This window comes from Macaca thibetana, chromosome 8, assembly GCF_024542745.1.
Source record: "Macaca thibetana thibetana isolate TM-01 chromosome 8, ASM2454274v1, whole genome shotgun sequence".
NCBI classification, from domain to species: Eukaryota; Metazoa; Chordata; class Mammalia; order Primates; family Cercopithecidae; genus Macaca; species Macaca thibetana.
Window position 1 is genome coordinate 135,260,833 of NC_065585.1, and position 60,948 is coordinate 135,321,780.

Below are 60,948 nucleotides of genomic sequence, written 5' to 3' on the forward strand. Positions count from 1 at the left end.
GGGGATCACCCTGCTGGTCATTATCCACAAGACCTGGAAGAGGAGGAGGAGGAGGCTCCCATAATAGGATGGGAGACAGGCTCTTCTCTAGAGGAAAGCCACATGGCTCTCGCCGGAGCTCACCCAGGTGCAGGAGGACCAGAGGTCCACCATGGGGCTGGGGACTGACCCTCGACCTCAGCCTCACCTTCCCTGGTTCTCCCCTGCCTCCCTTGCTGTCGTGTTGTGGCAGGCCAGGTCTCACTAATGTAGGCCTGCGTTACAACTGTCCCAGCACTGACCGTCTACGTTAAACATTAAAAGCTGATTGAGCCAGTGCCCTTATAAAAAGGCTGGACTGTAACAAAGAGCCCACCAAAGGTTTTCCCTAGGCTTTTCCTGGGCCATGAAGCATGACAAGATGATGAAGGAATTCTTAACAGGACCATTAAGTTTAAACAAGTTTTATTGGGGGTCTGAATAAACTCCCCAGGCTTCCACAGACAAGTTTGTTGGGGTCTAAAGGAACTCCCCAAACCTTTGATTCAGCAGGAGACAAGATAAGGGTAATCACCCCAGCACCAAGACCCATTTAGATTAAGTAAACTTACTGAGGATCCAGAAGAAGGTCTTCAGGACTGAGACCTTAGTTATAGATTAAAAGAAGTTAATGACTTATGTCTTTAGATGAATGCACACTTAACATGTAGACATATAGTTTAGAAGGTATAGAAGGTCTGGAAAACTGTAATTTTGAGTTGGTCTGGTTATCATTTCCAGGCCTTCTCCCTGTAACTGGTTATAGAAATAAAAACTCTCTTCCTCCCCAGTTCATCTGTATCTCATTACTGGGCCACAAGAAATAGCACAGACCCTCAGTTTGCTCCAGGAGCACTGTGACCTGGCAGACCCATTCCTTGAAGCATGTCCTACAGCCAGGTGACCTGGGCACACACTCAGGAAAAGCACTTTCTCCTAGGCTGGCCGCAGGAACACACGCCCACACAGGCCCCCTCCCCAGCTAGCCAGGGGTCCTGCTGTGAGTTTTATTATTATTATTATTTTTTTTTTTTTGAAATGGAGTCTCACTCTGTCACCAGGCTGGAGTGCAGTGGCACGATCTCAGCTCACTGCACGCTCCGCCTCCCAGGTTCACGCAATTCTCCTGCCTCAGCCTCCCAAGTAGCTGGGATCAACATGCATGTGTCACCACACCCAGCTAATTTTTGTATTTTTAGTAGAGACAGGGTTTCACCATGTTGGCCAGGATGGTCTCGATCTCTTCACCTTGTGATCCACCTTCCTCGGACTCCCAAAGTGCAGGGATTACAGGTGCAAGCCTCCGTGCCCGGCCCATGTTTGATTATTGTAGCTGACATCAGACCGGGCATGCAGAGATGTGTCATCACTGCTCCCCCGCACTCCCCAGACTCACTCTACCCGCAGAGACCAGACACCTACAGAAGGTAAGTAAAGGGTCTTGCTTAATTGGGTTTCTGTTTTTGTTTTTGTTTCAGTTTTGTTTTGCTGTTTTCTAAAACCCAGGTTACTGATAAGCACGAGCGGGAACACTTGTCGAAATGATTGCTCCTGGGCTTAGTCATGTCTGACCTGACTGACCTTTTTCAGACAAGTCACAAAAACAGGTCTCCTGTAAGGGACTCTAAAGATAGCTTTCTTTGCTGCCCCCGCAGCCCCCCAGGAAAAGCCCCACTTACTCTCAGCACACACTAAGCATCCACACTTGGTGCCAGCGCTGCTCCCTCCCCACCCCATGCCTGTGGGGTATTCTGTCTAAAGTCTCTGATGTCACTTTGCTGGGCACGGTAGACTTGGTTTAGAAACACACACTGCAACTATAAATACATTGAACTTTCCGCTGGCTTTCACATACTGGCTAATATACCTGGCTAGATAAGCTCAACTCCCACCTTTAGCGAAGTTGCCTACCATTTGTTTAAGGCAGCAGTCACCACAGTGATCACTGTGGCTCCCTATGGTGCCCTACTGGCCAAAGCTTAACTTTCTCCTGGTGTCTTGAATCCCATAAACCTCACATCCCATTTCACCTCCTTGGCTAAGAGCTCCTCCCCTCTCGGCCTTTCCCAGGCAGCACTCCAGCTCTCACTTTCCTTCGGCTCTGGGCATGGCTCTCTGTCCCCCAGCCTGTGACTCCAGACCCATTCTGGGCATTTCTCTCCTGTTAATTAGTCTTACGGAGTCTTCTCAAATCTATGCTCCAGGCATTCCTGGACATTTCCTAGCCAGGATATTCAAATATATAATTGCATTTGCGAAAATAAATTAAATTTAAAAGCTGTTGGAACCTCCAGGACTCTTTAAGCCTCGAGAGAGGTGCGGCTATGATCTGGGTCATGGAACATGTTTTGCAATTCTGCTGTTGGGATTACAGCTTAACTCTTCCTCATTCTTCTTGTTCTGTAAATAACTAGGAAACACCAGAGACCAGACCTCTGCCTTCGAATCACAGACCTTTGTTATAGATTAACTACCTCCTTAAGAGTCCTGACCCTGACTCAGCCTAGATGGCAGTGTGGAATGTTAGATATACCTTTCCAAAAGAGGCCCCCCTCAAGTAATCAGATCATTGGAACTATGCATTAAGCCTTACATAGACGTTGAAATTCTGTGAAATTCCCCTAAGTTTTGTTTATATAAAGCAGTCCCAAATCTCTACACTTGGTAACACCGACTTCTATTCTTTGAATCTGTGCTTCCCAGAGATGGACCCATTTTCAACCTCTGTACTTGAATAAACCCTCTGTAAACTAGTTTCTGACCCTTTCTATTATGTTAAGTTGACACATTCTCCCCTTAAAGCACCCAAACCTCCTGAGCATCCTCTGCTTGCACACGTACCCTGCGCCTTCTGCCACCTCCCACACCTGGACCCCAGCGCAGCCCAGAGAGTAGCCCTGTGTCTCAGAGCACTTTGTGCCCCTGGTGCAGCAGAGTCCTATTCACAGCAGACTTTCCATGCAGACTGATAGCGACCTAACAAGGGGTGAAAAACAGACCCCATGCAGACTGATAGCAACCTAACAAGGGGTGAAAAACAGACCCCATGCAGACTGATAGCGACCTAACAAGGGGTGAAAAACAGACCACCCCCTGGGTGTACATTATGCTTCTGGGTCTGCTACTTGCCCAGAGGCAGTCTGCTAGTGGCAGGAAGAACCACAGGTGCAGACCCAGCCAACACGCCTGCCTCACCCTACAGGTCCTTACTGAGTCCCAGCAGGGTGTTATGAGGCTGATTCTGGGTTGGAAACACCGCAAAATCAAATCCATCTGCTGCCACAAGAAGAAACTGCTGCTGCCAGGTGGGGGTACAGGTAGGGTAGGGGGACTGTGAAGACCTCAGGAAGCAGCCACAGGAGGAGCCCCTCCTCACCAGCCTCCCTTGTCCCTGCTGGCCTCCCATGTCCCCGCCAGCCTCTCCACTCCCTGCCAGCCTCCTCCATCCCTGCCAGCCTCCCCTCTCCCCGCCAGCCTCCCCCACCTCCCTGCCAGCCTCCCCCACTCCCTGCCAGCCTCCTCCGTCCCTGCCAGCCTCCCCCGTCCCTGCCAGCCTCCCCCGCCTCCCCGCCAGCCTCCCCCACTTCCCTGCCAGCCTCCCCTACTCCCTGCCAGCCTCCTCCGTCCCTGCCAGCCTCCCCCGCCTCCCCGCCAGCCTCCCCCACTCCCAGCCAGCTTCCCCACTCCCTATCAGCCTCCCACCTCCCCGCCAGCCTCCCCCCTCCCCCACCTCCCTGCTAGCCTCCCCCACTCCCAGCCAGCCTTCCCCCTCCCGGCCAGTCTCCCCCACTCCTCCAGCCTCCCCAACTCCCCGTCAGCTTCCCCACGTCCCCGCCAGCCTCTCCACTCCCTGCCAGCCTCCCTACTCCCTGCCAGCCTCCTCCGTCCCTGCCAGCCTCCCTACTCCCCACCAGCCTCCCCGACTCCCTCCAGTCTCCCCCACTCCCTGCCAGCTTCCCCACCTCCCATCAGCCTCCCCACTCCCCGCCCACCTCCCCCACCTCCCCACCTGCCTCCCCACTCCCCGCCAGCCTCCCCACTCCCTATCAGCCTCCCTACTCCCTACCAGTTTTTCCACTCCCCGCCAGCCTCCCCGCTCCCACCAGCTTCCCCTACTCCCTGCCAGCCTCCCCACGCCCCCCACCCAGTCAGCCTCCCCTTTCCCCACCAGCTTCCACACATCTGGTCCCCTCCAGCCTACCCCTCTCCCCACCAGCCTCCCTACTCCCTCCCTGCCCTGTGGGCAGAGCTGAGCAGGCCCTTCCCAGGCCCGCCCCACCAGAAGGCAGGTACTGAGTAGGGAGTTTGGGGCTGAGAAACAATAGCTTCCTAACCAGCCTGGTGACTCTTGTAGAAACCAGGGCAGAGGGTGATTAGAGATGTCCTCTCCTGTGGCTGCCACCATCCCGTGGTTCACAATACATTTCACCCCAGAGCGTTCCTGCCTCCCCTTGAGCCAGAGCTTCTAGTGTGTTTTTCCTCATCTACCCATGCTCTGTGAACCCAGCTCCCCTTAGATCCCCTCCCTCCAGCCACTGGAGAATCTCTCCTCCAGCCACTATGACCCAGCACCAAAACAGGTCACCCTGAACTCCACGTGGTGCAGGAAACCACAGGCTGACTCTCAAGTCAGACTGACCCGGGCCTTTGGACAAGCTGCTCGACTTCTCTGATTCTTGCATTCTTGGGTGTATAAAAGTGAGCAGAATAAATGGACCTCCCAGACTGATGTGAGGACTCAGTGAGATAACCTTTGTGTGGCACTCATCCAGCTCAGCCAGTCCCTGACATACAATCAGAACTCAGCTCATCGCAGTCTCCTTCCTCATTCTCCATCTTGCTCTTGGATGTGTCCTGGACGGGACACCTGAGTCACCTCGTCCAGCTGGCCTGTGCGAAGGAGCCTGACTGGCCCATCCACACATGGTTTTCTTGGCTGCCTCCTTCTGCCCCCATCTCTCATAAGGTGGTTTTGCTGCTTCTGTGGATTGAAGAGCCTCCAGCTGTGGCCTAGAGTATGACTCAGGGCTGACTCAGAATATATGTAGAAGAAGACAGAAGTCAGGTACAACTGGAAACTTGAAAGGCTTTGGAGCAGAAAGGATGTCACAGTTGAAACTGAACAGACTAGAAATCACCCAGAGAGGTGAAGGCGAAGGCCTTGGGTCCAGTTCCTCTTCCACCACCCACCAGCGTGTCTACCTGGACAAAGACTTAAAACTCTCAGGCCCTTGTTTTTATCCCTTAAAATTATGGCAAACGTGGTAATAGAATGGTAAAAAGATTGTGAGAACTTACTCAGCAAAGTGTTATAACTGATTTGACTGACGCGACTCGTTAGGTATGTGAACCCCCACAATTTGGGACAGGTTTCAGTTAATTTAGAAAGTTCATTTTGTCAAGGTGGAGGACGTGCACCCGTGACACAGCCTCAGGAGGTCCTGATGACATGTACCCAAGGTGGTTGGAGCACAGTTTGGTTTTACACATTTTAGGGAGACCAGAGACATCAACCAATATATGTGATAAGTACATTGGTTCGGTCTGGAAAGATGGGACAACTTGAAGGAAAGCCAGGAAGACTCGAAGCAGGAAGGGGCTTCCAGGTCACAGATAGGAGAGAACAAACGGGCATTATTTTTAGTTTCTGATTAGCTTTTCAAAAAGAGGCCATCAGATATACATTCATCTCAATGAGCAGGAAGATAACTTTGAATAGAATGGGAGGTAGGTTTAATAGAATGGGAGGCAGGTTGAATAGAATGGGAGGCAGGTTGAACAGAATGGGAGGCAGGTTGAACAGAATGGGAGGCAGGTTGAACAGAATGGGAGGCAGGTTGAACAGAATGGGAGGCAGGTTTAATAGAATGGGAGGCAGGTTGAACAGAATGGGAGGCAGGTTTAATAGAATGGGAGGCAGGTTGAACAGAATGGGAGGCAGGTTGAACAGAATGGGAGGCAGGTTGAACAGAATGGGAGGCAGGTTGAACAGAATGGGAGGCAGGTTGAACAGAATGGGAGGCAGGTTGAACAGAATGGGAGGCAGGTTGAACAGAATGGGAGGCAGGTTGAACAGAATGGGAGGCAGGTTGAACAGAATGGGAGGCAGGTTGAACAGAATGGGAGGCAGGTTGAACAGAATGGGAGGCAGGTTGAACAGAATGGGAGGCAGGTTGAACAGAATGGGAGGCAGGTTGAACAGAATGGGAGGCAGGTTGAACAGAATGGGAGGCAGGTTGAACAGAATGGGAGGCAGGTTGAACAGAATGGGAGGCAGGTTGAACAGAATGGGAGGCAGGTTGAATAGAATGGGAGGCAGGTTGAATAGAATGGGAGGCAGGTTGAACAGAGTGGGAGGCAGGTTGAACAGAATGGGAGGCAGGTTGAATAGAATGGGAGGCAGGTTGAATAGAATGGGAGGCAGGTTGAACACAGTGGGAGGCAGGTTTAATAGAATGGGAAGCAGGTTGGCCCTAAGCAGTTTCCAGCTGGAGTTTTCCTTTTAGCTGAGTGAGTTTTGGGGGCCCAAGATATTTTTCTTTCACAGGGAGCAAACATGAAATGGTTTCTTCTTCCAAAAACTGCTAATAGTCTCTCAGTCCAATTCCATAGCTTTTTAGCAGCTTTCCTTTGTTAAAGAATCTCCTTCTTTTTCCTGATGCCCCACTCACTAGCATGGGACATGGGGTCAGGCTCAGCCTCTCTCCTCTATCACCCGCATCAAAGGCAACGTCTTTATCTTTTGAGACCTATCTTTTGAGACCATTTCACTCAACAAGTGGCCCTCTAATGAGAGGCAGGACCTAAACCACCTTTGCAAAATACAACTGAGGAAATTATATCAGTGAAAGAGATCAGACCTAATGGACCTGTCTTCCTGCTAGCCTCTAAACCGTCTTTGTTCATTCCCCTGTGTAGGCTGAGCTAGCCTTGGAAAGGAATTTAGTTTATAGTTTAAACTCTGAAACAAAATGGATAATAGCTCTTTCCCTGAAAAACCCCTTTTTGCCTGGGGACCAGTCTGCCTTTGTAGGACTAACAAATTAGTTGCAAGATTATATATCAGAAAAACTCCTTCTCGCCTGGGGACCAGTCTGACTTTGTAGGACTAACAAATTAGCTACAGTTAGCTATCATGGTTTAGGGACCATGCAGCCTCTGGCTACAAGAGTCTGGACCTCTCCCAATTGCTCCTGGGAATAACATCACTATAGAAAAATCTAAGATTGGTGCTTGAAATATTTTGCAGACCCTATATTCTGGTGCAGCAGATGACACCACCCAGACTGATAATCTGGCTCAATCAGTTCTGTGATCACACCCAGAACAGAAGTCAGCAAGAATTCACTTTGACCCCCTGTGATTTCATCTTCAACCTGACCAGTCAGCACTCCCCACTTTCTGAGCCCATACCCATCAAATTATCCTTAAAACCTCTGATCCCAAATGCTGGGGAAACTGATTTCAGTAACAACAAAACTCCAGTCTCTGCATGAATTACTTTTTCTCCATTGCAATTCCCATCTTGATAAATCAGCTCTGTCTAGGCAGCAGGCAGGGTGAACCCATTGGATGGTTACAGGACATGTCTAAGTCCAGGCACTTCCACAGTGACCCTAGCAGAAACTAACAGATCCTTTAATGCACGCAGCAGGTGTTTAGATCACCCACCCCAACACAAACACCAGCTCTCAGCCCCTCCCTCCCTGCTCCTTCCTTTCCACCCCAGAATAATCCCCTCTACACAGTCAGCAATGTCCAGACAAGAGCTGAGCCCAAGTTAGCCTGTATAAGGATGCCCTCCAGGCTTGGAAAGAAAAAGAGGACATGATGTGTGTTTGGGCTCCACACTGAGAGAGGAGTGGAACATTCCAGGTCTGCAAAGGCTGGTGACATCACAAACACAGAGAGGGCCAAATTTACTAAAAACACAAAGGCCAGAGGGAATGAATTCAAAAGAGAACCTGGGCCAGGCACAGTGGCACGCCTGTGATCCTAGCACTTTAGGAGACCAAAGGAGGGTGAATCACTTGGGGTCCGGAGTTCGAGACCAGCCTGGCCAACATAGTGAAACCCTGTCTCTACTAAAAATACAAAAATTAGCTGGGCATGGTGGTGGGCACCTGTATCCCAGCTACTCAGGAAGCTGAGGTAGGATAATTGCTTGAACCCGGGAGACAGAGGTTGTCGTGAGTCAGGATCACGTCAGTGTACTCTAGCCAGCCTGGGTAACAGAGTGAGACTCTGTCTCAAAACAAAACAAAACAAAATAAAACAAAATTAAAAAAAAAAACCCAAACAAACAAACAAACAAAACAGAACCTGAAAAGGCTGAATTTAAATGAACTAATTTGGAGAAATATGATATTGAAAACTAGATGCAATTAGTTAAAATGTTCCAGCATGTAAGGAAAAAGTAAATCATTTGACAAGGAAAAAAGAGGAGTGAAAATAAAAGGAAACAGAACAAAAGAGAAAAGAAAGGAAAGAAAGAGATGGAAGGAAAAACAGAAAGAAAGAAAAAGAGAGAAGGAAGGAGAAAGGAAGAGGGAAGAAAAATGGGAGTGAGGAAAAGAAAGAAAAAAGTATGAAGGAAAGAAAAGCATTAATTTAATCTGATTTTTTGACACTGACTATTCTTTTTTTATAGGCATCATCATGATTGGGTATTTGCCAGAACAAAGATAACAATCACAGAGGACCATAGAAGTCCTTTAACCTACAGGGTCATGAATCCTGAGTAACTGAACCCCGCCTCAGCAACCAAGCAACAGGACCAATGACCTCCCAGGTCCTAAGAACTGACCTTTCGGATTAGTGAAAATCCACCTCTGCACCAAGCATCCTTAACCTTTCCTGCTTTCCTCTTGAATGGCAACTTTTGAAGTTAAGCTCTTAACAAATTTGAAATCTAAATCTCTTCAACAAAATTAAATCATTCCTGTGCTTTTCTGTGAATCTCTTAAAACCTTTTCGGTTTCATTCTTGCCAATGAACAGCCCCGTTACCAACTAAACAAGAAGAGACTCAGAAGGTGGACATGACACCGGAGATTGCCATGCTGTCCATCTGTCCTTCTGTAGCTATGGGGGCCCCCTCATCCACCCACCGCCCCCACCAGGGAACCTTCACAGGCCACTGTTAAGAGAAAACCGCCTCCTTTGCCATTTTTGTTTACATGACATTTTCAAATGAGGTAGTCCTAGGTCTCAGATTCCACCTATTACCTCACCCTGCAATTTTGGGTAAGAACCTGCATTTTTTTTGTTTGTTTTAGACAGAGTCTTGCCCTATCATCAGGCTAGGGTGCAGTGGCATGATCTTGGCTCACTGCAACCTCTGCCTCCCGGGTTCAAGTGATTCTACGTCAGCCTCCTGAGTAGCTGGGACTACAGGTGCGCACCACCACGCCCAGCTAACTTTGTATTTTTATTATAGACGGGGTTTCACCATGTTGGCCAGGATGGTCTTGATCTCTTGACCTCATGTTCCGCCCACCTCAGCCTCCCAAAGTGCTGGGATTACAGGCATGAGCCACTGCGCCTGGCCTTGCATTTCATTTTTGAATGCAAAACCCACAGACTTTAGGCACCCACTCTTTACAGAAGGTTTGGTGGAAGAAGAGTTGGTTTCTGCAAGGTTGCCTTCTAGTGGCCAGTAAGGGTAACCTGGAGCTCCACCTGCCACTACCGTCTTCTGAGCTCCAGGTCTCTTCCCCAGGGCTCTAAGTCAAATCTCTGAATGACCGATTTTCCATTATTTAATATTCCAAAAGAACAACTAGCTGAATACATTTTTCCTAATGACCTATTGTCCCGCAACTTTAAATTGTGCCTAAGACAAGTCACCAGATTCTTTTAACCTCCAGAGCAAAGAAGGACCAGGGTGAAACAGGGCTGCGGGAGGGAGAGAGATGGGGAAGGAATAGGGTCAGTCCCTGGGATGAAGGTGGAATGGGAGGGGCAGGGGCAGGCACCAGAGCAAGATCAGAGGTGGGAATAGCATAGCATAAGGCCCAAGCAGGCATGAACCTGCAAACATGCAGATCGCAAACTTCATTTCAGGACAACCTCACACACCTATCTATAAAACTGGGCATTTTTATTTATTTACTTTTTTAAGATGGAGTCTCACTCTGTCACTGGAGTGCAGTGGCACGATCTCAGCTCACTGCAACCTCTCAGCTCACTGCAGCTTCCGCCTTCCAGGTTCAAGCAATTCTCCTGTTTCAGCCTCCCAAGTAGCTGGGATTACAGGCGTGCGCCACTGTGCCTGGCTAATTTTTGTGATTTTAGTAGAGACGCGATTTCACCATGTTGGCCAGGATGGTCTTGAACCCCTGAACTCAAGTGATCTGCCCACCTCAGCCTCCCAAAGGGCTGGGATTACAGGCATGAGTCACAGCGCCTAGTCAACACTGGGCATTTTTGATGCACCTGGATTTGAAATATGAAACAGATATTTGTGACAAATCACAGAAGCAAAGCTGATATGGTGAAGACACAGAGAAGCTGAGGACTTTGAAAATTCTTCTGTTCAGCACACCCGTCATTTGATTAGTCCACTTTTAGCAAATTCACCATTTGGCAGAAGATATGCTTTCAGTGGGGAGGTTGCAGTGAACTGGCTGCTTTCTGTCATTTCTGCATTCAGATACACTTACATTTTGTAAAATATATTTGTAAGAATATCTTCCTCCAGTTTTGAATTGGCTTTCATTTCCATTATAGTGTCTTTGGCATAAAAAGGAAATTCTTGATTTTAACGGAGTAAAACAGATCAGACTTTTTCCCATCAGTTCATCGTTCTCATGACTTCAGAAAAATTCTTTCCTCAGACAGATGGGGTGGCTCACGTCTGTAATCCCAGCACTTTGGGAGGCCAGGGCAGGTGGATCACCTGAGGTCATGAATTCAAGGCCAATCTGACCAATATGGTAAAACCCCATCTCTACTAAAAATATAAAATTAGCCGGGAGTGGTGGCTCATGCCTGTAATCCCAGCTACTTGGGAGGCTGAAGCAAGAGAATCGCTTGAACCTAGGAGGCAGAGGTTGCAGTGACCCAAGATTGCACCATTGCACTCCAGCCTGGGCAACAAGAGAGAAATTCTATCTCAAAAAAAAAAAAAAAAAAAAAAATTCTTTCCTACTTGAGGTAATCAAGATCGCACACTACTTTACTCAAATTAACTTAAATTTCTACCTTCATAAACAAGTCCTTAATCCATTTGGACTTACATTTCTCTGTGATTTTAATTTTCCTTTTATATGTATTTGTAATTTTTCTATTATAAAAAATGGATGTTATTGTAATTGGAAATTAAAAAATTCAAACAAATCAATTATTCCATAATAGTTACATAAGTCTTCTGAATATTAGGACAAAATAATGTATTTTTGCCTCAAAGGTTTTTTGCATTATTTTTAAGGTTTTGAAAAGTAAGATAGACATTTTTTTAATTGTAGCGTCAGGAAGTAAAACATCACCAGCTTTCCACAAACATGTGTTAAGTGCTTAGTATATCCCAGGAAGTGAATGCCAGTGAATGTCAAGGACATGAAGAATTTAAAATGTTTTTAAAAATTGCTTTCCTCAAAGAATTCACTTGCTAATGTGAGCTGTCACATTCCAAAGGTAATTACAAATTGTAATATAATACAGAACATTCAAAGATAAAGACACTATCAATGTTTTCTCAAGCACGGGGAATGTAACTGTCGCAAAGTAGGAAAGACCTAGATGATCAGAGAAGGCATTCTCTAGGCTGACCGGGAGTCAGGCCTGTTGGACAAGGGAAAAGCTGGAATCAGCGAACAGCCCAGGAGCAAAGGCATGAGCAGGAACGGTTGGATGGTGCCTCATTGGAAAGTGTTTGCCAGAAAGCCGATGGCTGGGTTGAGCTAAGATTAGATAACCTGTGCGGGATAACCTTGCACAATTTAACAATGTTGGGCCTTTTCCTATAGGCCAGAGCTGCTCAAATGCTTCACCTGCATGGGCGAATGAGAACAAAGGCCCCCCTGGTGCCAAAGGGGCTACCTGCTGGACGTTCGAAATACCTTCAAAGCCGCATTGTATCAGGCAAAGGCATGTGCCCCTTCCATTCTATTCCATTCCATTCCATTGCAATGTAATCGTTTATGAACCCTGAAAGATAATGCTCCAGGAAGGTAGACCATGTTTGCCTGTTGCTGTCGAAGCTCCAGCAGACAGCTCCTGACCTTTGGTGAGGGCATAGCCTGAGAGATGAGGAGCCTCAGGAAGCTTTGGGCCCTTAAAGAGGTGACACGCTCAGACATGAAGTTCGGATACATTATGCTATGGCATGAATTGTGTCCCCAAGAAAAGAGACATTCAAGTCTTAACTCCACTCCCTCAGAGTGTGACTTTATTTGGGAATAGGGTCTTTGCATAGATAATCAATTTATAATGGGGTCATTGGGGGGCCCTAATCCAATAGGACTGGTGTCCTTATATAAAGGAGAAATTGGACCCACAGAGAGGGGCGTACAGAGAGAGGACGATGTGAAGACATACAGGGCCATGTGACTGGACATGATACCTCTACAAGCCAGGGAATGCAGGGATTGCCAGCCATTCACAGAAGTTGGAAGAGGCAAGATGGGATCCTCTCCCAGCACTGTGAGATGGAGCATGGTCTGGCCAACACCGGATTTCAGACTTGTGACCTCCAGAACAGTGAGGCAACACATTTGTGTGGTTTTGAGCCACTCAGTTTCTCACATTTTGTTACAGCAGCCCCAGGACGCTAATCCTAGAGGGATCCCTCTAACAGCTGGGTGGAGTACAGATGTGAGGTCCAAAGGCAGTTCTGGAGGTGGGGAGCCCATGTGGGAGCCTCTTGTACTGATCCTGGGAGAAACAATGGAAACCAGACCTAAGATACTAAGAACAGAGAGGAGAAAGATTCGAGAAACATTTAGGAAGTAAAAATAGGCAAGGTAAACTTGGCATGGGTGAGTCGTGTGAGGTCAAAGACAAAGACGGCCTCGGAGATCTCCTCCTGCAGTCTGGAAGTCCCATAGGACCAAGAGCAGTTTTCAAGGTGGCAGGAAAAGGTGAAGCCTGCAATATAGATCTGAAGCCCCTGCAGCTCTTGGAGATTCCCACACATTCAAAATCCCAGGTGTCTGTACTGATCACCTTTTGCTGCAAGAACAAACATCCCCAAATCTCAGATTCTGGAAACCACAGACATTCACGTTGCCATTCACAGTTGGCTCTGTGGCCTCTGCAGCCGGCTTTGGACTGGGCTCAGGCTGCTCTGTGTGTGGCCCTCTCGGGGACACATGCTCAGTGAACAGGAGCTGCCTATGACACACTCTCCCCATGGGAGCTGAGGGCTGAGGGCTGTGGGCTGAGCTGAGACACACGATGTCCTTTCTGAAATAGGCACGTAGCCACTGCTTCCTGCTGGTCGACACAAGGCACACTGTCAGGCCCTGTGTCAGCAGGTCAGGGAGGACAGTTCACCTGCTGAGAGCCACTGCAAAGCCACGGCTGAGGGAAGGCATGTTAGAGCAGTGGACTAGCAGTGGATCTCTTGTTGTCTGTATCCTCGTGCCTTGATATCTGGGGCTTTGCCCCCTCGGAGTTAGCCAATTCTTAGAGATATCAGGCAACTCTCCCAGGGGCACCCCTTTCAGATGCAAACCAATCAATCCAGAGCCCACATCCCCAACTGCCCCCTTCAGGAGGCTCTCACGCTCAGGTCTCTATCCACCAGCCCTTATCTCCCCAGGGCCAGGTACCAGATGACTAGGAACAGCCTCTGTGCCCCAGAGCTACTGAAATTATTCACACTAGCAAATCCCAAACGTGCTTGCCCTGTCCTCTCATTTCTTCCCGTGGAAATCACAAGAAAGGGTCTCACCCAGAGTTCCTTCTCTCTCCATCTAGTTCCTAACCCCAGGCTTCCCCGTGTGGCCCCCATGTTCTGTGTGCCCCTCCCAGTATCTGTGAATCTAAAAAACTCCCCCTTCAATGACACCATGTCCTGATCCATTGGCCTTACTGTGTCTCTGATGCTGTATTTTAAAGCCGGCAAAAATCTCATTCTATCACAGCAATCACAGCATCCTAAAATCTCATATCCCCTCGACACACCAAAAACTCAAATCTAGGGGATGACAGAAGCCTCACTGAACTCAGGTGCCATATCTGCAGAATGGAAAATTCAGCAGAAATATCTAGGATCTGTGAAAGGAAAATAAATCTTGGGGTCCCCCACCAAATCACTAAGCTAAAGGGAAAGTTCCCGCTGGGAACTGCTTAGGGCCACCTGTCTCCCTTTCTTTTCAAAGTCACCCCTCTGCTCACTGAGATAAACACATATCTGATTGCCTCCTTCGGAGAGGCTCATCAGAAACTCAAAAGAACACAACCATTTGCATTCTTGGAAGCCCTTCCTATGACTTGGAAGCCCCTCCTCGCTTTGAGTCTTCTCGCCTTTGCTTCAAGTTGTTCTGCCTTTCCAGACCAAACCAATGTTCATCTTGCACATGTTGATTGATGTCTTATGTCTCCCTAGAATGTATAAAACCAAACTGTGCTCTGACCACCTTGGGCACATGTCCTCAGGACCACCTGAGGCAGTTTCACAGGTGCACAACCTCAACTTTGACAAAATAAACTTTCTAAATTAACCTGTCGCAAATTTTGGGGGTTCACAGGCCAGATGGAGCACTCCAAACTCACTGCTCTTTCTAGACCAAGGAGCATAAGGAAGACATTTGAGACTAAGCAGGGAGTTGATGGATTCCCCATGGTCAAGTCCGGAAAGCTTTGTCTGAAGGTTGTAGAAAGCCTATGAAGGTGCTTGGACCGTGGCTCCCCAGGCAGGCAGGCATTACAAACGCCATCCTGCTCCACTGTTTTCAGTGGGTGTTGCAATTTGACTTGTTTGTTCTTGAAACAAGATAGTGAAAGAACTAGGTGGAGAAGATTTAACTTGTGGTCTCCCCTCGGGGAAAGTTTCCTGGAACAAGCCATGAAGGGCTGGGGCTGTTTTGAAGGCAGTGGTTCTCCTCCAGTGCAGACGCCAGCTTCTCTGGCTCCCTGGGATGGGGCCCAGTTCAGAGATCAGCTAAACCGTGAGAAATGCAGCAGAGCAGAATGCAGGCAGTTAGAAACACGTCTGTCTCCCTTCGATCGGCTGCGTGGAAAGACTTAGCAGCCGATCAGAGGGAGAAGCCACGTGAGAAGGTTGTAGGAGAAGAGCACAAAGACACCGAGGTTTAGAGCCTCAGGAAACACCCATGATTTGAGAAGCCTGCGCCCTACTGTCAATGCAAGCAGAAGCTGCGGTCCTGCCCTGGGATGGATGAGTGATTTTCCCTGCAGGCAGCTCAGTCCCACCACAAATATTTGAGGACTCTGGGAAGAACACAAAGTAACGTGCCAAGAGACTAATATTTAACAGCTATAAATCAAACTATCACATTGCTGACTAAAACATGTTCTATCCTCCCACCCTGAACATATATACTCCCAAGGCAACCTGGACCTCCAGGAAAAATGTAGGATCCTTGGACTCCCGCAAGTCACGCACCAGAATCAGAGTGCACGAAGAGAGCAGGGCCTTGGCCTGCAGCCCCTCCCCTTTATCTCCCTACAGCCAAGACTATCCGCCGCCTCCAGGGTCTCATGCACTCCCACACAGGACCTCTTGGCTTGCATCTCTAAGCTGTGTCACCATCTCACAGCAGCCACTACTCGGGCCTATGACGCTCCCTGGGAGCATGGTCTCACCTCGGGGTTCCAACCCAAGGAAGAAACTTCCAAAGTCCCTAGATGAAGGCTGGGGGCAAGTAATTCTTAGGTCATAAGAACCCAGAGAATGATTAATGAGAAGGGACATAGATCTGGCCAGAGAGAAGAACTCTTAACCCCAGGCCCGAGCAGAACCCCTCTTGCCTGGGTCTCCAGCTGGTGCAGAGATGAGAAAGCCCAAAGAAGTTTCCACTTGGCCCCAAAGGTTGGATTCAGAAAGCTTCCCAGGTTAATAGAGGGAGTCAGGGGCTAACCCTGATTCACTCAGGTGAAAACAGATTCCTGCAGGAGACAGAGAGGCCCGCTGCAGACACCCTCCTAATAGTAAATGGGAAAATAGACACTCAGACCATGTGTATGTGTGTGTGCGTGTGTGGGCATGGGTGTTTGCAGGTGTGCATGTGTGTGCATGTGACTGAGTGTATGGGGTGTGCGTGCATGCATGCTTGAGTGTGTGGTGTGCATGTGTATCTGCATGTATGTGAGTGTATACGTGTGAATGTGTGTGTGTAGGTTTATGCAGGTGTGCATGTATCGACATGTGTGCATGTGTAAGTGTGTGTGTGTGTGCAAGTGTGCATGTGTGTGCATCTGCATTTGAGGTACGAGCGTGCATGTAGGTGTGTGCAGGTGTTCATGTGTGTATATGTGCAGATGCATATGTGGGTGTGAGTGTATGCGGTGTGTGTGCATGTAGGTGTGTGCAGGTGTTCATGTGTGTATATGTGCAGGGGCACATGTGCAGGAGTGAGTGTATAGGGTGCATATGGATGTAGGTATGTGCAGGTGTGCATGTGCAGGTGTGTATGCAGTGTGTGTGCATGTAGGTGTGTGCCGGCATGCATGTATGTTCATGTGTGCATGTTCCGATGTGACTGGGTATGCATGTGTGTGCATGTGCATGTGTGATTGCACACATACATGTGCAGCTATGGGTGTGTGCATCTGCATATGTATGGTGGGAAGCGGGTTCTGGTGTGTGGGATTTCCCCTTGCAGTGACCTGCCCTGGGCCCCTGGTCTCCCCTTGCTGAGTTGTCTGTCACCAGCTGTCCTAGAATTTGGCTTTGAGACACAGGTGGACACCTGGTGCTGACTTCTGCAGTGAGAAATCAGCTCATTTCTCGCTGCAGAAGTCAGCACCAAGGTTGGTTCTGTGCTGGGCCATCACAGAGGTCACCTTCAAATTCTTAAAACGAGAAGTTGACAGACATTTCCATCCCTTTTCTGGCCCTGGCTGTCTGTGTTCCCTGAGGCCCATTGAACTCTGTGGTCAGGTATGTGGGCCAAGCGTGCAGCCTTGGAGCTAAATTTGAGGCCGTTCCCACCTAAAGGTGTGGCTGGCCAGCGGAAGGGTAGGAACGGAGCCACTCAATTGGAAAGCACTCGCTGCGCAGATAAGAATCATTCTCTAAAATTAAGTCTCATAACAGGCAACATTTGCAGATCTGTTGTGTAAGCAGCCAGAAGCAGTATAAACAGAGGCTCTTCCAGCCAGCCTCATGGTCTCAGCGGGGCACATACCTTTTCCTTCTGTTCCCCATCTGGAGTCTCTGTTCTTGGCTCCTGGCCTTGTGCATTCTTGTTGGTCAAGTTGCTCCAGGTAAGACCCAAAGCTGGGCAGCGAAGTCGGGCAGCGTGGGGGCTGCAGGGTCTCAGGCCCAGAGAATGGGGGTTAAGCTGTGTTTTGACAACAGCTCAGGGTCTAGAAATAAGTCATAAATCTGAGCATCAGAGAGAGGATCAAAATAATACGGACTCAGGGGAAATGCTTATCTTTCTTTTTTTTTTTAACTTACTGAGACATCCTCCAGTATCTCTGTAGACTGAGGGTTGTTTCCCTGGAACAAGCACCGAGTTCCCAGGGAGACAGTGAAGGGAATGAGCCAGGCTTTTAGGACAGCAGATATGGTTAGCCCTAGAAATAGGCCTTGTAGATAACTGCCTCATAGGAGACACCTGCCCCCAGGGCTCATTTCCCACCTGATTCATTTCTCAGCCTGGGAGAAAGTGCGGGATACAGAAGAGTGCTCAGCCTGGGAGCCAAAGCACAGTGTGCAGCTCCCAGCTCTCACACTCACTCGCAGTGGGCCTTCCTGCGAGTCACTGGGTTGTCCTCAAACTCAACTCTGTCTCTGTAAAACAGGAATAAAAACCCCCGCGTGGCACAGAGGGTTTCACGATGACACCTGAGGCTAAGCTCAGGCAGAGCCTCGTAAAGCATCACAGACATTGGAGGTACTGGCGGTGTTTCTGTTGCTGTTGCTTTCCGACTTCCGTTTTCTGTATTCTCTGCCTCCTCTCCCGCCGAGCCGGCCCACCATGCCGGCCTCCTGAGCCCTGGATGTAGCTCAGTGGCCTATGGGGTCCCAGTCCCCGAGTCCTGTCCACTCTTTCTGCCCAGTGCCTCCTGCTCTTCTATGCCCAGGGCAAGTAGGGGCTGTGCTCTGGCTTGTCTTTACACACATACGAGGTGGCAGAGATTCCTGTTATGGAATCTCCACCCCACTCTGTCTCTTTAGCAGGGACCAGAAGCTGGGGTGCAAGACGGAGCTAAGAGTCAGCATTTGGGGCAGATACTATGGAATCTAGCGTTTTTAAGAGTTGAGGCTGTCCTGCAAGCCAAGAACCACTGACAGCGTGGCACAGATTGACACAGACCACAGCGCGGGATTCACAGGGAGTACCACCCTCAGCTGAGGAGCTGAAATATACTTCCCTCTCCACAGGCAATGGCCAATGCCTTCCGAAACCCCTGAGTGCTTCCAGAATGGCGGTCAATGTATATTTTCTTGCACAATAGGGCAAATCCCTGTTGGTTCCTGTTACAGTGGAAGAAAAATGCAAGCCAGGGCCTGTGACGGGCTGAAGATCACCCGAGCACAGGGAGCCAGAGAATGAAATAGAACACTCACTTTAGCTCTAAAGATTCTACTGTGCTACCTCTTGAAAATAAATAAATGAGCAGGTGCTGGATTTAGGAATGGCGATTACGACGCAGAAGAGTATTTGGGAGAGACACATGTCTAGACGCAGAGAAGGAAGGAATACTGTGTGTGCATGAGGAGTAACCTCAGGTTACTTCTCTGAGTCCCGGACGCTGGAAGTCTGACATCCGGTTATCGGCAGGGTTGATTTGGTTCCTAGATGGCCGTCTTCTTCCTGCATCTTTGTGTGTTCATCCCTTTGTGCATGTGTGTGTCAGTATCCAAATTTCCTTTTCTTATAAGGACACCAGTCCTACTGAATTGGGGCCACGTTAACGGCCTCATTTTAACTTAATTACCTATGCACAGACCCTACTTCCAAATACGGTTACATTCTGAGGCACTGGGAGTTAGGACTTCCACTTAGGAATTCGGGTGCACACAATTCAGCCCTTCCCACGAGGCTTATCCCTGCATCTGCAGTTAGCTTCCAGGTCCATTGTGGGCTGGCTGCTACCAAGGCAATGCGAATTGTAGAGCCATGTGCAAGGTGTCCTGAGGCCTACGTTCATAACTGGCCCCTTCGGCTGCTTTTATTGGTCAAAGCAAGTCAAAAGGCCAATTAGATTCCTGAGCTGGGGAAACAGACACTACTAGCAGATGGGAAGAGCTGCAGAGTCAGATCACAAAGGGTCTGATTCAGAGGGGGATTCAGGGCCACAATGGTGGCCCGCCTCGCTATCAACCACAAAGAGTATCCAGGTTCCTTCTGCCTTACGTGCTTTATGTGTGTGTGAGGGGCTTAACGTAGCTCAGTGTGCCTTGGAAGACCCCGAACACTGTCTTTCAGGCAGAAGATTCTCTGACAAAAATCCATACGGATCAAAGATGTGCTTCAGAGCCCGATCCCAAGAGTTTGATCAAGCACAGCCCAGGAGCTCTGATGCCAGTGAAGTATTAGTTTTAAAATGTCATGCATGACTAGTCGTTGAGGGGAAAATAAGAATTTCTGGACTTCTTTATACTTTTCCATTTATATTGCATTGATTATTGGTTACAGAGAGGGACAGGGACCGAAAATATTTTCTGTTTCAAAGGCACCTAATGGTTTTCATCTCGACTTTGCCCATTCCTAGTGACCTGAAAGTCACTTGAGGTGATTGTGTATCTAGGGGCAGTAGTAGGACTGAAGGACGGGTGAGAGAGTGCACTAACTCCCCAAAAACCTCCTCCCTACAGCTACCCAAATAACATGCAAATATTGATAAAAACAAAGAATTTGCAAAACAAATGTAACTTCAAAGTCATTCCCCAAACCTTCTTCCAGCTTTATGTAAATCCTTCCTGCGTAGCCCCTGCCTTTGCCCACACAGTCCCCAAGCAGAACAGTGCCTCAGAGCCCCAACCAAATGTTCCTGCTCCATCTCCCGCAGCCCTCGCCCTCCTCGCATGCTCTCCCACACACACCTGCCTTACCCCTGCTGACCAGGAAGGGCCCTGCCCCTTCTTCACCTGGCTTACAGGAGCCCCTTTTTCAGAATGGTGGAACTGCGTCCCTTGTTTCTCTGTGCTCCCAGAATATGCATCGAAGCAACGCTGTTCAATCCTAAAGAGTGCAGGTGAGGAGAGCCAAAGAAGGGTCTTCCCGGCTACTGCCCACGGGGGGGATGCTGTCTGCCAAATCACCATCACTCTAGTCCCCAGATCCATTGACACCTTCAGCCCATGGGTGTGTATTGAGTGCTCCCTCTGTGCCAGGAGCTGGGAGACGGGGGTGAACAAGTCGGATGAAGTCCCTCTCCTCCGGTGCTCCTGTAGAGGGAGACGGTCAATGAGAAAATACACACATGAGCTGATGTAAGTGCAGGAAGAAACAGAGAGCAGGATGAGGGGGCGCAAGCGTCCAGGAAGAGGCCTGCGAGAGCCACCCACCTCTGCCCCACAGCCCCTCACAATCACAGGGTCCCCATCTCAATTCCAGCTGCCCTCACCCCACCCCATATACGCAACACACAGGCCCTGGGGAAGGCAGCCCCAGGGACACTGGGCCGGAACATCACAGCAGACAGAAGAGGAGTGGCCGCTCTGGGCTTCTCCCTTATTGCTACTGCACTCACGGAAGGCCTGTTTCCTTCTTTGTGCCTGGTGTCTGCCTTGCCCCAAGAGGAGAAAGAGAAAGGAAACAAAAATGGGCCTGCCACACTGCTGAGAGCAGCTCTTCCCATGTCCAGACACTCTCCTTTCACTCCACACACTGAAGTGTGCCTCTGGAAACACCGCAGCTTGCAGGAGATCCCGCTGGACTGGGGTCAGACATATCTTGGCTCTGTGCCTGGCTCTGCATCCAGCTCTGCCTCTACCAGCCGAGAAACTAACCTCTCTGGACCTCAGTGAGCACATACCTGCCCTGCCCACCCCACGGGCTTGTGTGCAGTAACTATGGAGAAAGTATTCCCAAAGCATTCAGAAGCTAGCTGAGATTTTCAAGTCCTAAGGATTATTTTAATAACCTTAAAATACATTTCTTTTCACATTAAGTCATCTTCAAACCAAATGACGTGGTTTGAAGACACAGGTTTTCCATTTCCTCTGTCCCAGAGTCAGAGAGCTCTGTTTAAACCTGCTCTGAGGGTTTGCAACGGCCGGTGCAACAGCGCAACCTACTGGCTGTTTGCGCTGGGACAAGACTAGACTGAGTTGCAGCGCTTCCTCGCTGCTTTCTTTCATTCATTCACTTACTTGTTTATTCACTTATTTATTCATACACCCAACATGCACTGAGAAGGCATTATATGCTAGGCACACTCTCATGATCTGCTATCTATGCAGGTGCAAACAAGCCACAGCCCTGGCATTACAGGGTCCGGATGGGCTTAAGGGAGGATTTGTTTGCATGGCTTGGAGGAGGGGGTGAGAAGAGCCCTGGCAACCATGGCTTTCTCCTACACACTGGAAGAGGGATGCTAAAGAAGTTGGGTGGCCCGACTGGCTTGTGGATCATCCCAGGGTTAGCAACAACAGAAGACACCAGTATCTTCCACATCAACTCCTTCAAGTATTGCTACAAATTTATAGAGCCAAAACATTCCTTTTACTCTCATTTCTAATAACGTACCCCTGGAAATTTATCTAAAAGTAAACATTCCAGCAGAGGACAGTGGAGGAACTATGTTCCACAAATGGTTATTGCAGTGGTATCAAATAAAACAAATAAAATCTTCAGCTATGTAGGATTTGCTAACAATAATAAGTACTATACAAATATTTGAATGTATTCCTGATACATTAGGTGTAAAATGCAGAATATTAACTTCAAGGCTCATTCTTATTTCATTAACGTAAGAGAAAAGATAGATAAAGATTAGAAAATGTATGCCCAACATTAAAATAATAACTGCCTTAATTATGAAGGCACTGTGTCTGATTTTTAATCAGACCGTACCACACTTAACCTGAACTGCTCTAATCACACCAGCAGTGCCAGAGGTCCCTGGAGCCTGGGACCTTATGTTTCTACTGAGGCTGGGCATTACCTAATTTGTAATTTTTGCCAATTGAAAGAAGTAATGTGATGTCAGGCCAGAAGTGTGGCTCACATCTGTAATCCCAGCACTTTGGGAGACAGAGGCAGGCAGATCACTTGAGGTCAGGAGTTCAAGACCAGCCTGGCCAACATGGGGAAACCCTGTCTCTACTAAAAATAAAAAAATTACCCAGGCACAGTGGCAGATGCCTGTAATCCCAGCTACTCATAAGACTGAGGCAGGAGAATCGCTTGAACCCGGGAGGTGGAGGTTGCAGTGAGCTGAGATCGCGCCATTGTACTCTAGCCTAAATGGCAGGGCAAGAACTTGTCTAGTAATTAAATAAATAAATAGATAAGTAAATAAAGCGATGTCGTTCACTTTGCAGTTTGTAAAATATTGATAGGTTTAAGCATCACTTAAATTATCTTCAGTTTGGGATCATTTTCTTGAGTAAATTGGGCCTTTTCAGGTTTTTCTCTTCTACAAATTGCCCTTTCCCCCTGTTTACTGAGATTGCTGCCTCCTCGTTTTTGTTGAAATATAGGAGTTACTTGCATATTTCATATAGTAAACGACTTGTCAGTTTGAGACATTGCAAAACACTTCTCCCACCGCATCTAACTTCTGTCCGTTAATGTCCACAAGCTCCTTCATTAGACAGAAGGCTTCAGTTGCTACACACAAAAAAAATGTAATCCATTTTTCCCTTGTGGTTTGTGTTTTGAGGTGCTTAAGACATCCTTCTCCATTACTAAATTATAAAAATATTCTGCTTTTTTTATACTTCTTTCTGTTAAGGTCTTATCTTTCATATTTAGATCTTTACTCCACCTGGTGTCCACCTGTGGGCATGTGCTAGGTGGAGATCTAGTTTTACTGTTTGGGATCTAATGAGCTCATTTTATCACACAATTACTAAACAATTTGTCTTTCTCCATTGATTTGTGGTGCCACTATTGGTCATATATTTTAAGTTCTACATATTTGTAGGTCAGCTTCTGAGCTCTCCACTGTGTTCCATAGATTTTTTTGGTCTGTTCTGTGCCAAGACCATAATGTTCTACAAATAGGACTTTTTCTTGATCTATCTTAATATTTAGAAGGGTAGAAATCCCTCTTTATCCTTCTTTTCAAAGTTGGCTAATTTGTGGACCTCCTCTCTTCATCCACATTTCAGAGTAAGTCTATCAAGTTTCATAAAGACCATGTTGGAATTTTTAACAAGATTGCATTGAATGTATAGATTAATCAGGGAAGAATTGACAACTTTATTAAGTTGTTTGAATCAAAAACAAGGAATATATCTACTCAGATCATTTCTTATGTTCTTTATTAGAGTTTAATAGTGTGCTCCAGACAAATCTTATGTATGTTTTAATTCCTCAGCACTTTATAGACATTGTAACTATTACAACTATCTTAATTTTTCCAGTTTTGTATAGTAGGTGTACAGAGAAATGCTATTGGTTTGTGTAAGTTATATTAGAAGGCCTTTTGAACTATTTTTTTTCCCCCTTGGGATGGAGTCTCAATTTGTTGCCCAGGCTGGAGTGCAGTGGTGCGATCTTGGCTCACTGCAAGCTCTGCCTCCCGGGTTCATGCCATTCTCCTGCCTCAGCCTCCCAGGTAGCTGGGACTACAGGCGCCTGCCACCATGCCCAGCTAATTTTTTGTATTTTTTTAGTAGAGATGGGGTTTCACCGTGACAGCCAGGATGGTCTCGATCTCCTGACCTCGTGATCCACCTGCCTTGGGCTTCCAAAGTGCTGGGATTACAAGTGTGAGCCACTGCACCCGGCTGCCTTTTGAACTATTTTATCAGCTTGACAAGGTTGATTGTTCCAGGTAGACAAGCATATAATCATCTGCAGAATCCTCTGTCTCACTCATCCCTTCTGCTAGTTACATGATCTTATTTCCTTCAGTTTCCTTATACATTAGGTATACCCTCCAACACAATATTAAACAGTAGTTGTAATGCTGAGCATGCTTGTCTTCTTATCTGTGAGCCACTGTGCCCAACCAAGAAAAATCATTTGATTATTTCAACACTACCACTTGGGGAGGCCGAGGCAGGCAGATCACTTGAGCTCAGGAGTTTGAGACCAGCCTGGCCAACATGGCGAAACCCCATCTCTACTAAAATACAAAAATGAGCTGAATGTGGTAGCACACGCCTGCAATTCCAGCTACTTGGGAGGCTGAGACACGAGAATAGGGCTTGAACCCAGGAAGTAGAGGTTGCAGTGAGCCGAGATTGTGCCTCTTCACTCCAGCCTCATGACAGAGTGGGTCTGCCTCAAGAAAAAAAGAAAAAAAAAAGATTTTTCTTGTTCAAAATGATAATGGAGTGACATTAAAGGATTTGTGGGTCATGAAAATTCATAGTAAAACCCACCGTATCATAATATTTTAATATATTTTGAATTTATCATTTTACCTAGGATTTTTGCATCTGTGCTCATCATTAAAATAATTTTCTTTCTACATATATCTTTACAAGCAAAACTACAGCAGTCTTTTAAAATAAGCTGGGTAAAGTTTGGTTTTTATTTCCTGGAGCAAATTATATTAGGTAGCAGTTAGTTGTTTAATTGTTTCTTGAAACTTTGGCAGAATTAATCTAAAACTACCTAGACCTGAACAGTCTTTGACTGCCAGTTTAATTTCTCCAATAGTCACTGGACTATTCAAGTTCTCTTTCTTTCTTTTTTCTTTTTTTTTTTTTTTTTTTTTTTTTTTTGAGATGGAGTCTCCCTCTGTCACCCAAGCTGGAGTGCAATGGCACAATCTGGGCTCAATGCAACCTCCACCTCCCGGGTTCAAGCGATTCTCCTGCCTCAGCCTCCAGAGTAGCTGGGATTACAGGTGTCCACCAGCATGCCCGGCTAATTTTTGTATTTTTAGTAGAGATGGGGTTTCGCCATGTTGGCCAGGCTGGTCTCGAACTCCTGACCCCAGGTGATCCGCCCGCCTCTCAAAGTGCTGGGATTACAGGCGTGAGCCACCACGCCTGGCCAAGTTCTCTTTCTTCTTATGCTAATTTGAACATGCTTTCACCATGGGACGTGCCTGCTCCCCTTTCACCATCTGTTATAAGCCTAAGCTCCTGAGGCCTCCCTAGAAGCTAAGCAGATGCCAGTACATGCTTCCTGTAAATGCTGAAGAACTGTGAGCCAATTAAGCTTCTTTTCTTATAAATTACCCAGTCTCAGGTATTTCTTTATAGTCATACAAGAACAACCTATTACAATACATAGGTATATACATGAATAGCAAAGAATGTCTCCTTGATCAGACATCGGACAGCCTCCTTCGAGCTCTCTGCACCACTGGGCTCAACCTGGGCATTCCTGTCTCTGCCCCTGCAGAGTCTAGTTTTAGCAGGGATCCTGCTAAGTCAGTTTAACCCCAATTCCCCACGCCGGGTGTCTGAACACCCTCCATATCTGACCAAATTCCAACACCTGCTCCACCCCACCCCCCCATCCCCCATGTGGATCACCTTGGCCCACCCTCAGCAAGAATCCTGTTAGGTCCGGGAAGCCAGAACCCCCACTTGATGTCCCCTTCTCGGTGACTTTCCATCCACCATCCCCCATCCTGCTCCTTGGTTATAAGTAAGCCCTTTTCCTTATTATTTTCGGACCCCAATCTCTCTCGCCTGCTGCAAGACCTCAGTGCAGTCCCTGACATCTATGGCGATGGTTCTGAATAAAAGTCTGTCTTGCCGTTTTTAAAATGTCAGAATGTGTGTGTATATATCTCTATATCTGTAAACATATATAAATATAGATAGAGATATCTCCGAGGAGAAGGTTTTCCAATGTGCAGTTTTTCTTCTTGCACGTTGGGATCTTAACCCTCAAGCAGATCTGGAAAAAGCTTTCATGAGGATAGAGCCTGGGATGGATTTGTAGGGGAGGTGTAGACCATGATGCCGGGTAACAGGCCCTGTGTTTTCTGGCCACACAACTGTAAGATCTCAAAAAGACCCAATCAACGATTCTAACCCAACTCTCTCTATATTTACTCAAACACAGTATTACTCCCTGACTAGTGGTTAACGGACTTGCTTTCGGCGGCCCCAGAGGCGGTCGCCAGTTTAGCCACCTCCCGAGGAACCTGCGCAGTCCCGACGCTCACCAAGCGCTTTCCTGCCGGTTACAGGGTTGGGGGCAGCGCAGAACCCGCTTCTGCCCTTATCAGGAGCCCAGACCTCAGCTGGGCTCCACCACCCCGTCCCCACCCACCCTGGAAGCCAGAAACCCTAAGCATCCTCCCTCCCTCCCCTGCTGGCCGCTACGAATAAACCAGACCTACGCTTCGCGCCTAACGGCTCAGGCCGAAATGCTACCCGCAGTCGGACCCCAGGCCGGAAACCTCCCCGACGCGGGACCGCGGGCAGGGGAAGGGGCGGGCGCAGGCTGCGGGGTCGGCGCGGAGGATGCACGCGGGGCTCCTGGGGCTGTCCGCCCTGCTGCAGGCGGCCGAGCAGAGCGCGCGTGAGTGCGGCAGCCCGAGGCTGTGCTCACCCCTGCAGCCCCCTACCCCACCCCGGCGCCGGAGCCGCACAGGCGGCCTATGCCTGGACCGGCACTGCCCGGGCCTGCGCCCAGCACTGCGCGCCGGTGACGCACGGTGGTAGCCACCCCACCTGCCGAGCACGTCCCCTTGTCCTTAGTGGATGCCCACGCATGCACGATCTCCCCACGGATGCATGATTTTCCTCCACCTATGCTCGGTCCCCCGCCCCCCGACTGGTGCTTGACTTCCTCCCGCCCCTGCACGATCCCCCTGCCCCACGCATGCAAGATCCCCTCGCAGAACCGGGGGAGATGTATCCGCCCTTCCTTCCATCACAAGCTTTGCAAAGTGCTGCGATGCCAAGATGTGCTGAGCGCAAGTCTGGGGGCTCCCGGGCTCTCCCCCGACTCCCCGCCGGCCAGGGGGACCCTGCGACTTGGAGGCTGTTCGCAGGAGGGGTGGCGGGAAGAGGGGGATAGGGCTCCGCATCCACGCGGCCCTGTAGGACAGCGACTCCGCTTCGGGGTTTAGGACAGGGCGGGACGCGGCCCTCCGGGGCCACCTCCGTTGAGGGGGGAGCCCAGAGCACGCCAGCCGCGGCGGAGCAAGATGGCCCCATTTTTCGCGCCCTTCTGGTTTAAATTCGTAACTCCTTCAGTGCCGGGGAGGAGCGTCTCCGCCCACTTCCGCCGGGCTCCCTGCGGACGCCTCTTCCGGGGCAGAGTCCCTGGGGGAGAAGAGGGGGGACCGTGGGGACGCTACCTCAGGACTTTTCCGTGAGTTCACTGGCGTCCTCGCTGGTCCGGCTGTTTCCGAGGCGCGCAGAGCAGGAAGCTCGCAGAGGACGCGCAAGCGCTCTGGCTCCGCGCCCCGGACGCGAAGGGCTGAGACAGGACCCGCGGGGGTCGGCACCCACTCCAGGTGTCCTCCCTTGTCCTCCAGCTGGGCGCGGCCTGGTTGTTAGCATTCTCCAGCCCTGCAGCACCCAAGGCTTTTTGTCCAAGGGAGGCTGCCGCAGGACGCTCGGGGTGGTAAGAGCCAGACCCAGCCTGGGCACTATGGAAGGGCTGCCTGAGCCCGGACCCCGCGGTCCAGAGCTGCAGCGTCCGCAGCTGTACCTCGGGGCAGTTTTCGCAGTTTCCCTAAAATCCGCGGCTTGTGTTCATTCATCCACTTAGAACTTTACCATTGGAAAGCCTAGGTAACAGTTGTGTGAAAGGATGCCTGTGTGCTGTGCCTCTACTAGCGCACCGCCTCCACGATCAACCTCAGGCAACCCTCAGGAGGGGGTGCTAGGAGTACCCGGGAGGCCCAGAGTTCCAGGCCAGGGAGTTCCCCATGTGAAAGTAGGAGAAGAGGGACCCCACAGAGCGAGCTGTGACCCCACAGGGACTAACGGTTCCGTAGTGTAGAGTTACTGACTGGGGAGTGCAGATCCTCTCTCCACTGTGTAACCGTACCCAACCACCATCACAAACAAACAAACAAACCAGAGCGGAGGTTTCATCGTTCTCGAGGATGCACAAGATGCTAGGCACTTCTCACATGTCGTATATTGCCCAGCAGCTCCGGAAAGCCCTGACACTGTCATTTAGTGCATGCCTGTCCCTGTTGCCAGAGGCTCTGCGGGCTCCCATGCTGCTCCTAGGAGACTCTTGCTGGTGATGGGGACACTGTGTTGGTTGGTTACTGTTTTTTTTGTTTTGTTTTGTTTTGTTTTGTTTTGTTTTGAGACGAGAGTCTCGCTCTGTGGCCAGGCTGGAATGCAGTGGTGCAATCTCCACTCACTGCAAACTCTGCCTTCTGAGTTGAAGCCATTTGGGTGCCTCAGCCACCCTGAGTAGCTGGTATTACAGGCACGCAGCCACCACACTTGCTAATTTTTGTATTTTTAGTAGAGAGGGGATTTCGCCATGTGGCCCAGACTGGTCCTGAACTCCTGACGTCAAGCGATCTGCCCGCCTCGGCCTCCCAAAGTGCTTTGGTTTTATTTTTAATGAGATTGTTAGGTGTGGCCACAACATGAGACACAGGAGAGACTCTGGAAAGCAAAGTTTGTTGTACTCACAAGTCCTAGGACAGGCACCATGGCGCACCATGCTGGGCCACAGGGCAATGTCACCAGCGTGGTAAGGAGGCAGGAGACAGGAACCACAGGAAGTTGAGGCCAGACCCTTTGCTGGGGCAGGGCACCAGCTTCAGATTAGCTCTTTGAATAATTTCTGTGGCTTTGGGGTATAAGGGTGGTGTCTGGTTGCCTGGCACTGGGCCCTGGGATGATTAAGGCAAAAGAAGTCCTCCTTTTTGGGGGTATGGGCCAGGTAGGGGAGGTCTGGCTCTGGCTAGATTTAGTTCCCATGTCAAAGGTAAGACCCTGGCTGGGCCCTTTGCTAACTCAAATAACTGCTAGCCTTGGGAGGGGCAGTCACTCCCCAGCCAGAAAAGTTTTAAGAGGTCAGGACATCATAACATCCAGAAAATGTTAAATTGTTTAAAATGCAGGTACCCGCACTCACTCCAGCCTTCCAATAACCTGCTTGCCTTTCCCCTTCTCCCCTAGGCCTCTACACCGTGGCTTACTACTTCACCACAGGGCGGCTTCTGTGGGGGTGGCTGGCCCTGGCTGTCCTCCTGCCCGGGTTCTTGGTCCAGGGCCTGAGCTACCTGTGGTTCCGAGCAGACGGGCATCAAGGGCATTGCTCCTTGGTGATGCTGCACCTCCTACAGCTTGGTGTTTGGAAGCGGTAAGAACAGCTACGTCTTTCACCTCTGGAGCACAATTGCACAGGTGCAGTGGGAGGACTCCTCTGTCCGTGTGGCTTCTGTCCTCAAGGTCATAAAAGTTCGGCATTGGGAAGAGGTTCAAAGCTGCCATAGCAAACCCCTGCTCTGATATTGGCACCCCCGGCTCCTGCCTGCACATTGTTGAGCATCTCCAACCTCAGGGGCGCTTTCTCTGTGCAGCTGTGACCTTACGAAAGGCTTTTTCTTGTCTTCAGCTGAAGTCCTGTCTTGCTGTTTTGATTTGTTGGTTGAGCCGTTAGTTCCATATAAAGCAACTTGCTTAAGGCAGTTCCATCTGCACACCTGTCACCTTAGAATAGGAAGGTGGCATAGCTTTAGTGAACCACAGACTAGACAATGAAGCCAGTCTGTTGACATTTGCTTCAAGACTTCGTCTCAGGAAAAAGTCATTTGGATGCCAGGGCTAGTTTTTTGTCTAAAGAAGTAGCCTGGGATAGTTCTGGGGCCTGGTGGGCTTATCCGTGATCCACAGACCATCTCAACAGGTGAGGGCTGCTTTTTTTCTACTTTGAGAACCTAGATTCAAGGAGCTATAAGAAGAGATGTATCCGTGAGTTTATATCAAGGGCACATTTCAGCTGTCAGCTGCTGCCTTATAATTCCATTGGGTTGATAGGGATTTTTGTTTTGTTTTGTTTTGTTTTTTGAGACGGAGTCTCACTCTGTCACCCAGGCTGGAGTGCAGTGGTGTGCACTGCAAGCTCCACCTCCTGGATTCAAGCGATTCTCCTGCTTCAGCTTCTCAAGTAGCTGGGACTACAGGCACATGCCACCATGCCCAGCTAATGTTTTGTATTTTTAGTAGAGACAGGATTTCACCGTGTTAGCCAGCATGGTCTCGATCTCCTAACCTCGTGATCCGCCCACCTTGTCCTCCCAAAGTGCTGGGATTACAGGCATGAGCATCTGCACCCGGACACAGGATTTTTTTTAAGGGAGAAAAATTCAGGGATCAGAGCAGCGAAGCCCTGCAGCTCAAGTGTTCATTAAATCATGGGCACCGAGAGTTGGAAGAGTGTTCAAGGGGTCATGGCCAATGCTGCTCTGTGTCCTGGGGGCTTATGCCTGCAAACTATTCCCAAGACTTTCTCAGGAGGCACTGAAATGAATGTTGAGCCCCACATGGTGCATCATTGCGAGCAGGGAATGATGCCATCCTGCCCAGAGTAGAATCTCAGCTAGGAGGTAGAGGGTGCTTCTGAGAAAGACTTAGAGCACCCACTCTCAATTTCACTGGACCCTCAGAGTTGGACCCTAAACCTCTAACAGCACCAAAAGCATATTTGCGGCCACAGGCATTTTGCCAAAGCTGGGCCTTTGTGTTCAAGCAGTGCCGTTCCTCTGAAAAGATAGGGCCCTTCCTTCCATGGGCAAGAAGGCAGGGAAGGATCTTTCCAAGGGCCTCGTAGGGTTAGAGCCTGTCCTGTGGCCTGGCTGCCATTGTCGTCCCCTTCCCTGATCGGCCCAGCCCAGTCATCAATCCATAAGGGCTCTGGGTCTTACTTGGCTTTGACCATCACAGTCATAAGGCATGAGCCCTCGAGGACAGAGGCCTGTTGAGTGAGTCAGCTACCATAAGTACATGTTTGGTAGCCCAAACAGAGAGGTAAGCCCAGGTGATCACTTACAGAAGCTTCCTGGGTAATGGGTAGACAAATCTGCCTTCTGAGGCTGTGTGGACCCTCAGGCCCCATGGAATCCACTGCCTCCCTCAGAGATGGGGACTGCCAGGGGACTGTGGTGTGTCCAAATTCATGCTGCTGGTATTTCACAGTGGACCCCACACTATCTTTCCCATGCACTCTTAATTTTCTTAAGTGATGCCATGATTTTCTGGTGTATATAAAAAAAACTAACTTGAATACTCAGGTATATACTAGTGAACTCATATAGATAAGTGAAGAGATACATGAAAATTATAAGTTAGGAAAAACCATTAGTCATGTATATTTATTCCTGTTTTTAAAAAGAGGTTAAGGTGACTTTAAAAATACACATCCTTAAAAGAACAAAAAAGAAAAGAAAAGAAGTGAGAAAGGCCAGGTATAGAGATGAAATGTTAGAAAACAAGATAGGGCCAGAATGCACAGTTATTGGAAGCGGGTCACAATTTGGCCCTAAGGTTTGTAACAGCCAGTGCAAGCATAAAAGCCGCAAGATTTGCAGTGTTTCTCAGGTTAAACATGAACCAAAAAACAGAAATTTACTTCCATGGAGGAAAGCTTTGAAAGTTAAAATAGACAGCAGTAGATCTAGCACGTTGGGTTCAAAGAAAACACTGAGTAAAGTAGTGTTTTAGTGAAGCAATCCAGCTTTCCGAATTGCAGTTCTGCAAAAGGACCTGTAGGGGGAGCCAAAACAATTGTGTTTTGCACAATTTTGAATTGCCTAAGAATATAGGTCCCTTTGAGTGTCCTGATAACAAAATACAAAAGAATCTACTAACTGAAAATCCAGTAAAACACAAAGTTACTTATAAAAATGCAAGGATTGAGGCCAGGCGCTGTGGCTCACGCCTGTAATCCCAGCATTTTGGGAGGCCGAGGCAGGTGGATCACGAGGTCAGGAGATCAAGACCATCCTGGCTAACACTGAAACCCCGTCTCTACTAAAAATTCAAAAAAATGAAAAATAAAAAAAAATTAGCCGGGCTTGGTGGCTCAGAGATAAGAAGACAAGCATGCTCAGTATCACAGCTACTGTTTAATATTGTGTTGGAGGGTATATACCTAATGTATAAGGAAACTGAAGGAAATAAGATCATGTAACTAGCAGAAGGGAAGAGTGAGACACTCATCCTCTGCAGATGATTATATGCTTGTCTACCTGGAACAATCAACCTTGTCAAGCTGATAAAATAGTTGAAAAGGCAGCCGGGCGCGGTGTCTCATGCCTATAATCCCAGCACTTTGGGAGGCTGAGACAGGCAGATCATGAGGTCAGGAGATCGAGACCATCCTGGCTAACATGGTGAAACCCCGTCTCTACTAAAAATACAAAAATTTAGCCAGGTGTGGTGGCGGGCGCCTGTAGTCCCAGCTACACGGTAGGCTGAGGCAGGAGAATGGTGTGAACCTGGGACGCAGAGCTTGCAGTGAGCCGAGATGGCGCCAGTGGACTCCAGCCTGGGCGACAGAGCAAGACTCCCTCTCAAAAAAAAAGAAAAAAAAGCAAGGATTTGGCCTGGCGTGATGGCTCACACGTGTAATCCCAGTGCTTTAGGAGGTGGAGGCAGGTTGATCTCTTGAGGCCAGGGATTCTACACCAGCCTGGCCAACATGGTTGAAACCCCATTTCTACTAAAAATAGAAAAAATAGCCAGGCTTGGTCACTCACACCTGTAATGCCACCTACTCAGGAGGCTGAGGCATGAGAATCACTTGAACATGGGAAGCAGAGGTTACAGTGAGCTGAGATTGCGCCACTGCACTCCAGCCTAGGCAACAGAATGAGACTCTGTCTTAAATAAATAAATAAATAAATAAATAAATAAATAAATAAATGCAAGAATTTAAGCCATAAGTGTATTCTTTTTAACGTTCCCAATAATACATACTATGTTAATTTTAAGTCTGACTCTGTTCAAGAGAACCTAACATTGGTGACTACTTATTTAAACAAAGACAATTACTTTTTCCACTTAGGTTTTTTACTTCCACTTTAATACTGTACATTACCAACATCTTTTTCACCTTTCTTTTTAAGCCCATTTGTAAACTCAGCCTGAGATGACAGAAGAATGCCTATCTCATCCTTCGCGTGCATCTTGGTTTAGCAATTTTTCTTTAGTGAAAATTCAAGGTTCTCAAAGGCAAAGTTAAGGTAAACTCTAAAGACATGTAAGACAAGTTCAGCATAAATGGGTAGCGATTTAATGTTTAAAAGTATATAAAATATAGCCCTAGTGCTGGAGGGCCGAGTCGCCTCAGGATCCCTCGAGTGAGGCTTGAAGGATGCTGTGAGTTCCATCAATGTAGGGAGGGAACAGGCATTTCTGACACAGAAAGCTGCAGCCGCTGGTGCAAAGACATAGATGCGTTCCGAAAGTGGTGTGTTTAGGAAATTAGGAGAAGTTTATTGAGACTAGAGGGGAAGAATTTCCTAGATGGCAGGAATGCGGCGGGAGATAAACGGGCTGGACTGTGAAGAAGCTTTTCTACTGGGATAAGGGGTTTGGATTTTATCCTCAGGCATTGGAGACCTGTTGACAGGGTTTATGCAAAGGAATAATATGGGCAAATAAGCCTGTAGACAGATGGCGCCAGGGACAATAAAATGGAACAGAGTTGGTAGGGACACGGTCCAGGCGGGCATCCAGAAATCCAGGCAAGAGCTGATAAGGACCTGGAATGACGCAGTGACTGTGAGGACAGATGTCGGATACCATCTCATAGGACCTAGTGACCAAACCCCCATGCTCTCCATCCTGCCTCAGCTTTCACCCCAGCTTCCCTAGTGGCTGTCCAGGGGTCTCAGCCTGAATTTCTCCCTCTGCAATGGGTTCGAGACATGTCGTTTCAGAAAACCGGGCTAGTCACGTTCCCACTGGTCCTCTGTTTCTTACAAGGGTAGCCCCACGACTCAGCCTTTCCTACCTCCCCCACCTTACCAAGCACCAGACATTCGCTATTCCCAGACATGGACCTTCATTTCAGTGCCTTGCACCCTGTGCCGCTGATCCCAGACACTCCTTTAGGCTGTTCCTACCATCTACTTGTCCAGAGTTTGCCTGTCCTCCTCTTCCAGGAAGCTTTCCCTGACCACCTCATTCTCTCTCCCTGTGACTCTGATTCCACCACTACCCAAGCCACTCATTTTCATACTTTTGATACATTTCTTCCTCTTTAAGCTTTTCACATTTGTATGTTTTCTTTCCATGCTGAATCTTAAGTTTCTAAAAGACATCTTTCATTTCTCTTTTTTTTTTGTGAGAGTCTTCTTGCTCTGTCACCCAGGCTGGAGTGCAGTGGCATAATTATGGCTCACTTGCACCCTTGACCTTCTGGGCTCAAGTGATCCTCCTACCTCAGCCTCCTGAGTAGCTGGTACTACAGGCACCCACCACTATCCTAGCTAATTTTTTTGTTTGTTTTGTAGACATGGGATCTCCTTATGTTGCCAGGGCTGGTCTCAAACTCCTAAGCTCAAGCAATCCTCCTGCCTCGGCCTCCCAAAAAGCTGGGATTCATTTCTCTTACTTCTCCTGTGGTCTGTAGTAGGTGGGCTTTTCAAAGCCCAAGAAAAACGCATATTGAACAAACAAAGCTTTTCTGGAAGAGCAAGAAGAGGAAACTCCCCCGTGTCAGGAACAAATGATTTGAGAGTGAAAAGAAAAACACTGCCTGCCCTCATGGTTACATTTTTTAGTGTCATATGTTTTTTTAACATTAAGTTTATGTCGGGAATCAAGACACAGTAAGAAATGGGTTCACTCCAGGATTCCAAATCATGAAAAAGGAAAGTTGTTTTTCTTGGACATCTGTCCTAGGATCTCAGCACCATGAATAAAGCCATTTGCAAGAGGACTCCCCGAATCTTCTGCTCTGGACGTAGAAATGTTTGCCAACCATCAGGGTCCAGCTTGTCACCTGCCAGTCAGAGCCTTAGGGGTCTCTAGAGGGAGTTTTGCAGGTGACCTTCCAGATGCATCCAGCTTGGCTTCGGGAGCTGCTACATTGAAGGGACCTCTAGTTCTTAACTTGGACAAGACAGGGAAGCAGAATCTGGTGGGTTTGCTGGGCACCAGGCTCGTGTGCAGGCGGCTGTGGTCGTCTCCTTGTTGCTGCTGCTGGGTAGACCCAGAGAGGAATTGGTGGGTGGTGGTGAAATCTCATCCCCAGGCGAGACTCGAAGTCAGAGCCCGCAGGTGTGGCTGGGGAGTGGCTTCGTCCTCGTCATGGGTTCTATGTGGCTCTTCAGGTTGTAAGGACGGTGGCCTGTGCCACTTTCTACTCATGAGATGAAGTTTCCAATAAAGGTGTCTGGCATAGGCTCGTGGGAAACAGAATGAAGCGAGGACATGTTCTGACTTCTTTCTCTGGTGCTTGATTCCTTTTCCGAGAGCCTAGGAGGGCCACCCAGGCTGGGTGAGCCGATGTGTCCCCGTGGCCCTGGGCCACCCCATCCTGTAATCCTCAGTGCAGACATCGGCAGCTCTCTCTGCTGCCCGGTTCTTGCTGGTGTCCCACCCTTGCTGGTGTCCCGTTAGTATCCAGACCCCTTAGTGGGAACAGTCCCCAGGGTGCTGTCCTTGGCCTCTGCTGTCTTCACACAGTCTCTTCTGGCCACTTCCAGTCCCTCAACCACAACTGGTCATCCAGGTCTCTCCTTATGGGGGCTCCAGCCATCCTCACATTCCTCACTGCTGAAAAAAATCATACTGTAGCCAATCCAGCACTCCTCACCTGGCTTAATTCCGTCAGTAGCACCACCATTTCCAAGTCACTTAGGCCTGAAACCTCAAAGCCACTGCAACTTCCCTCATCTTCCCTGTTCAGTCATCAAATCCTGATCTCCAACCCCACTATTCTCTGCACCTGCTCCCCACTTTCCGTTCCTAAGACTCCCTTCTCACTTACCCTTCACTAATTACTGCTAGAAGTATTCTGTTAGCTCTATTTCCTCCTGATGTCCCTATTCCCTGTTCATACATACACACACTATATGCGTGCACACACACACTCACATTGCACATGCTACACATTCACATTGCACATGCTACACATGCACACTGCACACATACATGAATATACACACATGCACCTGCATGCACACACATATATACACATATACACTGTACATATGCACGCACATAATGCATATATACATATGCACATGTTTTGCACACTTGCACACACACATGCATACATGCACATGCAGATACATGTAACACACACAAGCACATATACACCACATGTGTGTGCACACATATACAGCACATGCACTATGCACGCACACATACATAGACACACAAATCCATACACATTCATCTCATACCCCAAATAGTACATATACTTCTGCCAAATTCATTTTTCCAGAGCAAAATCCAAACCCCGTAGCCTGAGGTTCAGGCCCCTGATCTGCTTCACTGGGACCAACCCCATCAGCCTCCAAGCTCCGCATGGTGCTCCAGCCACACGAACCTCTGGCCACCCCCCAGCAAAGCCCCCAGATCCTTCTTCCCTGTCTGCTCTTCATGTGCCCCAGGTTTAGCAGCCCAGAGTTCTACATTCTGTGAGGATGAGGACGAGAGCTTTTCATCTTTTTGTCCTCCAAAGAGATGACAACACAGTACCTTGCAACAAACATCTGTCAATAAATGAATTTCCATCCCAAGAGGGTCCGGGGAGGGACTCAGGTCAGGGTGATTGCTGAGCCTCACAGAGCTGGCAGCCTGAGTTCCCTTGCCATGCAGCCGCTGCAGCTCAAAGAGCCTCCGAGTCAGGTACTGGGGTACCAGACGTGGGGAGAGTGTGGCCTGGCTGAGCACCATGGGACTCAGGAAACTGACATAGAATTGATGTCTTCTGCTTGCAGTCAGTGCCCGGCAGCAGACTAACTAGTAATCTAGGTGACTAGTAAGGGCATAGGATATTGCTTAGCATGTGGTATGTCTCTAAATGAAAGCTGGTCCTATTGAAGCTGACCGCAGTCTGGCTCCAGGTCACGTGCCCTCCGCTGTTCCCTAGGCACTGGGACGCTGTGCTGACCGCTCTGCAGAAGGAACAGGAGGCTCCCCATCGAGGCTGGCTGCAGCTGCAGGAGGCCGACCTGTCGGCCCTTCGACTGTTGGAGGCCCTGCTGCAGACTGGACCCCACCTGCTGCTTCAGACATATGTTTTTCTAGCCTCAGGCTTCACAGATATTGTGCCAGGTGAGTAACTTTCACCACAGAACACAGACTGGCAGCCGAAGGGGGACAGGAACGTGAACCTCTTTAGCAAAACCCTCCCTTCGAGATTTCCTCTGCTTAGGAGCATTAGGGCACCTTGAGCTCACTAGCCCAAGATGATGCTTAAAACTGGCTTTTGCTGGTGCACTGAGTTTACAGAGAGTTGGCTCCCTTCTTTCTTAAGGATCATGTTCTAAAGTCAGCCCATAAGATAGAAAGTGCCCATAATCAAAATCACCCTGAAAATGCCTTGGAAAGACTGCCTCTCCATAAACCCAATGCACATGTTTTTCTTCTATCTTTAGTCATTAGAGTAATTCTTGGCCAGGCACAACACTCACACCTGTAGTCCCAGCACTTTGGGAAGCTGAGGTGGGTGGTGGATTGCTTGAGCCCAGGAGCTCAAGATCAGCCTGGTGAAAACCCATCTGTACCAAAAAATACAGAAATTAGCCAGGCATGGTGGTGTGCAGTTGTAGTCCCAGCTATTCATGAGGCTGAGGTGGGAGCATCAGTTGAGGCCAGGAGTTTGAGGCTGCAGTGAGCCGTGTTGCATCACTGCACTCCGGTCCAGGCGACAGAGTGAGACCCTGAGAAAGAAAAAGAAAGAAAGAGAGAGAGAGAGAGAGAGAGAGAGAGAGAGAGGGAGGGAGGGAGGGAGGGAGGGAGGGAGGGAGGGAGGAAGGAAGGAAGGAAGGAAGGAAGGAAGGAAGGAAGGAAGGAAGGAAGGAAGGAAGGAAGGAAGGAAGGAAAGAAAAATACTTCTTTACAAAGCCAGAGGTTTATGCCTTCAAAGCCATGTGGAAACTGAGAACAACTCAGGCCCCAGCAATATTTGTCTCCAGCTCCCACTCATTTCAGGCCATTCACATTGTCATTATGTCTCTCCCTGTTTCTCTCAGTTGCTTCTTGTTTCCTTCTCCCTCTCCCTCCTGCTATCCCCTTTTCTCCCCTCCCCTTCCCTCCCCTCCCCTTCTCTCTCTCCCCACCTCTCCCCTTCCATCTTCATCTCTCCCTTCCTCTTTGCTGAGTGTCCACAATTGCATACGCGTAAATTAAATGCATCACATACATGACTGTCCTGTCCTTCCATCCATCTTTATCAAAGAGCCTGACACCATTGGATGTTTTGGTTCTTTTATTAAACCTCCGTCATATGGATCAAACAGCAAAGTACATTTGGGGTGGAGCCATGTTCAGAGCCTTGTAGAATCAGCTTTGTTATACACAACGGGCTTAGAGGATCAGGAAGTGGGACGTTTTTCTTAAAGGGCATAGAAAGAAAGAGTCCAGCCCATTTGCTGGGAAGAGCATTTAGTACATTGTGCAGTGGAAATATTTCCTGCATATCCCCGTTTCTTCCTGAATATAGACATGTGTATTTGGACACAGAGTTGTTATGTTACCTGTTAGTCAAGGTGGTGGGTTAGTGATACCCTCTGTGCAGCTAGGCTTTAACAAGAGGTTACACATCCCATTAAAGAAATGCTGTGAGTAAATCTTCTCAAGGTACTATCACTTCGGAACCTTGAAAACATACCACGTCTTTCTGCTTCCCTTGCAGGGGTGAGCACCCTGTTCTCCTGGTCCTCACTCTCCTGGGCACTGGTGTCCTACACTCGCTTCATGGGCTTCATGAAGCCAGGCCACCTGGCCGTGCCATGGGCCGCCCTCTTCTGCCAACAGCTCTGGAGGATGGGCATGTTGGGAACCCGTGTGCTGAGTCTGGTTCTGTTCTACAAAGCCTACCACGTTTGGGTTTTGGTGGTTGCAGGTGAGCTGAGCTAACGATCTGGTCATCTGTTGCTGCATGAAAAACCAACCCAGAAATGAAGGTCTCAGGAACAACCACTTATGATCCTCAATCCCAGGCCTGCAGGCTGACTGGGCTCTCTGCTGAATGGATCTTGCTTGGGGGGCCTCAGAGATGGCAGTGGGGTAGCAGGTGTTCGGATTCATAGGGAGCCTTGACAGGAATTAGCAGCTGAGAATGCCAATGGAGAGGAACTGGGAACTGCTAGTCTTCTGTAAAAATAGGCTCAGAACTGGCTCAGCATTGCTTCTGCTGTATTCTGCTGGTCAAAGCAACCACAGCCAGCCCAGATTCAAGAGCATGGAGGTCTAGACTGCAGCTCCCGATGAGTACACATCCAGAGCAGGAAGGAAAATGTACTAGCTCTCTTGGGAGATCCTCAGCTTAGACATCCCAGCCCTCAAAACTCCCAGCTAAATCTGGAGCAGAGAACTTCTCAGAAGACTGTTCTGTGTGATAGGCCGAAATCTTTTATATAGAAAAACTGTGAGTCAAACAGGAGGGAGGTACAAGGTCCCACCTGCCTCACCTGATATAAAAATATACAGTATATATGTGATACCGCACATAGCCTCCAAAAGTGCACCATTTCCTTTGAATGCTGAATCTTGGACATCTCCTCTGTTGCAAATAGGACAGCGCCACTAAATCCAAGCCCTCCCTCCTCCCTCAGTCTAGGCACACACAATATGAATGGCAATGACAGAGAGTCTGTCTGGCTCTGGAGGCTCCCTGAATAGGGCCCGTGTGTCCCTGCCAAGGAGCGCTGTCATCTCTGGTCATCAGTGAATATATTCTGCAAGAAGGAACAGTGTACCCTTGTTTTAAGAGAATTGGAGACATTAAGAAATATTTGGCTCTTGGGCCTAGATCAAACATTAAATACAGTTATTGGCAGAAAAGATAATTTTTTTGAAAAAAAAAAAACCATGCTTTGAGAGATTAGCTATTTTGTTATTCTTTTTTTAAAAATTCAGCTTGAAATCCAGAATGATTTTTTCATCTTAAAATACGGGAATAAAAATGAGAGCTGCACCACATAGAGTTCTTTCCTTTGGATGTGGAGGTTTTCAGCTCTTGTAACAATTTTAAAATAATTGGCAGTCAGTTTTATAACTGCCTCTTTAGACACTTTCTGGATGAAAAGGGCATAGGTATACAATATTTGGCAAGTGTTATTGAAGCTAGTCTTTCTTTGGTCATCTTCGAATTAGGTCAGATACCCTTTATAAGAATAAAATGGGATAATACATGCAAAGACAAACTGCGTTGGTTTTCTGTCCCCCTCAAACCTCTTCTGGGTTTTGATGTCTCTTCTTGGATGCTGAGTCAAATGTGGTCGGAGAGGCTTCCAGCCCCTGGTCTCTGTGTCCTTGCTTGTCCCCCCATCTCCCCATGTGGACCCTGACATCTGCACCTGGATTCTCTGCAGGTGCCCACTGGCTGGTGATGACATTCTGGCTCGTCGCCCAGCAGAGTGACATCATCGACAGCACCTGCCACTGGAGGCTGTTCAACCTGCTCGTGGGGGCCGTGTACATCCTCTGCTACCTCAGCTTCTGGGACAGCCCTTCCAGAAACAGGATGGTCACATTCTACATGGCAAGTGTCATCCTAACTTTTACAGTGTATACAGCAAGTGGGGTGTGTATGGGTGTGTGTGTTTGTGTGTGCACCAGTGCACACCTATCTCTTGAAGAAGGAATAGCTTAGTTTAAGAAAAATACTTAAAGAAATTATAGTCTTGAACAGAGATGACAGGTTTTGAAAATAGTAACCCAATCTCCAGTTGTGGCCCCGCATTCAATGTGGCAACAACTGAGGCATATTTGGTGATGTCTTCTCCACATCAGCCCACCTGCTGAATATCATATACTCAATGTCTTTGTTAATCAACTCCATTTTTATTAGGTGTTTGTGATTAAGATCCAGGCATAGCCCTAGAGAGTATCAGAAACACAAAAGTGGCCTCATACTTCTTCAGATTGCTTTGAGGGCAGTAGAGATTTCTTCCTATTAAAAAAAATTATAATACTTGGAAAGTAAGTAGGCACCCAAATAACTAAAATCAGATAGAATGTGGCAAGGTGCCAAGAGAGAAAAAAAAATGTCTGGGACTCATAGGAGTAGCTGCCAGCATCACCTCTCATCGGGATGACCAGAGACTTTCAGATGGACAGTGGAGATTGAGCTGGATTATAATGGGAAAAGGAGAGAAAATACAACCACGTAGGTGGGGGCATGGGTTTTGGAGTCAGAAAACTTGCACTGGAGCCCAGCTCTCCTGACTGCTACCAGCACCTGGCTTCAGCCAAGAATTTAAACTGTCGGAACCTACTTCTTCACGCACTCTAGGAATAAATAAGTCACCCTCTCAGTGTTCCTATGAAGATTAAATAAGATTTACATACTTTGCAGGGTTCCTATAAAGACCAAATAAAACAATATACATAAGTAGCTGGCACAAAGTAACCCATAAATTGTGGCCATTAGTAACATGAAAAGGTGAGACTTTTGAGGGAGGAGTCAGGCATTCCAGGGTAGAGACCTGGGTGAAGATAAAGGCAGGATGCAGCTGCCGTCCAGGAAAGGGGAGCGTCCTGGACACCTGCTGATTTTGGGACCCATAAAGCACAGCAACCTCATAGGCTATGGAGCCAGACAGAGCTCACAGGACTTGTGACATTGGACACATTACTGAGCCTCACCAACCTCAGCTTCCACAGCTGAACACCGAGCATAACAGCATGTGTGTTGTAGATAGGTTCACATGCGACAGGGTCCAGGTCATGCATGAGCAGCCTCCCAACCCACATGATCCCCATGTGAACAAAGTGGAATCTTGATTTTTCTCAGCCAATTTGCTGAAGTGACTTATTCATAGGTGGACATCCCGTCTGCCAACGCCCAGATAAGCAGGAGTTCAATAAGGAGGAGTTGACACCTGCTGCCTTGTTTGCTTGCATTTGTCACATTCTCACCTCAGTCGCCACGTCATCTCCCAGGAGTTTGAGGGCTGTTACAGAAGGAAAGAAAGCAAATCCTTCTTTCTTCCCAGCTGTCTCATACAGTCACTAGATCACTGAGTCAAGAGCGATTAAACAGTAAAAACAGAAATCAGGCACCATTACATTCGGAATGAGATCTACCACAGTGGCATGAGTGTCCTTATCTCTCTCCCTGTGCACAAACCCATCCAGGCCAGGCAGTCCCAGCCCGGTGGCTTGGATCCCAGCAGCATGTGGTGGGGAACATGGGCCTTAGGACTTGGTGCCCAACCAGCTAGGGCTTGATACCAGGATCTTTCAGTTCTGAACTGTATGAGAGTCATCGGGGCTCCCCTGACCCCCACACCCAGTTTTTTTGCATCTCTGAAATAACCATTTCAGATTGCTAGGATTGATAAGATGATGGATAGAAAGCCAAGAGTCTGGTGCCTGGCACAGGTAGATAGATGTAGATGCTCTGAAAGATAAATAAATAATTTACAATAAATGAAAGAGACACTGGGAGCAAGAAAGGAGAGAAAGAAGGAAAGGAGGAAGGAAGGAGGGAAAGAAGGAAGGAAGGAAGGAAGGAAGGAAGGAAGGAAGGAAGGAAGGAAGGAAGGAAGGAAGGAAGGAAGGAAGGAAGGAAGGAAAGGGAAGAGGAAGGAAGGAATGAAAGGGAAGAGGAAGGAAGTGGAGAGTAAAGATGGCCAATATCACCATAAAGAGGTGAAATAACAAATAACTCCCAGGATAACCTGTTAAACTACTGACATTTCGAGAGTGCCTGCCAGTCACATTCTGAGGTGGGGCTGCAACCAGGAAACTGAAGAAAAGGCAGAGATGACAGGTGGGCATTCTCACCGCACACTGCACCACGCACACTGCCCAGGCCTGAGTCTGGGCCCCTCCCTGTGCCAAGTGGTGCTGGGCAACCCTGGCTCTGTGACATGGGCCATTCAGAGCACAAGGCAGCCTCTCCCTGTGTTCCTCAATACCCCCAGCTAATCTCCATTGATCCAGTGTGGCTGAGTGGCCAGCGCCTGAAGCCAGTACCTCTGGGCAGGTTAGCGATGCCCAGACTGTGATCTTGGAAGCCTGAGGCCACACTGCAGTGGACACACTGGGGCACCACTCCCTGAGATGGGCACCCTGCTGGCACAGACCCGTGCTGCCATTCGAAAGCATTACCTTCTGCAGAGGGTGCCGGGCCCCTCGCAGCCCCAGCCCTTGAGACAGCAGCTCACAGAGGAAAGAGGCTGCCAAAGCCCAGGCCCTGGGTGGGCCCTGGAAGAAGCTGCAGTTCCTGTCTGGAAGCCCCAGCCTTGGGCAGCGCAGCCCAGGGCCAACCCAAGGATCACCCACCTATGTTGAACCTATTCCTGGGCCACTGGAGAGTGTACCACCCCCACATCCCTTCAAGTAAGAACATAAGGTGTTTTGTTTTGGCTTTTGGTTTTTTTTGAGACAGAGCTCGCCCTGTTGCCCAGGCTGGAATGCAGCAGCGCCATCACAGCTCACTGAAGCCTCTGCCTTCTAGGCTCAAGTGATCCTCCCACCTCAGCCTCCCAAGTCACTGGGATCACAGGCACATATCACTATGCCTGGTTAATTGTTACACTTTTTCGTAGGGCCCTTAACCAACAGGCCATCACCTGGCAGGGGTTCAGGAGGTTTCTGCTGGAAGGGTCTGGCAGGGAATGGGGACTGGGGACTGGGGACTGGGGGCTGGGGGCCTCCAGTGCAGCCGGGCATCAGCCCTGCTGGTTGTCAGTGGCACTCAGGGGGGCTTTTCTGCAGTGGAGATCCCCAGGCTCCCCCTCAGAGATTCTGGCTCAGTAGGTCTGAATGGGACCTGGGAATCCGTGTCTGGAGACAGCCGCAGGTGACACTATGACCGGCCTAGCTCAGGAGCTACTCACCTGTCCTCACCTCCTGCGCAGAGGCAGGAGCAGGCCTCTCGGTCATTTCTGAACGTGATATAAGACCCGGTCTCACTTCTTTCACCCATCACGGGTTTATTCACATCAGCACACATTCAGCTTCCTCCTGTGCTGAGAATGGAGTTCGACACCACAGTGTGAGTGTCATGCCTCAGTGGCCACAAAGACATAAGCAAATCCATGCAGCCACTGTGATCAGAGAAGTGACGCTATCCAAACTCCACAGGACACAAGAGGCAGAGCCTGGGAAAGTCAGGGAAGGGTTTACAGAGGGGACTTGCACGAGGTGCTGTGTGGTGAGCAAGGTTCACCTGAAGGAAAGTGTGGAAGGGGGCTAGGACGTTTCAGGCAAAGCTGCAGAAGACCCTGGAGTGTGTGGAAATCCACAGGAAAGTGAGTGCGTGCACGTCAGAGGTGAACAAAGCCCTGCACTCGTTAAAAGCAATGAAAACAGATTGCACTGAGTCTATCGCCACAGGGAAGACAGCCCCACATGAACTGAACCCACCTTCAGGTTGTGCAGAGGTGACTGGGGACTTAAAAGGGAGAAAAAAGGAGGAAGGCGGAGGAACATCAACGGGCTTGGGCAGAGACAGGGAGGTGGAAATTTACAAAAAGCAGGAAAGTGGGATCGTAAATGGGAGCGTGCCGTCCGCGTTTGTTCATTGGCGCTTGTCCCTTGTTAGGAACAGAAACAAATTTCTCATTTCTTTATGACAGGAGGCAAGAGTCAGTCCTGTTAGAGCAATGCACCCACCAGGCTTGGAGTCTGTATTTAAATAGATGGCTCTTGGGTCCTTGAGAAGACAGTTCTAGGTAATGAAGAGGTGTATCTCAGAGCACAACGAACCGATTTGCAATTGCAAGCTTTCTAAAGTAACTGCTCGGAAAGGAAGTCCAGAGTCCTATCCGCCCAGCACCAAGTTGTGGCTGGAACAAACGGTACATTCTCCTGGCAGCATTACGCTTTCTTAGGCAGGAACTTAAAGGAGACTGAGGTCGGCATCGTAGGGGTGAGGCCTTGAGCCGCTGGAAACTCTGTCAGTGTTTGTTCAAGTCTCTCGGTGTGGGGAGGTGAGGGGCATCATATGTGCTGAGTCTGGAGTTCTCGTTGGCCAGGGTTGAAGACTCATGGAAAAGAAGGCTCAGAGGATCCTGACTGGAGTTTGGTTGAGGAAACACTCTTTGTCAGTGGAATGACATTTGAGGAGAGCGTGCTGGAAGATGACCCCAGAAAGGAAAATTGGGGCTAACTGGCAAACAGGACCATCTGCTCTGTTGAGAAGTAGGGACTGGATCCTGAAGTTAAGGGGGGCTGTTTCGAGGTGCACTGGGGAGGAATGGCAAGGTGCAGTCTCTGGGTGAAGCAGGTTGCCCCGACATTGGTGTGGAGGAGAGATTTCAGAGAGAGAATGAAGATAGGGTTGCCTAGACAGAAGGCATGGGGGGCCAGAACCACGAAAATGGTGGGAAAGACAGGAGGCAGGTGGTGGAGTTGGGACACATGTAAGGCTCTGAACCACCAGAACCACACAGCTGAGGAGTGGGGAAAGCAAGGCGCCTTCTGTACTGGCTGCTGGCCAAGGCCTTTAGTACAAAAACCCTGCCCATTGCGCCCAGAGGGACTGGGAGAATGGACATTCGTAGGATTACGAAGCAGCTCCTCATAATTTTTTTATTTATCTAATCCATTGAATTTTTGAGAGTGAAAAATGAAGCCAATGAATAACCCTGGCAAATATTTAAAGAGTTTTAGCAAATCAGTATATAATTTAAGTGTTATTTTTAAATAAATAACATACACAATATTTAAATATAGTGTCTTTGAATTACATCGAGTTTGTTTACTTATTTTAATGAAGATATATATTTTTATATTTAAAAATTGGAAAGCAAAGTTAATAAGCCGACCCAGACGGGGTACAAAGAGCCTTCTGGACCATCTGCCATTTTGACCAGCTGCAGCCGCGGGGCCAAGCTCCTTTGTCAGCCTGCGAGCTCCCGTCTCCTGCTGCCACCTGGTGGCCGCAAGGCGAATTTACCTGGTCGCTGCAAAGCAATTATTTTAAGGAACCAAAATCCTAAAGTTGTTAGAAAGTTTGTGATCCTAGCTCCCTGGAATTCAGTGGCATCATGAGCTCTGCAGCTGCCTTTAATTACAACACTAACGTGTGCCTGCAGTTAGCGTGAGGACGGAGAAATATGCAAAGTAGAAAATAAAAGTTTCCTCTCAGCCCAGACTGACTCTAAAGATGGCCCCACAGCCATTTGAGGGATGCCCTTACATTTCCTGGGCCTTTATGATTCTGCAGACACTTTAATGAGCCACTCTGAAAGGTCTCAGTGGGACACAGCCCTGCTCCTGGGCAGGCCCCAACAGCCTGGGGTCTCCAGTGGGCACTCAGGATGGAGGGGAGGGGGAGCCGCTGCAGACTCACGGGACGGGGTGGTCCCTGGGTGGTCTGCACCTGACGAGGTGTGGTGCCTCTCCCCTGGGTCCCGCAGGTCATGCTGTTGGAGAACATCATCCTGTTGCTGTTGGCCACCGACTTTCTCCAGGGGGCATCGTGGACCAGCCTGCAGACCATAGCTGGGGTCCTGTCTGGATTTCTGATTGGTAAGCCCCAATGTTGCCTTCTTATCTGCATCCCCTCCCCAACCTATTTTTTTTTTTACAATGGGCTCAAAGGGCAGGAAACTGAGTTCAGATGTGGTTAACTGGAGATCAAGGAACCAGGCTCACCGCACTGTGGGTAGCAGAGCCGTCCCCATCAGAGCATGAGACACTGAGCTCAGCCTCATCTGCCTTGCGATTGTGCTCAGAACCTCACGCAAAGCTGGGGCTGTCCCTCTCTACCCTAAAGCCCCCGTCCTCCCCAGAGTTTCCTGCAGGGTTGAGGACATGACCTCCCTCTGCCCTCCCACCTTGGGGAGCTCCTCACATCCTCCTGACATGGCACCCCCTGCAGCCCATAGGCAAGCACCCCGGGAGGTGGGTGCCCTAGCAGTGGAGGAGAGGAAGGTGAGGCACAGAGGAGGTCGAGTCCCCAAAAGATCCGATGGTTTGTAACAGATGGAGCTGAGATTCAAGGCCAGCTCCAATGCAGGCCTCAGCACAGGCCTGGCAGCTGTAATCAGCCATGTTTTATGAATGCATGGCCCCAAGCTCTGTGCCATGCCCACAGTGATGACCTCGCTTCCCAGATTGGCATGAGCTCCGCAGGGATTTCACCCCCTACTTGAAAGGTGTGGACACCAGCCTCCGCTCCCAGCACAGCAGGCTTCCACTACTCTCACTTTCAGGCCTGCGGTGGGACCGTCAAGGCCAGCACCCGCACATTTCACATGGGGCCTCGCGCTTCTGCAACACGGGCCAGGACAAAGATTCCCCAGTCCTCTGCAACAACTCCTGCCCTCACTCCAGAGCCTGCTGTCTGTCACCCCCACTCTGAAGAGGTGCCTGGAAGTGGCCTCGGGTTCTTTTCTTGCTCACAGCAGCCGGGGGTTGGACGTGGCCTGTGTGAGTGGCCTGGACCTGGGAAGGAATGACCTGGACACAAAGCACTTAGTGAGATGCAGGGGCTATTCACAGGTTGGAGAAGGGTCAGACGCTGTGGCCTTGTAACAAGCATCTGAGAGCCACAGACCACCCTGGGTTTCAGCTCTGTCCTTCTTCATGAAACGTCATGGCTCCTCACTTGTTCCAGCTTCAGGTAGCTGAGACAACCCCTTCTTTTTCAAATCAAACTTTTTAGAAAATTGTAGTTTTAAGAAATAATACAGAGAGGCCGGCGCAGTGGCTCACACCTGTAATCCCAGCACTTTGGGAGGCCGAGGCGGGCAGATCACGAGATCAGGAGAGTGAGACCACAGTGAAACCCTGTCTCTACTAAAAATACAAAAAATTAGCTGGGCGTGGCGGCGGGCACCTGTAGTCCCAGCTACTGGGGAGGCTGAGGCAGGAGAATGGCGTGAACCCAGGAGGCGGAGCTTGCAGTGAGCCGAGATCGCGCCGCTGCACTCCAGCCTGGGTGACAGAGCAAGACTCCGTCTCAAAAAAAATAATAATAATAATACAGAGAATTCCCTGTACCCATTACCGGGTTTTCCCCCAGTAGTAACATCTCGCAAAACAGTGGTACAACATCACAGCCAGGATCTCAACATAGTACAGTCAAGGTGCAGGGAGAACCCTTCCATTGCCACAAGGACCCTTCCTATTGCCCCATTCCTCTCGCCCCTGCCACCTCCTCCCCTCCTGGCCACCATCCATCTGTTCTCTGTTTCTGTTATTCTGTCACGTGGAGAATGCTGTGTGAAAGTACCACACAGTGTGTGGCCCCCTGGGGATCGGTCTTGTTCACTCGGCAGAGCTCTCTGGAGAGGCTCCCAGGTTGCTGTGTGGCAGCGGTTCCTTGCTTTTTATGACTGAGTCGCATCCCATGGCTTGGACGGACCACAGCTTGTTTCACCATCGACCCATGGATGGGCATCTGGTTTGTCTTTTTTGAAATAATCATTTGAATAGCAGAGCATTGATTTCTAAGCTGTGTGTGTGGATAAATGGCCTATGGGAAACTGAGGACATCAGGCTGCCCAGGTGAGAAGCACCCCTCTCACCACATTGCATGGTAGTCTGGGTGTTCCTGGCATATTTCAAGCAATCCTTCCTTCAGGAAGGGGCCACATGATACTTGGAACAAAGGGGCCTTGCCAGCTGGGAGGTCTAACAACTCTTCTGGATTTTCCAGTTCACGGGAGGTATAGCTGAGTCCTGGGGGCACAGTGTGGCGGGAGAGAAAAACGTCCCCTCATCTGCTTTCTGGATTTTAACACTGATTCAAAAAAGATGTCCCGCACCGCTCCAAAAACCTGTCACAGTCCTGGGAGTGGACGCCTGGTTTCCTTCCGGTTCCACTCCAGTGAGAAGACATTTTCACAGCCAGTGTGCTGGCCCACGGCACAGCAGGAGGGCAGTGAGTAGGGAGCCCAAAGCCGCGGGCAGCACCCAGCACCCAGGTGGCCGCCGGCTCAGAACCATGTCTGCCGCTCCTCCTCTGGCCTCTGATGGAGCTTCCAGTCCCCTGGCTCCCCGGCTGACCCTTGGGAATCTTCGGCGGGAAGACTGAACACAAATTATAGTCCAAGGAGCACGAGCTTGCATCCAGGCTCCTCCCCTTTTCCTTCCCTCCTGTGACCAACCTTCATTGCATACCAGCTGCGTGCCAGCCTGGGGATGCCACCAAGAACCCCCGGACCGCATGGCCTCTGGAAAGTCTGTGTTCACTGAATAAGTATGCCCAGGACTTCTGTGGTCAGGGGCCTTTGTTCATCTCTCCTGGCCTTGGGTGGCTGCTTGTACAAGAAGGATGACAATATGTCCCTCACCGGGCAATTGTGAGAGTTCAAAACAGGGCAGACATTGGCTGAGCAGGGCCTACTGCAGAGGGGGCGCTGCACACGGAGGCATTCCATCTCTCTTGCCCAAGTTTGAGCCTGGCCACTAACCAGCTGCTTGACCCGGACCTCCCAGTCCCCTAAGACAAGAGAGGATTGGGGGGTGGGGGGTGTGCTTCCGGCGGTCTTTCTAGCTCCCTCATGCTGCAGTCTCCTGGCCTCAGGCATTACTTCAGGTTTTGTGCTGTTTATAATGAGCACCCTGAAACCAGGCTCTTTATCCAGTACAACAGGAAACTGGAAATAACGTGGGAGGCTTACTGGAATGCTCTGTTAAAGAAATTATTGCAGCAGTCAACACTTCTGATCAAAATAAATTAAACTGACAACAATGTGATTAAGATGTTTATGCACAAAGGAAGTATTGTTGTTGTTCATGGAAATTCCTTGATATGGGGTTTTTGATGAATCTGATTAACCTCTGTTTAGGTCTTACTTGTTTTTGAGGTTATTTCTTACACCTTCCCTTCCCCCTGCTTTGTAACCCATCAACCACTGTATTGACAGTTGAATTTGGAGTGTCTGGTCCAGTTACTTGAATGCATATTTCTACCAAACGTTTTGTACCTGTGTGTACACTCACACGCACACACATGTAGATGACTCAACTGGAGCTGCCCTCAAGACAAAAGCATAGAATCAATCGGATTGAAGCCTTGTTATTCGTGTTTAAGTCTAGAAATATTTGTAGCTTATAGAAGCTGGAACCTACTTAAATTCCCCCAAAATATCCAGTTCTGAGGCTCCAACAAGAGTCCTATTTTGGATCCCAAATTATCTTGCTCTACACAAAAGAGCCAGAACCTGAAACTGCACACCACAGGGAGGATGCAGACTTCAAAGAACATAACCTTGTGGTCTTTTTGTTCTTTTTCAGGCAGTGTCTCGCTGGTAATTTATTACAGCCTGTTGCATCCAAAATCCACAGATATCTGGCAGGGCTGCCTAAGGAAGTCCTGTGGCATTGCAGGAGGTGATAAAACAGAGAGAGGAGCTTCTCCCCGGGCTGCAGCTCTAGCTGGGAAGAGAACCGAGAGCTCAGGCTCATGCCAAGGGGCAAGTTATGAGCTAACCATGTTGGGGAAGCCCCCTACCCCTGAGCAGGTCCCCCCAGAGGCTGGGCTGGGGACCCAGGTTGCTGTGGAGGACTCCTTACTCAGTCATCACCACTGGCTGTGGGTGAAACTTGCCCTAAAAACAGGAAATGTGTCTAAGATCAATGCCGCCTTCGGAGATGCCAGTCCTGTCTACTGTCCACCTGCGTGGGGGTTGAGTCAACAGGACGACCCACAGAGGACGGCCCTGTCCGCCCAGCAAGAGCTCCCATCCTCATCCCGTGACCCCTCAACCTTAGAGAACAGCTCTGCATTTGAAGGTGTCCCTAAAGCAGAGGCCGACCCATTGGAAACCTCAAGTTACGTATCTTTTGCCAGCAATCAGCAGGATGAGGCACCTAGCCAGAACCCAGCAGCCACGCAGAGGGTGGGCACCCCAAAGGAAGGAGCCGACGCTGTTTCTGGGACACAGGGGAAGGGGACGGGTGGGGAGCCAAGAGGAGGGGAAGGACAGCAGAGTTCCACATTGTACTTCAGCGCCACTGCAGAAGTGGCCACATCCTCACAAGAAGGCAGCCCAGCTACTCTGCAAACAGCCCACTCTGGAAGGAGTCTGGGAAAGAGCTGCCCTACCCAGCCTGCATCACCCCAGCCAGTGGTCAAGCCCTTCCCCATCACCATGGCTGACATTAGCCCCATCCTAGGCATAGGCCCCTGCAGCGGCTTCTGCCCCAGTGCAGGCTTCCCTGAAAGAACCCTCAGTATCTCAGAGCTGGAGGAGCCGCAGGAGCCCACAAGGGACCAAAGTCACCATGCAGCTGTTGGTGTGTGGATGTCGTTGCCACAGCTGAGGACTGCCCATGAGCCCTGCCTCACGTCCACCCCTAAGTCTGAGTCTATCCAAAGGGACTGCAGCTGCAGGGAACAGATGAAGCAAGAGCGAGTTTTTTCATCTGACCACAGTCACGGTGGGATAAGACAACAGGCTGACAAGCCGAGCTGGTCATTTGGTGCAGTGAGAAGAGAAATCCCACTTCTGACACCTGTGTCCTTGGGCACATTACTGTCACCTCTGAATCTCCATCTGCATCCCTGAAAAATGAGGAAACAGGGCTGGACGACTTCTCAGATTCGCTGTAAACATCACAGACCCCACCCATGCATAGCAGAGACTCTAACACACTGTGGAGGAGGAGAAAGAGATTCCAGTCAAAATTGCCTGCTGCCTTTTATGAGCTATAGGTTCCCCTGTTTTATCTTTTTACTGTGGCTTCTTGGAAACACAAAGGTAAAACCCAGATTCCTGTTTTATTCGGGGTTCTTGTTACAATTAGCTTTGCCTCACACTTAGTGGTTATGAATCTCATTTTCATATATTCTAACTGCATTATGTTATGAAATCTCCTGGTAAGATAATGTGAATGCTTTCTGGGAGTAGATAAGGACTATGTGCTTGTAATAACTAACATAACTGAAAATGCAAACATCATTCTAAGATTCCCGTATCTTTTGGTTAGGGGACAATATTAGAGCCCTAAAAAGGAAGAGTAGACACTTAGCTCAGCCTCCCCCATGCTAAGGGCACATGCACACATTTTCTGCAATTCGCTCTGACCATCAGTATCCTCCTGGCCAGCCGCATAAATGTATTTTTTTGTGAAATGTGCAGCTCCCCTTCTTGCAGGCTGGCCAGCCAGCAGTTCCCTTCCAGCCCCCACTGCTGCTTTCCAGCCCATCTCCTTTATCTCCAAGCTTTGTTCCCACCTCCATTCGATGTGAGACACTATCCGTGATTTAAGCCCATCCAACAAGAAGGGAGCAAACGTCCGTTCCTCTTGCACTCTCCTTCTCTCTGACTCCTCCACTTTAACGTGTTCTTTGTGGCTAGGTATTTCCATCATTTCTTTAAGCCTTGCTTTGTAGCTGATTAAGGAAGTCCAGTCATAAACCATCAAAGAGAAAGGCACACAGAGAGCTGGATGCTATTTGGGGATGGGTATTTTTGTTTTGTTGTTTTGTTTTGTTTCATTTGTTTATTTGTCGAGACAGGACCTCTCTGTCACCCAGGCTGGACTTCAGTGGCACGATCAGGGCTCACTGCAGCCTCAACCTCCAGGGCTTAAGCAATCCTCTTGCCTCAGCCTCTCGAGTAGGTGGGACTTCTCACAGGTGGGCACCATGCCCGGCTACTTTTTTGTATTTTTTGTAGAGACAGGTTCTTGCCATGTTGCACAGGCTGGTCTCCGACTCCTGAGCTCAAGCGATCTGCCCACCTCGGCCTCCCAAAGTACTGAGATTACAGGCGTGAGCCACTGTGCCCAGCCAGAATGGGTAGTTTTTATTCTCTCCAAACACCTCTAGATTAGGGGATAATATTAGAGTTCTAAAAAGGAATAGTAGAATAACTTAGCTCAGCCTGACACATACTAAGGGAATGTGCAGACACTTTCTGCAATAAGCTCTCAGACCATCAGCATCCTCCTGGCCAGTCACATAAGCCAATCAGGGATGGTAGACAAGTGGCTACAAACTTTCCATACCACAGGTGAAGATAACAAGAGTTTGGGTTGCATGCAGGGACTCACACCGGTAATCCCAGCACTTTGAGAGGCTGAGGCAGGAAGATCACTTGAGGCCAGAAGTTCGAGACCAGCCTGGGCAAAGTAGTGAGACCCCGTCACTACTAAAAATACAAAAATTATCCTGGTATGGTGGCACACACCTGTATTCCCAGCTACTCAAGAGGCTGAGGCACGAGAATCAGTTGAACTGGGAGGTGGAGGTTGCAGTGAGTTGAGATCACACCACAGCATTCCAGCCTGGGTGACAGAGCAAGACTCTATCTAAAAAGAAAAAAAAAGTTTGTTAAGAGAACAAAATCATTCATAGTTCCATTCACTGTGCTATCCCAGCATCTCAGTCCTTCCTCCATGCAGTCTCTCAACAGCATGAATTCACTAACGAGGGGGGCTGTAGACATGAATTTTGGCTTGAGTGCATATCCTGGTTCAACGGCATTTGTGTTATGGGGTAAAAGTAAGGGTGGAATATGGGGAATTTACTCATTCTTTTCCAACTTTCTAGCCCTTGAATAGCCTGAAAAGCTAGAAATACTCTTCATTCATTCATTCATTTAAGGAGTATTATTTGAGTATGACAGGCACTGAGTATGCAGAAATCAAGGCATGTACTTGCTGTTCGAGGCCCTGTGGCCCGACATGGGCTTCTCCTCACTTCATGCCTCCAGAAAGCGTATTGCCCGGTGATGAAAAGGATCATAAAATATACATTTATTAGAGAGGACTAATAAATGGACACTTCATTCAAAAATGCTTGCTGGGCACCTACTGGATGCTAGTCATTAGGATCACAGAGCCACACAGAAGAGATGTGACGGGTGCCCACAGCGTCGGTGGGAGAAGCAGGTGAGAGCTTTATGGAGTCCCCTCTGAGACGGCTGCAGGAACCCACAGCAGGTCAGCTTAACAGGGACATGATTGTCATCTTCCAGGACCCAACACCGTTCTGTAGAGGAGAGATTCTATTTTCTTCCCACGGTTTCTTATGAGCCATGAAGAAACTCCTCAGGGTTCTGGATAGGATTTTAAGACAGAGTTACCCAAAGTGGACAAGGCTGTCCCTGGAGATGAGTGCACAAAGCCAGAACAGCCCCTTAGTGCAGTGACTAAGAAGGAACCTCGAGGACTAGAAGATGCAGCTGAAAGTGACTTTCCAGGTCCTGACCTGGAGCTTCAGTGGCTGGGTATGGGCAGCAAAAAGGCACAGCAGGTGGAGACTTTAAGGTCTGTTCCAGGACATTTTCCATTTTTTTTTTTTTTTTTTTGAGATGGAGTTTCACTCTTGTTGCCCAGGCTGGAATGCAGTGATGCAATCTCGACTCACTGCAACCTCCGCCTCCTGGGTTCAAGTGATTCTCTTGCCTCAGCCTCCTAAGTAGCTGAGATTACAGGCACCCACCACCATGCCTGGCTAATTATTTATTTATTTATTTATTAGAGATGGTGTGTCATCATTTTGGCCAGGCTGGTCTCGAACTCCTGACCTCAGGTGATCCACCCACCTCAGCCTCCCAATGTGCTGGAATTACAGTCATGAGCCACTGTGCCTAGCCCATTTTCTATTATTGAGAAGAAGGGAAGAGCCGGAGAATGAAAACCAGTGCATCGGGAGAGACCTAAAGATAAGCACGTTGGCTCCCGCCCTCATGGAGCCTCTACGGATCAGGTTTTGCAATTATCCAAAATAACCAGCCTTGAGTATCTATGACGCTTCACCCCAGGAGACCTCATGCCTCTGCCTGTGGAAGGACACAGAGGACCTCAGTGGGGATGGATGAAGGCCCTTCTTCTTGTCACCAGCTCCCAGGACTGAATACTCACTGCTGTCTTGGGTAGAAGGGACTGGGTGGTGCACTGGACCTCACTAGCCGCCATCTGGATCTTTGTGGCTGGGCCAATGGAGCACGACCATGACATTTGGAGACAGCCATGCTAATGCCCTTCAGACAAAGACCACCAGGAATCCCCTGTAACTGACCCACTTGGGTTTATGACTCTTCTCAGCCACGAAGCACGCACGCTGTGGGGGACTGTGGGACCGCTCAGTGAAAGGAGGTTGGAAAGGACTTATAGGCTTTGGACTTTGCTGGGTGAATCTGGGGAGGGTCTAGGGAAGCAGGGCCTACTCAAGGTTGGGGGCAATGTATCACAGTCAATTGCATCTGTAGGGAGGGACTCGAGCATAAAGCTGCCATGGGTAAAGAAGCAGTCATCACTCATTTAGGGGGAAAGGGGAGCCTGGTGTTTTGTGGTTGCATGGTGACCTTTGGACTTGCTGTGTCACGGTCTCTGGTGGCTGCGTCAGAGGCTGGTGTCCTGTGAGAAGCTTTGTGGCCAACAGGAGCACACCAGGGCCATCCTGTAAGCATCAGACCAGGTCCCAGAGTTCAGGGACTGCTCTTTTCTCTATCAGAATGTTAGTGGTGGCTTTGTAGACATTTGTTAGCCTAAATATTATCTATTGGATCACAACCAAAACTAACTTTTCCTGAGTCCCAGCAGCGGGTCGCTCATCCTCCAGCTATGTCTGGACCGGAGTTTGCATTTCAGCCCATCCCGTCCTTAGTGCAGAATGGACCTCACGTAGACCGGCTGCATTTGTCCACAGCGTACACTGACGTCCGGAGACAGTGGAAACAGCCATGTCTGTCACAGAAGCCCAAGGTCACACATCCGTGACCCACCTGTCCAGGGGCAAGGCTGAGCCAGTGCAGATAGCCAGGTGCTCCTCACAGGCCCGCAGGAAGGACAGGGGCTGGCCCTGCCCATGCTGTGCCGCTTCCAGTGCATGAGAAGCTCCTGCTTGAGTCACTGCATCTGTAGGAGAAAGGTACGACCTGGGGAGGCAAAGCCATACTCACGGGGGAACTCTCCAAGTCCACAGTGAGCAGGGCGCAGATTCTCCCCGTATTTCCACCCACTCACCCTCCATTTCCACCAGATTCACCATCCTTTCCCACCTAACCGCCCTCCATCCCCACCCTTCCCACCCACTCACCCCCATTCCCACCCACTCACCCTCCATCCCCACCCACTCACCCTCCATCCCCACCCACTCACCCTCCATCCCCACCCACTCACTCTTGTCCCCACCCACTCACCCTGCATCCCCTACCCCCACTAGGTCCTTTCCAGCCTCCCCCCACATAAAACTGTGCGCCCTTAAAGATCGCTCCTCGCCTCAGGGACTCCTCCCTCCACTCGTCCGCTGTGTCTGCCCTGACTTGGTGCTGCACAGATCCATCCTCAAGCACACACCAGGGTATTTGTGGGCCGCTCTCCTGGGCTGCAGTCTTCCCCTGTCTCTGTCTCCTCTTCTGATGCTTCTTCCTCAGGAGGTGGCCGTCACCCACAACTTCACAATGGCATTTCCCCTCAGAGCATTTATCCTCCGTCTGCTGCGGCAACTACCAGGTCACTTCTGTTCATTTTTTAAGTCCACGTCACTTCCCTCTTGTCCCGTGCAGGTCCCCCTCCTATGCCCTACGCTGCAGACTGCACGGCACTGCTGTCTCTACCAAAAGCAGGGAACCTCTGCTATCCAGGACCTGTGGAAAATTAGCCGTGATTTAAATGAATGTTTCCATACCGATTATAAGCTCCTTAGGGCAGGACATTTTGTTCAACTCTCTGTCCCCTTGAGACCCCGCTTGATAAATGGCTCATGGCAAGCACTCTTACCGTGGAATTCGATTTCCAGGCTTTTCTGAATGACTCAGGATTTTACCTCCAGAAGCAAAGCTTCTGAACACCCATTTTGTAGGCGGGTCTTTGTGGAAACATTTTCAGTCCTTCCCTGTCCTCCAGAGCGGAGGACTCTGATAGCTCAGAACATGGCTGCTTCTCTCTTTCCTGTGCAAAGGAGCTGTTTACAAAGTGAGGAGTAGAGTTAGGAAACCCAGGAGGGATGGCAGAGTGCTCCGCCTGCGGCTGCAGCCCTGAGGGTGGGCGTGGGGCTACAGTCGGCCCCAAAGACACTGCTTGCCACCCTTGGTCCCCCGTATCTGAGCTATGCTATTGGTAAGGACTGCAGCCAACCCCCAGTGACCTGGCAGGAGACGATACGTGTCCTGCCCCTCTGCTAGGACCACCAGCGTTGGCCAGACCTTACCGGAAGCCAACGACTTGGAGTCTCCACGCAGTCTATGAAAACCAGCTCCCATGGCCTCGGGCAGGGCGAAGAGTCAGTCCGGAGGGGAGAACTGAAGACAACTGGCACTGCTACCACGCTGAGATGCCTCGGGGACTTGTCTTACTCACTGCCGAGCACTTGGCCCCTGCATCAAATGGCCCCCAAGCTGTGGTCTTTTAAAATATATGTGTCCACTTCTCACAGTTCCCTCTCTCTTCATGCATATGAAAATAAAACTATGTTGTGTATCTAGGACTTAGATTCTGGCCTGCTGGTGACTGTCTTTCTGTGGCCTTTGCAGGCGCATCAACAGAATTCCTTGCAGTCACTTCTGTTAAGAAGCAGAAAAGTAAGAACAGAAATTTTACATCTTCTGTCTCCCTCTGACAACAGAAGAAAGTCTAGAAAAAAATATAATTTTGAGACCCTTTTGCAGTTATCCTATACAACGGAGCAGCGCCACTGAAGAAGAACCAGCCACGCCTCCCAATTGAATTATGTTCACTTTTTAAAGGTGGATCTATTAACAGCATAAACAGCAGATTGAACAGCATAAAAGCTCATGGGCATAAGACAGCAAGCATGCATTTTCCACTGGGGTCTGCATGTCATCTGAGCGGGCTGTGGCTCCAGCACCTCTGCTCACATCCCAGGCTTCCGGGCAGTGGCCAGGCTGGAGGCAGGGGTCAGAAGTTCCCCGAGGGGTGAGTGGAAACTCTGCCATCCTGCCTCACGCATGGCCTCGACAAGCCCAGCTCCCATGGGGCAGGAAGCACACTCCTTCCATGGCGGTGGGTGACATGGGAGAATGTTCTGTCACACAAGGTCAGTAACTCCACACCTGCCCTTCCCTCCATCTCATGCCCCTGGAACTCATAGCAATAGAAGTTACAGCCGTAGAAAGGGCTCACACACAGTCACCAAAGGCCCAGACCCAGAAATGGATTCTATACATACCCTGAAGGCTGAGGACTTATAGATCCACAAATAGATTCAATATTCATGTCCTGAAGGGTCTGCTTGTAGAAATCTACTTGACTTACATTTCGAAGTTGATAGAGATGTTCTCCTGCCACTCTACAGAGTTGTCAGGTTCATCGACTGGTGTTTTTGGTCATTGCCCTGTTCTTGCCTTTGTTTTGATTCTGTATTCCTTCCTTTCTTTTAACCTCACTCAGTCCCCCAATTCCTAAAAGTCGGCTGTTTTCACATTACTTGGAAAGGCAGCCAGAGCAACCTGAGAGCTTCATAAAAGGAGGAGATCCAGAAGGCAAGGCCCCTTGAGTGAGGCAGGGTGTGGGGCCTGGATAGGAAGCCGGAGCTCCACAAATCGGCCCCCACATTCCTTCTCTCCTGCGCCCTTTCCTTTCCAGCATAGAGAAGAGGTTTTGGAAGAACAGCCAAGGGCCTGTTAAGAAGGGCTTGGAGAAGCAAAACCCTCAGCAGTGGCCTCTGGGGAGGGCCTGATACCCATGAAATGTCCCACTCTGTTCATGCCTCCAAATGGCCAGAGGATGGATTAACCCATGAAATTGTTGGGCAGAACAATGACTTGTCTGGTTTTCCATATGACATTCTGCCATACCAAGCAGGGATTTTCACCTTCTTTCTGAGCCCTTTCCTGAGTCAGCTCTCAAGCTAAATGCTGCTGACACTAAGTAGGATTTTTGAAGCACCAGGAAAGAATTTTACTTGAAACTCAAGTCTGCTTGTTCTCTTTAACACAGACTGTTATAATAGTAAAAAAACACAATTACTTTTACACCAGCCTAATACTCGGCTGTCCTCCTAAATTTGATTCTATTTTCCATACTATCTGGGATAGCCAACTGTCCTGCCTTCCCCAGGATAGAGAGATTTCCTGGCTTACGAGATTTTAGTGCCCAAACTGGATAGTTAGTCCCAGGCCAGTTGGGACGGTTGGTCACCCTAATACCAGTTAGCCATATTCAGCCTTTCTACTTTCATATTAGTCATCATGTCAGAAAAGAAAGACAGTACTTCTTGGTTAAAAAAATCTGAAAGGCAGTACAAGCTTACCCAAGTTAGCTCCTACACCATCAAACCCCAACCCCCCAAACTGCCATCAGTCCTGCAAAATATCAATTTGACTAATAACCCCCATGCTAATCATGACTACCAAAGTCAATATAATAGTTAACTTCAGGCTATAGCAATGCCAGGAGTGACCCTGCTCTAAAGCCAAAGCTATCATCCAGGTTTTAAGTTAACATCTTTCAGGGAAGAAATCTTCCATGGAAAAAATACCATGGAAAAATCCACTACTTTGACCACACAGATACATTCATTATGGCACAACCATAATTACAACATTGCCTGTCAGGGTTTCCATTATAAATGGGATCTGAATCTTGGTGGAACACAATTCTTTCCAGCCGGAGTGAACCATGGACAGGTTTTCAGCCCATTGGGGATTTTTCTGATTTGTTTACAAATTGGCAAGGCTGGGGTTGGGGGAAGAGAAACAGGGGAAGATGAGATTGGGAACAGAATAAACAATATGGAATTTTGTTCGTAGTGTGCCTTTAAATTGAAATAAGAGAACACAAACAAACAAAAAAACAAACAACCAAGACCAATTAAGGATATCTTTCAGACCCGAAAGTGTTGGATTCAAAGGGACACTTTGTCTTTAAGTTACTTTGAAAGATAGAGCATTTAGATAAAAGAAGGGAGATTTGTTCTTTCTTCGTGTTTTGTTGTTGTTGTTGTTGTTTTGTTTTGTTTTCTTACACCTGAAGTTCGGCCAAGTACTGAAGACATGAACTTTTTTGGCTCACTGTGTCTTTGAGGGCAAAGCAAAGAAATGAGGGAAGCAAAGTGGGATGTGAGAACTGGGTTCTCTTCCAGGCTCTTTTTCCAGCTATTTCTGTGACCAAAGATAAATGACCTAATCTTTCGGAGACTCAGTTTCCTTTTCTGTAAAACAGGGATATTGATCATTGGTCTGGCTGGGTCATGGAATTCCCATGCATATCCACAAAGGCAATGGATGTGAGCTGTCTCACCCATGTGGTAGGAGCCTCCTTTGGGCTTTTCTGGTTTCTCAAGCTGAGTCCCCCAGGTCCCTCCCGAGAGGATGGAGTCATCCTTTGCAGTCAGGGGTCGGCTGTTGACTGGGACCAGGGAAGAAGGGCGGCACCTGTTCCCCCTGTCCTCCCTCCCCAATACTGCCTCACCTGGTTCACCCCAAAGGCAAGTGCACACTGCACCCTGAGGAGGGTCGAGCTTGCTTTTGCTGATAGTTTTACAGTAATTATGCCAAACCATAGAATCATCTAAGGAGATCTTGCCTTCATGTGGCGACCTTGGAGGCTTCACAAGGGCAGAACCCTCATCCATGGAATGGAGATCCCTGTCCTTCCCTCTTACCCCTAGAACTTCTAGGAACAGTGAAGAAAAAGGGATCAGTCTTAGTTGTTAGTTTTGTTGTTGTTTTGTTTGTTTGTTTGTTTTGTAGATGGAGTCTTGTT

The 60,948-nt window shown here is 49.0% G+C and overlaps 2 protein-coding genes across 3 annotated transcripts; one reads left to right on the plus strand and one right to left on the minus strand.

The window, feature by feature from the left end:
* Window positions 1-20,036: 20,036 nt before the first annotated feature.
* Window positions 20,037-29,489, minus strand: LOC126960726 (uncharacterized). The gene is made up of 4 exons (XM_050800336.1): window positions 29,373-29,489; window positions 27,778-27,934; window positions 27,555-27,676; window positions 20,037-20,550 (listed from the first exon to the last, which is right to left on the minus strand). The coding sequence occupies exons 1-4, from the start codon at window positions 29,487-29,489 to the stop codon at window positions 20,068-20,070; spliced, it is 879 nt and encodes a 292-aa protein (XP_050656293.1). The 3' UTR covers window positions 20,037-20,067.
* On the plus strand, window positions 27,555-57,707 carry XKR5 (XK related 5). 2 transcript variants are annotated; one of them, XM_050801082.1, is made up of 7 exons: window positions 27,555-27,993; window positions 29,353-29,536; window positions 37,286-37,470; window positions 39,053-39,262; window positions 40,734-40,903; window positions 46,737-46,848; window positions 50,566-57,707. In XM_050801082.1, exons 2-7 carry the CDS (start codon window positions 29,502-29,504, stop codon window positions 51,837-51,839), a joined length of 1,986 nt encoding a protein of 661 aa, XP_050657039.1. In that variant the 5' UTR covers window positions 27,555-27,993; window positions 29,353-29,501; the 3' UTR covers window positions 51,840-57,707. The 2 variants fall into 2 exon arrangements, with proteins under 2 accessions (XP_050657039.1, XP_050657038.1); XM_050801081.1 differs by having other exon boundaries at window positions 27,555-29,536.
* Window positions 57,708-60,948: the final 3,241 nt, after the last annotated feature.

Excerpts from the sequence above, each read along its gene's own strand:
- XKR5 (XM_050801081.1), top strand. The coding sequence starts at position 29,502 with ATGCTGCACCTCCTACAGCTTGGTGTTTGGAAGCG. Across the intron at positions 29,537-37,285 it reads CAGCTTGGTGTTTGGAAGCG|GCACTGGGACGCTGTGCTGA; the intron begins GTAAGAACAGCT and ends GCTGTTCCCTAG. Across the intron at positions 46,849-50,565 it reads CCTGTCTGGATTTCTGATTG|GCAGTGTCTCGCTGGTAATT; the intron begins GTAAGCCCCAAT and ends GTTCTTTTTCAG.
- LOC126960726 (XM_050800336.1), bottom strand. The coding sequence starts at position 29,489 with ATGCCCTTGATGCCCGTCTGCTCGGAACCACAGGTAGCTCAGGCCCTG. Across the intron at positions 27,677-27,777 it reads CCTTGGACAAAAAGCCTTGG|CCCTTCGCGTCCGGGGCGCG; the intron begins GTGCTGCAGGGC and ends GTCCTGTCTCAG. Across the intron at positions 20,551-27,554 it reads ACTCACGGAAAAGTCCTGAG|GAGCACCGGAGGAGAGGGAC; the intron begins GTAGCGTCCCCA and ends CTCCCTCTACAG.